This window comes from Brassica napus, chromosome A5 (genome assembly GCF_020379485.1).
Source record: "Brassica napus cultivar Da-Ae chromosome A5, Da-Ae, whole genome shotgun sequence".
NCBI lineage: Eukaryota > Viridiplantae > Streptophyta > Magnoliopsida > Brassicales > Brassicaceae > Brassica > Brassica napus.
Window position 1 is genome coordinate 7,610,668 of NC_063438.1, and position 60,948 is coordinate 7,671,615.

The window sequence follows — 60,948 nt, forward strand, 5'->3', positions numbered from 1 at the left end:
AAAATTTCGTTCATTATATTTTATAGTTAATAAATATTGAAAGTGATAAATAAAACATTATTAATCTTTCTATAATTTCGAGAATTAGTTTCCATAAATTGTTATTTGTAATATTCTTTAGATTATATGGCAAGTGGTGTTAAGTGATTTTAGACTTACCTTGAATTTTTAGATCTAAATTATATAAATAAAAATTAAGAACAATCGACCAATCAAATTATAACAATTAAATTGAAACTTCACCTATGAGCGACACGTCACCAGAAATCACTAAAGTGATTTCTCTTTTAATATATAGGGGGATTTATACATATTTATTAGGGCTTATTTGTGAACTAGTCATATTTGGAGAAGAAATTAAGTAAATGTCATTGATTTTGATATAATGCAGAAACTAACATTTAGCACATCTTTGATCCGGTAGAGGTTATTGTGGTTGACGTCGATATATTAATAGCACATCACATAAAAAAGCAACGTCACAACATTATTTACCGCATGCTTAGTTATTATGGATAGTAAAATGAATAGATAACATAGAAAGTTTTTTAATAAAAAAAGTATATTCCATATCACTAAAATAGTATATAATTGTAATCACATTCACGACCACTAAATATTAAACGCTATTCTAATTTTTAAATGCCAAGTCCCAAAAAATCCATAATCCAATGTTAACCTCAATATTTCATAAACTAATCCAAATTTTGAAATTTCAGTAAGATGCATTACTATTCTACATCAGACATATGGAATAGAAAAGGTTAAAATGTAATTGTAATCTAAAGATCATTTTAACATATTTCTCAAATGTTGATATGGTTATGCCTTCATGGAAGGTGGTAATACTTGCCCTAATGTCAACCCCAATCATACATAAACTAAACCCTATCAACTAATCACTAAACCCTACATGACAATATAAACCATAATTCAATGTCAACCTCAATCTTCCATAAACTAAACTCTAGCCACTAATCACTAAACACTACATAGATAAGACATAGGCTTTTCACTTAATTACCACAACCACTAAATAATATACCGAAACTCCTACTTAGTAAATCTAAACCCTAGTCAGGAACCTATAAACCAAAATACAATCTATAAATTGTTTTCTGATATTAAATCTATGAATTATTTGGTTTGAAAGGTTGCATATGGGTTATATCATACAATCTAAGTACTATGATAAACCTTACCGGGAAAACCTACATATTAAAGCCGCTCACACCCGCAACTTACTATACCTAAAACCCTAAAAATAAATCGATTTATAACAATGATACAACAAGAAAATATAAACCCTCTTATATCCTCGTAGCAAATCATATGTTGTTACTGGTAAACCATAAACCCAAATATAATGGAACAAAATAAATAGCACAGTACATATCGTTGAAATTATGAAATGTCTATGATTACATAAAAGAAGTTGATGCTGACCTCAACTATATCCCCTCACCTTCAAAATACTAAACCCTAAACTTTAATCACTAAACTCTAACCCAAATATAAACCAGAAACCCAAATAGAATGAAACAAAATAAATAACATAGTACATATTGGTGAAACTATGAAATGTCTAACCCCTTCACCTTTTAAATACTAACCCCTAATTCAATTCAGTAAACCCTAGCCCAAATATAAACCCTAAATCTAAATATCAAAATCTACAAATACATAATTACAACTATACAATATAGATATAGTACGATTTTTACAGGCCTAAGAAAATTACAACTATAAACAAAATAGATCACTTTTTAGTAATCGTCAGATGGAATGAAACATGATAAAATAGTATAGCAATATAACATAAGTCTCAAATTAGAAAATAGTATTACAGAGAATGTATGGGACCCCATCGCAATAATTCCTCGTAATGTTTAATATTACGTAATATTAAATTATATTATGTTAAATATTTAAACTATAGCAATATAGATCATCAACTTGTACATCCCTAAATTGTCCATTAAAATTGATTACAGGCTTAAAAACATGATTAACAATAAATTAAAAAACTTAAGAAAATTACAATCACTATATTTCTAAACAAAATAGTCATCACTTTTTAGTAAATCGTCAGATGGAATGAAACATGATAACAATAGTATAGCAATCAAATTATACATATAGTACTCAAATTAGAAAATATGGTATTACAGAGAATTGTAAATGGGACCCCATCGCAATAATTCCTCGTAATGTTTCTACAATTCCAAATGGTCGTCCTCTAGTCAGTCTTGGACAGTTCAATTCAACAGAGGTTGAAATAGTTATTTACCCTTTTCCAGCCAGCTAGTGCAAATCCAGTTTTGAACAATCAACTTGGCATCCCTAAATTGTCCATTAAAAATCTGAGACACCGAAAAAAGGTAAATGTGTTAACATGACTATCTATATACATCAATTAACTTTTACAAAGCTATTCCATTTACCAACTCACTCAGATGGAATGACTTAGAAATAGAATAGAAGAAACCATACTATGCAAAGAGAAAACCCCTAACTTGCGGTTACTATATGTTAATAAACAGATTCTGACATGCAATTTCAGATTCATGAAATCGAATCGAGCAAATCGAAACGTACAGTAGGAATGCAAATCGGCGAAAATCGACGCAAATGCCGACGGGCCTGTTACTTTCTTGTCTCTTCTGTAGATTTTGAAAGCGTTGAGCCGGAAACTCAGACAACAGCATCCTCTTCGCAAACGCCTTCTTAGTCAAACTAGCGCCGTGATTAAAGTCGGGGAAAACACAGTACGGAGAGAATCTGGGGTGGAACTACTCAATTTCTCTGATTGTTACCAATAAAAAGTTATTGTGGAAAAGGTGTGACTCTTAAAAAGACACAATTTATTTTTGCAGAATAATAATTATTAATTTAATATTATAACTAGTAGGTTTTCCCGGTTTCGAACAGGGACAATATGGTTATATTATATCAAAAGCAAGAGAAACAGTGAAAAGTTAAGGCATTTAGTTATAGGGTGAATTATAATATTTTTTGATAGCCATACAGTGCAATTTCTCTATTTATTATTTATTTAGCTAGGCTATTTTTAACCAACACTCATATATTTGTAGAAACAAAATATGCCGCATATACAGGATATGATCTCATTTTAGATCCAAAGTTATATATGGTCTTTAATCTATATTTGAATTATTATTTTTTAATCTATAATAGAATTTGATACAGCACAATTGTCCTGCGTGTTGAGAGTACTACATCTTAGTAAAAAGCTCATAAAGGGGAGGAGTGTTATACTATCTCTCTAAAGTCTTTTCGAATCCGTTGCTTAACTCTGGTTATGTATATAATGAATCCGCTGAGAAAATGGAACGAACGATGGGTGATATTTGATCCAACAACAGGAAAAATGGAGTACAAGTGAGTAGTATCAATTACATTTGTATTATCTCTCGTGTACTTCCATGATTCATGACAAAACGAAACAAACCAACTATATCAAGGGAACAATTTTGTTTGACAAACACAATCACTATTTCTCATGTTTGTACTAGTGTCTTTGTAAGACCATGCACGATGCTTTCAACACCCATTTCATTTTTAACACCCAATTTTTTTTTTAACATTCCATATCATCTTCTTTTTCATCCACCTAATTTATTCAACATCCTTTTCATTTTTAACCTTTACACTGGTTTGTTTATAAATATTCAACACTATACCCCACCATTTTTAATTCATATTTTTATCTTTATAATATAATCACTATATATTAATAATATTTTTGATTCTAATTAACTTAAAAACTAAAATAATGTAACTTTTAATAAGAAAAAATTTGAATTTTAAAAAGGTTATTATTAGGATTTATTTAACAAAAAAGGTTTAAAACACTAAACTAGTTAATTAGAGGAAAAAATAACGTTTTTTTGTGTGTCCAAATGAAATATATAAGAGTAGTCTCTATTTATAGATTGTAAAAAGTTATGAATTTTGATATAATTTTATTATTTAAAAATAAAAATATTATATAATAAATGAGTTTTAGTTATTGGGTAAAAATTAAAAATAAAGTAAATGTACACAACATTTCTATCTAATCAATTTAAGCCAAGTGGCAAAACTGGTCCACGTAAAATTTTATCAACATGTTAAATTTTCCAACGAATGTTGAATCCATAGAGATAGACACAATATTTCAACACTCTCATTGCAGGGTATTCAACAGTTGAAACTTATTTTCAATACCTCCACTGTGGGTGGTCTAACTTTTATCAAAACTCTTTAAATCATATAAAATCTTAACATTTTTACCAAAAAAAAAAAAAACAAACACAATCACTATTTCTCATGACAAAAGTAATCAACTATAAAGTGTGTGGGTTTGGCTGCATATCCATGATGTAAAATATATCGACCCACATCCATCTGAAATCATCCGCTTCGCATAAACAATTTGAAAAAAATACCCATATCAGCCCCACGGCGGTCAAACGGTGTTGACCCACTAAACTAAATTCCCAATTCTACAATAGTCCAGACTGTCCACTAAGGGGATTCTTTTATCTCCAATGGCTAGTTTAAGACGTTGACAAAAATCCGAAGACTTAGTATGGCTTGCCGTTTATGGAGTTTCAAATTTGAATTGACTTACTATGAGTCCAACCACCAACCATGACTTTCCTTATTCTGATAATTTCCATCCACTTCAATACTTATCCTATCATCCTCGTTCTCTGTAAATAGCAGGCATTCAGTGTAACATTTTTCATTCATTACTTCTTTTTTTTTATCAAGATTGTTATAACATAAGCAGTTGAATAAAATGGCTTCCAAGGCTTTGTTTCTGTTGGGTTTCTTTACTCTTTTCCTCCTTGTCTCAGAAGTAGTCGGAGCATCTGAAAGCCAGTCGGGTACGTAAAATATACAATCAAACTGTACAGTGTTTTATCAACCAAAATGTTTGCAAGACTAACTGCACCCTAAGTATGTAACATTTAATTACTAGTTTTATCTAACTCTTAGACGATCTCTAAGTCCAAAAAAAAAGTGGGTTTGTACGGTGGTCAAATTTTCGGGACTTACTAAAAGTGAAACCACACTTAGTTACGTATTAATTATCATATAAATCAAGACGTAGTTTATATAAAAAACAAGAGTTCCGAATAATTTTAAAAGGTAAGAGAAACTAATTTTGAACTCCGGCAGAGTAAATACACATTTCCCCATGCTAAACAATATTTTTGAAATAACATGTTGTTTTGGACAGGCACTGTTAAATTGGGGAGTGAGGAAACAATCCAAAGTGGTGATGGTGGCCGTGGAGGCTACAACGGAGAACGAAATGGGGTAGACAAGGAAGGACCAATTAATGTGGGATACAACAGAAAGGGACAATGGGGATACAGATACTCGGGTTGCCACCACGGCTGCTGCTTACAAATTATTGGCTGCTATAAATGCTGTCCGTAAGTCGGAAAGCTGTTTAGATTCAGTCTGGTCACTAAAACTATATAATGCATAATGGTCTGTTGAGTTGTAACCTTTTCTACTTGAACAATAAAATGTTAGAGATTCTAATGCGGAAGCGGGTTAAACCGAAGACATACCTTTAGCCCGGTTTAGCGGTGAACACTACTTGATACAATCTGGCAAGTCGGGGATGAAATCCCAGATGGAAATCAACCACTTGTCACCGTTCAAGTGCATTTCTAGTTGATTCTTATAGCTTTCTCTTTCTAAAACGTTTCTCTCTCTCTCTAATATTATCTTGTTATTACTTCTATATCGACCTCTTCTCTTTGCAATGCATGTGTCTTATTTATAGACAATCAAAGGATATATATGTGAAGAGTCACATATCTTCAAGGAAGAGACACATATCTTCAATGAACAAACACATACATTCATGAAGAGTTGCATAGGTTCATTTATGGAGTTTAACCAACAACTACCAGTTAACTAAACCGGTTCGGTATGCTGCCTAATCATGGGCGCAAACCAACCATAAACCAATATCTCCCACTCGCACATGATGGCGAGCATGTCAATTACTAGAGAAGTCTTAGAGATCAAACTTGAGAATCCTAACTCAGAAATCATACGGCAAATGAACCTTGCGAACCTTGCGAGTACACCTGCACTTGGGATCAAACTTGGGAACATAATGGTCTGTAGAGTTGTAACCTTTTCTACTTGAATAATAAAATCATTTCTAGTTAAAAAAAAAAAATCATTTCTAGTTTTATGATTTTTTCTTGCGGTATTGGATACGAAAACAAAAACAATTATGACACATGTTCAGACGGCTGTACCGTCAGATTAATATTCCCCTCAAGAAATAAAGAGAACTTCAAGAATCGGTTAATTAAGTGACATAGACGCTGGTTATCTTGCACATAGAATATAGACATCCATTGGCAATTGAGTTATGGAGTGACATCTTACAGGAAGCTCTATACGTCTACCTTCATTGTGTTTCTGCCAGGTTTGTTTTATAGAGCCACTTAATCTTCAAAGATGAAGAATTACAGAAAATCATGTTTATGGGTTTTGATACTATTGATGGGTTTTAAAGTTACATTGGTCTGAATGTTTTAGGGGAAATCTTGTTGGAGTATTCAAGGGGATATATGGAACTAGGGGAACTAATCATTGAGATTTTATTATAAGCTTTAGGGTTGAATCCTAACCATCTGAAAGAAATGGAATGCGCAAAGGGTTCATCGATGCTCTCTCGTTACTTCCCGCCTTGTCCTGAGCCTGATCTAACTTATGGCACAAGTCCCCATTCAGACAGATCTTTTCTCACTATTCTTCTCCAAGATCACATTGGTGGCCTTCAAGTTCATCAGAATGGTTAATGGGTGGAAGTTCCTCCGGTTCCTGGAGCTCTTCTTGTCAACCTCGGAGATATTTTACAGGTAATATAAGTTTATTATAGATAGTCATTAATCCGTATTGATCAGGCGAAGCAACGAGTGACCGAAAGTGCTTGGAAACAAGGGAGAGCTTTGGATAGTCGAATCTTGATGAACGCGCTAAGATATCAATGATGACATCTTCAGGAAGTGAGGGAATCAGAGACGGTGCTTTTAAGGATTTCTCATCCTCTGCCTTTATTTTTGAAACCATGTTAAAGATCGACAAATCACACAGAGAACAAAAACAAAAAGATAAAGCTCAAATCAGCAATCACCGCCGTGCAAGAGAGAAAAGCAACCTAGGGGCTAGGGTTCGTTGATGTGAGGCTTTCCAATAAGAAAACAATCTTATATAATATAACCCTTTTTAATAATGTAAATTTTGTATTTACTTTTGTAAAAAAAAGTAAATTTTGTATTTGTATTCACTAAAATACTAGGTGATTTTCCCATACTCATGCACCGATATAAATATTTATAAAATAAATACTATAATAATTGATTATTATTTATTTTTGATTTTAAATTAATTTATAATTTTTATGCATAATTTATATTAATAATATTATATTACTTTAATTAGACATATGATTTTATATATGTTATATCTAGTCGATTTTGTTATTTTTATAGTCGCTTTTGTTATCATTTGGATATATTAGATTGCATCTATTTCTCTGAATTCAACTATAATATTTATTTTATTTTAAATATATTAAAATTATTATTAATTTTCTTATTTGCATTTACTTTGGTTGTTCTCTTAGATATATAAATATATTTGAGGAAGATTATGTATAACTTAAGATATATTATGCTTAAAATGAAATATAAAATAAACTTAAGTGTCTGATTCCAAATTACGTAAATTAATATAACGATAATATTCTACCGCTTCATGCATATATATAAACTTTACAAAAGAACTAAATTATAACAGTTGGCTAATATTTTATTTTCAGTTGTTAATATTTTTGAGTCATCCTATAGTTAACATATATTTTTCAAATTCAAACTGAAGTATAATTATTTTTTATTATAATTAAGTAAAATGAAATTAATTTTATTTATCATTTAAATATGCATGTAATTTCATAATATTTATCAAATTATATGTTGATTTTTTTAAAACAAAAATCAGAAAATAAAGTGATGATCAATATGAAGTTACATACATAAGTAACTAATACATTTTTAGAAGCTCATGAAAACATATCAATATTTACAATAATTAAAATATTTTATAAATTTTAAATAATTTTATGCCTTAGATTTATTAAATGGTAAACTGAAATTTTTAAATAATCTTAAAATGAGGTTCAAATTTGCTTTGGTATTTTAATTATAGTCATATTAAGTTCCACAAACATAAAAACATAAAATTTAAAAGCAAATTTAACATTATGAAAACAAATAATTTTAATAATGATAAAATATAATATATCTACCTCATTAAAGTATATAGTGGTATGTTATTTTAAAATATTTTGTAATTATTTGATCAAAAGATATTTGTTGTTAATTCATTTTATATTTTAATATCTCTTAAAATAAGCAGTTTAAAAAAATTGTGTGATTGTGTTTTAAATATAATATTATATAAGGAAAATATAATTAATAGATTTATACTACTGTAATTGAATATATTATAGTCAACTAAATATTTGAAAAGTAAATAAAACATTTCAATAATATTAATTATAAACTATTTTTTATCAATTAAACATATATCAATTTATGTTACTTAACTATTTTATGTAATCATTTAATAAAATAGATAGATATATAAAAATTATTTCTATTACTTTGAAAATATATATTTTTGTATTGTTTAAATTGTGTTTTAAAATAAATATTTTATTTTATGATGTTTTAAAATTATGTTTTAAAAGATTATGAGTGTGAATCTTGTTTTATGAAATCACATTATATGCAAAAATATATTTTCATCTAAGAAAATATAGATATAAAGAAATATTTTATTACTTCAAAATTATATATATTATGTTATTTAAAATGGAATATTTCTATTTTGTGAACTTTTCTTTTTAATGAAATAATATTATATATACATATATTTTCCTTTTTAAATTTATTTTTAAACTTTATAAATGTTTCCTTTTTATTATATACTAGGTTAAGATTCGCGCCTTGCGTGGAATAAATATTATATATAAATTATTTATAAGTATTATATATTTTTTACATATTATGAAATAATAAATATATATTGAATAATTAAAAAAATTAGTAACTATTACGTATATAATTAAATTGGTAAAAATACTTAAAATAAATTTTATGTATCCAGACAAACACTTTTTTCTATTTTATATGTTATAAAATTAAGTTTAAATGATATTAATATAGATACATAGTACATTTTTAATATTGACATCTATTAAAAATATTTTATACTCATATTATTTTTGATCATTTGTATTTCTTTATAACAAAAATTTTAAATTAATGATAAAAAAAATTTGTGGGATGTTTAATAGTTTTAGTAATTTATAATTTTAAAAACATTCAATGCAAAGTTTAAAATCTAAATATTAAGTTGTCAATAATTGTTCAAAATGTTTATCAAAAAATTTCAAAGCAAATTCGAAATTAAAATACTTATGTATTTTATATGGTATATAATTTATTTTTAAAAAATATTATTATGCATATATATAATATTTATAAAATGAGACTTCATACTTATGTAATTTCGTAATCATTTGTATCTTGTTATAACATAAATTTTAAACCATAGATCACAAAAATTTCAATGTGAGATTCTTAACAACTTGTCATTTATATTCGTTTTTTAAAATTCAAAATGTAACATATACGAGAAAAAATCTAAATTTTTATTATATAGTTAATGTGGTTGTTTAATTTATTTTAAAATGAATTAAAAATGATAGAGAATAGACTGATTTTTATCAAATCTTTATTATTCAAAATCATTAATTGCTATATATACTTTAGCCACCTTAGGTAATTCCGTGATTTTTATTTAAGGAAACAATGAAGAACATTTATGATTAATTTATGGTTAGTTTAATAAAAAGTTTATTATATATTTATATGGACCAACATATTTTCTAAGGATTCTAAGAATGATTGTGGTGATGACATGTGGCTACAAAAATATGTTGTAATGCTTCTCTTTTAATATATAGGGGATGATATTTGGAAAATTTGAAAAAGGAAACTATATAAAAATTTCAATAATAAATGTAATATTTTAATTCATTAAGGGTATCAGTGTAATCAACCATCATGAGAGTTAACATGAGCGCGACACATAAGAAACTGACTTCTCAAATAATATTATAGAGATTAGATGACTACTTAATTTTGGTGTGATTGGAAAGTGTTTACAGAACTGTTGACAATGTCTCCTCAAATGACAATATGCAAGGGGTTTTAAAGACACAACTTCGCAAAGATTTGGTGTGTAATGGTGTGCATCACACATTTTGAATCTTATTGTTCAAGATGGCTTGGCTGTTATCAGTGATGCCTTAGAGAAAATCAGAGAAAGCGTGAAGTTTGTAAAGTCTTCAGAGTCGAGAGAGCAAATGTTTCAAACATGTGTTGAAACTGTTGGGAGCAAGAAAGAAGTTGGTCTTGTTTTGGATGTGGCAACGAGATGGAATTCTACCTTTCGGATGTTATCTAGAGTTCCGTTTAGAGAAGCATTGCGTAATCTCTCTGAAGTAGATCCGAGTTACAAGTGCTTTCCATCAGATTTGGAGTGGTCTAGAGGAGCACTCATCTGTGACTTTTTGTCTCTATTTGCTGAGCTGATGAGATGACAAATCTGATATTTGGCTCATCATATCCAACTGCGAACTTATACTTTATGCAAGTCTGGAAAATAGAATGCTGGCTGAGAGCGCATGAGACTTCAGATGATGAGACAATTTGTCAAATGGTGGAAACAATGAAGCTGAAGTTTGATAAGTACTGAAAATAATACAGGGACATTCTTTCTATTACTGCGGTGTTGGATCCAAAGTTAAAGTTTGCTGCCATGGAATATTGTTATGACACCTTAGATCCATTAACAAGCAAGGCGAAAGTCGATCATATCCGAAAGAAGATAAAAAAAATTGTATGGAGTTTATAAGAAGAATTCTAAGAGCACTACTGCTAGAACTTCAGAAACCACATTGGTGAACAATTTACCAGCTGGATATGGGGTAAGTAGTTGGTGTGTTCTTACTGTTTTTATGTTCATAATGCAGGAGTTTTAGTATTTGGTGTGTTATTACTGTTTTTATGTTCATAATGCAGGAGTTTTATGCAATTTTTTCTCAAAATGCGGGAACAGGAAAAAAGCTTTAGATGTGTACTTGGATGAACCGATTTTAGATATGGATGCCTTTAAGACTCTAGATGTCTTGAGATATTGGGAAAACAATGCAACACGGTTTAAACAGCTGTCCCGCATGGCGTGAGATGTTCTTTCAATTTTTATTACAACTGTGTCTTCTGAGTCGTCATTCAATGCTGGAAGCCGTGTTTTTATCAAATATAGAAGCTGACTTCTTCCATCAAATGCTCTCATTTGTGGAAGAAATTGGCTGCATGGGTTTGAAGTGAAGAGTAAGTTTTCTGATTTTATACTGAAATGTTTATATGTCTCTTTACTCAACTGCATTGTTTATATGTCTCTTTACTTGGCTGCTGTGATTTTTATACTGATTTGCTTGCATGTTTACTTGTGGATTTGCTTGTGAAGAAGAAGAAGAAGAAGAAGAAGAAAAAGAAGAAGGAAGGTGAAATTGAGGAAGAAAGAAGAGAAGGATGTGAAAGTAAGCGAAGGAATGAAGTATGAAAGTTTAAGTATCTTTTGTAAAACATGGAGTTTAAGTTTAAGTTTAAGTTTAACTGTTTAAGACTTTAAATATTTTTTATATATAAAATTTAGAATCTGTATATTCTTTAAATTGAAAATTAGATTTTTTACATTAAGTAGACGTGAATAGTCTAACTCGTTATGGTTAGCTATTTGGTTATTGTCCTATTTGGACTTAGCCCAAAAACATCCAAGAACAAATAAGCCCAAAAAATAAGTCCATCAGGACACAGTCCAAATCCACCCAGTCCGTCGAATTGACATACCTAGCAGAAAACTCATCGAACAATTACATAGACGCCGTACAGTTTCTTCGCCCTCTACTGCTTTTCTTTTCTCAGACAGACGAAACCCTAATAAGCGATGGGGAACAAGAGGTCCACGTCTGAAAATGCAGCTGGCGAGCAACCTTCCGTCAAAGCAACTAGGATTTGGGCTTCTAAGGTCATCCAAGACTTTCGAGCCTCCGCTAACGAAGGCAAGTCTTCTCTCTCATGATTGATCAAGACAAAAGCTCTAGTTGCGAATGTTTGATTGAGATGTGTTTGCTTTTTGTCTATTGCATTGTGTAGCTTACACGTTTGAGCATAATCTTTCAAACATCGAACGTAGAGTCATTCATCTGATGTGTCGGAAAATGGGTATTCGATCCAAAAGTTCTGGGTGAGTGAGTGAGTTCGTTGTAGTACTCTAATAATGTTTTGGGTCTGATTAAAGTTTTCATTTTTAATATTGTGGATATGCTTTGTAGGCGTGGGGATCAAAGGTGTCTTTCCATATACAAAAGGAGTCACAAGAATGGATGGAAGTCAAACAGAGAGAAGCTCAAATGTGTCTCGTTTCCGCCAGGGGCTGATGCTATTCTGCAGGACTTGTTCACTCACTATCCACCTTGTGACGGAGACGCTGCTGAAACGTCGTTTAACAAGTATGTAGGTCGTTCAGGTAAACAAGGGCGACGGGGAGATGATGACTTTTTCCGGAAACCACAGATTAGTTGTGACGAGATTGTAGAAAAGGCGGCGTCTTTGAGTTCTAGGCTAAGGAAAGATAAAGCTCTCCAAGAGGTTAGGAATACTCAGTTCTTGAGTTCTAGGCTAAGGACATATAGCAGCAGCGACTGAAAGGAAATTGTTTTTATTGGTTTGTATTACAGATCTCTAAGCTGCGGTCAAAGCTTCCCATTGCATCATTTAGAGACGCAATTACCTCTGCTGTTGAATCCAACCAGGTTCTGTGAACTTCTTTGATATGTTTTATTTGTTCTTTTACTTCAGAATTTGAGATATAATTTGTATGAATATGGTGATATTCTTATTCTATATGCCAGGTTATTCTCATTTCTGGTGAAACTGGTTGCGGGAAAACTACTCAGGTGATTGTTACTCCTTGTCTCTTGTAACTAAGTAGTACAACCATCCCCTTAAATATTACAGTTAATCACCCCTTGGATGAGGGTCAAGCTGTTGACTTATTCGTCCACGGATATCTTTTGTTATAAGGCTGTGCCCAATGTGAGGCTGGGAAGTGATATTAGCCAATAGCTGTAAAACAAAATTTCCTATTAATCTTTCATTATTGAGATTTCTCAAGTGCCTCTGTTGTTATTTGTTAATTTTTTTAGGTGCCTCAATATCTTTTAGACCATATGTGGTCAGCCAAAAAAGAGACTTGCAAAATTGTTTGCACCCAACCTCGTCGTATCTCTGCCATGTCAGGTTGATCTTTTGAATTTTTGGTTTCAACTACATGTATGCTGTGTGCTGTAAACATCTTTCTTAATGTTTTTCATTCCTATCTTGAAGTTTCTGAAAGAATATCCTGTGAAAGAGGTGAAAGCATTGGAGACAACATTGGTTACAAGGTAATTAATCTTTGTAGGTTTACATTTGCGTTTGGACATCAAAAGTGGGTGCGTTTTAGGGTTGTATTGCGTTTTGACTTTGTATTGCAATTTCAGGTTAGACTGCAGAGCAAAGGTGGAAGGCGCTCATCAGTTGTTTTCTGCACCAATGGCATTCTCCTGAGGGTGCTTGTAGGCAAGGGCTCTGTTAGCTATGTTTCCGACATAACTCATATCATTGTGGTACTTGAGATCTTCTTTATTTCATCCACTATCATGTGTTCATTAAGTATGTGTTTCATATCTATATGCCGGAGTTCTTCATAAAATTAAATTGCTTGAAGATATAAAATGAAATTGTGAATTGTCTGTCAGAGTGGCATGCCATCTTGTTATTGTTTTGTCATCTAAGATTCTCCGCTCTTTTTCTTGGCTCTTTATTTGATTCTTTGGCTGTCTTCATTAGTCAGTAACCTAAATGTTACTTTGTTTGTAGGATGAAATCCATGAAAGGGATTGCTACTCCGATTTCATGTTGGCAATTATAAGGTAGATTCCTAGCCTTCTCAAACTATCAAAATGTTTATCATACAAGTCAACTCAACGTGACCGAAGAAACTGATGATAAGACTATTGTTCATTTTCTTGCCCACTGCAATTCACATACCATAGTGGTGCACATGTGTTTCTGAAGCTGCGAGCCATGATAAAGATACTATTTCAATTTCTTCGAATGGATGGCAGAAATTCAGATTAATTTCCAATGCTTTTTGTTTAAATTTGCAGGGACTTGCTTCCATCAAATCCTCATCTCCGTCTGGTTAGTTACGCTCTATGTCTTTCTTTTATTTTGCACTGCTATGATAAACGTATAACAAAAGAAGAAAAGAAAGAACTCCGACGGAATTTTATATATGGCCTAGGAACCTGAGATAGCTGGGCATGATAGACTTGGTAAATGTCAATATGGCCTGGCTACAGTATTATTTAGCTGATTTTTGAATATTTTCTGGATCAACAGATTCTAATGAGTGCTACGCTTGATGCTGAGAGATTTTCTGGATATTTTGGAGGTTGCCCTGTTGTCCGTGTCCCTGGATTCACTTATCCAGTTAATTTCTCTTTTATCTCTTTCTCAAACCTTGTGTTTCTGTTATGCCCAAGTATAATCGCCTTTCTTTGTGTCTGCAGGTGAGAAGCTTATATCTGGAGGATGTGCTCTCTATTCTTAAATCAGGTGGAGATAATAACAATCTATGCTCTACCAACTTGAGTATACCGGTCCAGAACTTGACTGATGAAGATAAACTTGCTTTAGACGAAGCAATCATCTTGGCTTGGACAAATGATGAGTTCGATGCCCTCTTAGATCTAGTTTCTTCTCAGGGAAGTCCACAGGTCTTCAACTATCAGCACCAATCAACTGGGCTAACACCACTTATGGTCTTTGCTGGAAAGGGAAGGATCAGCGATGTCTGCATGCTCCTCTCATTTGGCGCAGACTCGATATTAAAGTCTAAAGATGGTATGACAGCGTTAGAACTGGCCGAAGCAGAGAATCAGCCAGAGGCTGCTCAAATCATCAGGGAGCATGCTGAAAATTCACAGTCTAACTCTCAGCAAGCACAACAGTTACTTGATAAGTACATGGCGACAATCAATCCGGAGCAGGTCGATGTGAGTCTTATACTCCAGCTAGTAAGGAAGATATGTGGTGATTCAGAAGATTGTGGTGGTGCTGTTCTAGTTTTTCTACCTGGTTGGGATGATATAAACAAAACAAGACAGAGACTACTTGATAGCCCTTTTTTCAAAGATAGCAGTAAATTCGACATCATATGTCTTCACTCAATGGTTCCAGCAGGGGAACAGAAGAAAGTATTTAGCCGCCCTCCTCGAGGTTGCCGCAAGATTGTGCTTGCGACTAATATTGCTGAATCAGCAGTTACAATTGATGATGTGGTTTATGTGATAGATAGTGGCCGGATGAAGGAGAAGAGCTATGATCCTCACAATAACGTTTCAACTCTTCAATCTTCTTGGGTCTCCAAAGCAAATGCTAAACAGCGTGAGGGTCGAGCAGGCCGTTGCCAACCTGGCATTTGTTATCATCTCTATTCTAGACTTCGTGCAGCCTCTATGCCGGAGTTTAAAGTTCCTGAGATTAAGAGGATGCCTGTAGAAGAACTCTGCTTACAGGTTAAGATACTTGATCCAAATTGTAAAGCAAATAATTTCCTTCAGAAGTTGTTGGACCCGCCTGTTGATCAAAGCATTGCAAACGCCTTGAGCATCCTACAGAACATCGGGGCCCTGACACCTGAGGAAGAGCTGACAGAACTCGGAGAGAAGTTTGGTCATCTCCCGGTTCATCCTCTTATAAGCAAAATGCTTTTCTTCGCTGTATTAGTAAACTGTCTGGATCCAGCACTTACACTGGCGTGTGCAGCCGACTACAAGGAACCGTTTACAATGCCTATGTCGCCCGTTGAAAGACAGAAAGCTGCTGCTGCGAAACTTGAGCTCGCGTCGCTTTGTGGCGGTGACAGCGATCACCTAGCGGTTGTTGCCGCCTTTGAATGCTGGAAAAACGCTAAAGAAAAAGGTCTTTTGGCTGAGTTTTGCTCTCAGTACTTTGTCTCCCCAAGTGCTATGAAGATGTTGGATCAGATGCGTAGCCAGCTTGAGTCGGAACTTAAAAGACACGGGATTATTCCAAGCGACATCTCGAGTTGTAGCCAGAACTCGCGTGATCCGGGTATACTCCGTGCCGTCCTAGCGGTAGGATTGTATCCTATGGTTGGAAGACTGTGCCCATCTTTTGGTAAAAATAGAAGATCTATAGTAGAGACTGCGAGTGGTGCCAAAGTCCGTGTGCATTCGCTTTCAAACAACTTCAACTTGTCGTCGAGGGAGTATGATGAATCTTTAGTTGTGTTCGATGAGATCACACGTGGAGATGGAGGCATGCACATAAGAAACTGCACCGTTGCTCGCGATCTTCCTTTGTTGCTGATCTCAACAGAGATAGCTGTAGCTCCTATAGAGAGTAGTGATGTTGATGATAGTGAGGAAGAAGAAGAAGAAGGAGATTCTAGTAATGAAGAGAGGATCAATATAAATAAAGTAGAGAGTAGGGGTGGTGAGAAAGTGATGTCTTCGCCTGAAAATTCAGTCAAGTTGGTAGTTGATCGGTGGCTGCCTTTCAAAACCACAGCCCTTGAAGTTGCTCAAATGTATATTTTGCGTGAACGACTAACGGCGTCCATCTTGTTCAAAGTGAGACATCCACGGGAGAATTTGCCGCCTCATCTTGGAGCTTCTATGCATGCAATAGCTTGTATTCTCTCATATGATGGCCATGCGGGACTTTCATCAAAACATTCGAAGACTGAGATGTATGAAACTGGTGGAGGGGAGGAGAAACCGAACTCTTTCCTTAGCTCTCTCTTTTGGTCTCTGAGTCTGAAACAGACTAAGCCTTCTTCTAGACAGAGGAAAAGGAATCGACAGCATGGCTTCAACACGGCTCCAACAGAAGCTTCATCGATGCCTAGGCAGCAAAGCAATAATAATCAGAGAAAGCCTGAATCAGCCAACAGTTTGGTTTCGGGTAACAAGAAAGAGAACAAGCCTTCTGATCAGGTCTGTGGGAATCAACAACCAAACACAGCTCCGAGAGAAGCTGCTGTATCAATAGCTAAGAATCAAAGCAGCAAGAAAAGCAAGACAAGGTCAGGCAACAACTCGGATTCGGGTAAGAAGAAAAGGCGTGTATGTTCCAAAGATTGATCTCCATAAAATGCAACGCGAGGAAAAAACAAAGCTGAAGGGAAATGCATGAATAGCCAAGGGTTATGGTTTTGGTTTTGGTTTTGGGTCCCATGGAGGCAGATAAATTAATATATAAACCAATCTATGTTGGCTTGTTCCTCCATTCTATTTTGGCGGCTCTTGGGCGTAGAAACTTTATGAAATATATCATGAACCGTGCTTTTAATCGCTTTCATGTTATCACAGTTTCTGAGTGTTGGTGTTGTTGTTACTCATAAGAGACTCTTCTAGCAGTTTCATATACCTCAGTGAAATCATAATAGCATATAATGTCAACACGGCCACGTGGCGTGATGAGGCACATTTACAAGTATACAACCTTATCGCGACATCAACAAAGAAGATGCTCCCAAATCCAGAAACAGCCAATGAACATTGAACACTCTAGACATCAACTCTATACTTTTAAAAACACTTTCACCACTTTGGTCTTGACACTTCTTCAGGTTCAAACAGGAAAGAGAGAAAGAGAATGGCCTACAGCGCATGCTTCTTGCACCCAAGCACACTTACCTCCTCCACCGCACGGTCATCCTCCTTCCCCTCGTCCCTTCACCACGTGTCCTTCTCGAGACCCGTCCATTTAGTATGCAGAGCTCAACAGGCTCAAGAAGAAGCTAACTCCGCCATCTCCCGTCGTCTTGCCCTCACCTTCCTCGTAGGTGCTGCCGCCCTCGGATCCAAAGTCTCTCCTGCTGATGCTGCCTATGGTGAAGCCGGTACGATCCCAAACTAAAACACTTCTCTTTCTCTCTACACATCTCGATCATATCAATGAAAATCTTGAAACGTTTTGCAGCAAATGTATTTGGTAAGCCAAAGAAGAACACAGACTTCATGCCGTACAATGGAGAAGGATTCAAAATAGAGATCCCATCAAAGTGGAACCCAAGCAAAGAAGTTGAGTATCCAGGACAAGTCCTAAGGTATGAAGACAACTTTGATGCCACCAGTAACGTCTCTGTAATGATCACTCCTACAGACAAGAAAACCATTGCTGATTACGGTTCTCCTGAACAGTTCCTTTCTCAGGTTTCTCCTTACAGCATTAAAGTTCAATCAATATGAGAGTTGCCACAACTTGATGATACTGTTTCTGATTTCTGCAGGTCAGTTATCTCCTTGGAAAGCAAGCTTACTTCGGCGAGACCGCCTCTGAGGTAACTTCCCTTGCATTATATGGAGTTAGTAAACAAGAAGAGAAAGATCAAAGATGATGTTACTGATCTATTTGTAGGGAGGGTTTGATGCAAATGCAGTAGCAACTGCGAACATTCTGGAGACGTCTACACAAGAGCTTGGTGGGAAGAAGTACTATTACTTGTCGGTTTTGACAAGAACAGCTGATGGAGATGAAGGTGGGAAGCATCAGCTTATCACAGCCACTGTGAATGGTGGAAAGCTTTACATCTGTAAAGCACAAGCAGGAGACAAGAGGTGGTTTAAAGGAGCTAGGAAGTTCGTCGAGAATGCTGCTACTTCCTTCAGTGTCGCTTGAAAGTTGAAACTAACGATATCCAAAACAATATTACTGGAAGGTTCTGTTATTTTGTTTTCTTCTTAATTGTCTCTTGTATAAAAACTATGGATCAAGAAAACAAAACAAGCATTTGAGAAGTATGAGTTTTAGGATTCAATGGTTGTTAAGTCTAGTGTGATGAATGAAGCCTTTTCCTTTTACTGGCAGAACTTTTCATTTGTGTCATGACAGAGTAAGAACTGAATATTTTGTTAATTACATTTGATCCCCTCTGTACTGAAACATCGTTGTAGCTGAGCTCTCTTTTTCCTCTAAATTAATGTGAACATGAGAGTGCTGCATGTTGGTAGCCTAACAACAACAGAAAATGTCAAAACTTATGGACGCGGAGAGAGAGAGAGAGCTGGCACAAAGAGAAACATGCTGCAACGTCTATCAGGTTTTCAAGGTAAAACTCCACTTGGTAGTTCTTCCAATCTATTAGCTGTTACACAGGCAATCAAATAAACACAATGCAGACCCTGAGGTTCTTCATAGCTCACAGAGATTTTTGCTTATCCACCAATATGTTTCAAACTTGAAACTCTTGCCGGTAACATGTACAATTATCGCAAGATAATGATGACCAAGTCACTCATGACGGGGAGAAAGGTGATCTAGTCTCATTTCAAAACTCCGGTGACAGAGCCTAGCCAGCATCTCTTTAAGCAAAAAAAAAGAAAAAAAGTTTGTGACTGACTAATTTCTGTTATTTTTATGACTTTGCGCACTGAATCAGAATTCCGGATCAGCTTAGAGAATCGACAGTTTATATGGCTAGGGTTCCGGAAGATATCTCGAGCTCCCTACACTACATTTTAGGGACAGTTCATAGATTCTCTGTTTTGTAATGCATACACTTTTCAGGCACTGTGTTGACTCTGTAAAGACCTAAAGAAAATAATTTAAATGGTCGAATCAAACCTTAAAATAGTTGTCACTAGAGTCAATACAAATATTCAAATGATCCCTTTTATCTATATAGAAAAAAATCAAAGAACAGCAAATGCAATACATCATTGTTCTCCTCCACGACAAGCACATACACAGGAGCCTGTTTCAAATCCGGACATGACACATGCAAAATAAAATATCTGTCCCCTTGCACACCAAAATGCAAACTAATAATTTCCATCCCCTCAAATAAATATATGATCTTTTACTTTTTTGTGTTTTCGTTTTCTTCCCCAAATCAGAGAAAGATTCCAACTTTGTATGAACAAGGAATCCAACTCTCTTGCACAAACTCAGGGTTCCGTTACAGGGACTGGCGCTGGAGTTTTGAGAAGTGGCTGCAAAGCTTTCACAACTATACTCATATTCGGTCTAAACTCTGATTCATATTGCACACACAATGCTGCCACCGCTGCTAGCTGCATTGCCCACATTACAGAAAAGTTTAGAGATTAAAAAAAGGACAAGGCAATGTACTTCCAGTGATGCAAAAACTGAGTTATTTTCAGTCATGGGGTGAATACAAAGTACCTTAGCTACTGATTTAGGAGGATATTCTCCTTTTAGCTTTGGATCAACACACTGCTTCACTTTGTCTTCACTGAGTCTCGGTGTAGCCTGCAATAATAATAAACAGCAAACTCCAACTTATAAGAGAGGAGATTAAGACAGAGCAGGATACCGATTTGGACAGGCACTGATAAACAAAAACATACCCAGGTTACAAGACTTTGTTGGCCACGTGGCATTGTATGATCCACAGGTTTCCTCCCTGTCAAAAGCTCTAGTAGTACAACCCCAAAGCTATACACATCACTCTTCTGTGTCAACTGTCCAGTCATAGCATATCTGCAAAAAATGGGAAGACACACGTTTTAGCTGCCTTGTATCTGGATGCAACAAAAGTTTTGACGGTTATAAGGAAGATTACTTACTCTGGAGCGTGATAGCCAAAGGTGCCCAAGACTCTTGTAGAGTGAAGACGTGCAGCATTGTCAGGAGCTTGATTTGAGAGATTAAAATCAGCAACTTTTGCCTGATAGTCTTCAAAGAGAAGCACATTGCTAGATCTCACGTCTCTATGTATGACAGGAGGCTGAACCTTCTCATGAAGGTATTCCAAACCCCTAGCTGCCTCAACGGCGATCTTCACCCTCGTTATCCAGTCAAGTGTTGGACCTGGCTGTGCACCTTGAACTCCCTTCCTACCTGTTATAACAACACATTTCAACACCCACAGATAAAACCAATTCTATTTTATAGCTCAAGCATACCATGTAGAACGTCGTGCAGTGATCCCATCGTTGCAAACTCATAAGCAAGAACACGGAGGTTCTCATCAACACAATAGCCGACCAGCTGAATGAAATTCTCATGCTTCAGTCTTGAAACCATGGAAACCTAAGAAGCAAGCAAGCAATAGAATGTAAAGACAAGTTTCCCTAAGACAAAAGTTGAGAGAGGGGATTGACGAAAAAAAGAGGTTATAACCTGACTCAAGAACTCGGTGTTTGTTTCAGCTTCAGGGGCAACATCGAGTTTCTTCAACGCAACTGCTTTACCATCACTTAGAGTTGCGTAATACACCCTCCCATAAGAACCCTCACCAATGAGTGACTTTGATCCAAAGTTGTCAGTCTTTTCTTTAACCTCCTCCACAGACAAGAGAGGAACTTCAATGGGAAGAGCTTCCTTGGGCGCCTCAGGTTTTGCAACAGCTTGTGGTTTTGGCTTATTATTTGCTGCTGCATGTGTGTGACAGACAAGCAACCAAACGTATTCCAATTAGAAACATACAAAGCCTCTAGTACACAAACAATAGCACTATAACATATTCCCAATAGATCAATAAGTTTAAGGGAAGTCTCTTGTCAGCAGCATACCTCCTTCAGATTGCTGCCATTGAGTTTTCAGATGTTGCTCATCATTAGATACATCCGAATCTCCTGAAGTACGCCCACAACAGATCCACCTGTGCATGCTTGTTCTCCTCTTCAACTATCAATCCTCACAGTTTCTTTAGTTCCTGAAACCGCTCAAAACTACCAAAATCAACAAGTATGCATACAAGAAACAATCTTCTACTATCTCGCGGCCATAGTAGCAGCATCACTTGAAACCTAAAATCTTCTCTCAGGTTAACTGTTCTCAGAAGTGATCCCAATATCATTCCTGTATATAATAAAAACAACCTAGCAAATCACAGTAACGTTTTTTTTTTTGCAAAACGGATCAAGATTGCAACTTTAAAAAGCACAGCTTTTGTAACAAAACGTTGGTTAATCTCTTGAACTCGTAGGATTTAATAAACAGACTCAGTTGCTACAAAGACAAGAAACCCAACAGCAATATTACAAATCACAAAGAGACAAAAACTTTTGTCGGCAGATGATGTCGGCAATAGTCAACTAATTTAGCAAAATTGGATTCAAAGATCGGAACTTTCGAACAAGATGCGTTACTCAGATGAGAAATCTACTCGAGTTAAAAAAAAAAAACATACAGTGAGAATCGAATCGAGCTTGAAACGAAATCGAATCAGAAAAGTGAAGTCTATAAGTAAGGAAAGCAAAGATGCGTCTGACTTGAAACGATCCAGCAAGGTAGAGAAGATCGAGAGAATTGATCCTGAATCCAAAGTACAGAAAGAAGATTAAGTAATAAAGGAAAACTCTTTCTTTACCGGTTTGCACTGAGACTTCTCTTTGCTCTTTTTCCAGAGGGGTTGATTGTCTCCCGTGTGGAGACGAGACGAGAGAGATGCGTGAGTGGAGAAGGAGGAGAGCTTTTGTTTTTGCTTGACGAGAGAGAGATGGGCAAACGCGGGGGGAAGGGTTATAAACCGGCCAAACCGAAAGGAAAGCCTAGCCTAGCCGACTTTTTTTTTTGAGCTTTTTCTTCTTTTACGTTTCTCTAATTTCTATTCATTTTCCTCCTATAATTGAAACCAATCACTCACCCTTTTTTGTTGTTTTCTTCTTGTGTTTTAATTATTCGAAGAACAAAAACTCAATTTACCTCATAAGTATTTAATTTTTATATTCCAGATATGGAACCTAATCATTATTTATAATTTTTCAAACCAAATTATTATTAGATTAAAGTATCCCTACAAATCGCATTAAAATAAGGTTGAATTCTGATTTTTCTGTAATGCATGATTAGGGAAAATGGATGACGTGTAATCTGCTCACAATCACATTCAGTCGTGAAATATCGAACAAATTATTGATTTTTTTTTTAATATGAAATCCATGTTTTAAAAATATAAAATTGAAAGTTTAAAAAAAAAAAAAATATATATATATATATATATAATTGAATATCATAATAGTCTCAAACCCAGAGTGTGAAAGTAACTTTACAATGCATTACCAATACATCACTTCTACTTATTTATAATTATTTTACATTCCATATATATATGATTACTTTTTTAAGTTAAAAGAGAAAAACAGTAAAAAAAAATATATAAAAAAATATATAATACTGGCCTTAATACGGTTCTAAGATTTTCTATCTAATCACCTCTGAACCGGTAAGAAAAGACTTGTATGAGTGTATCTGAGGAATAGTGTTTAACTAGATGAAAATAATAACAGAATCTTTGAAATATTTGTGTAACATTAGTTCATATAATTGTTTTGTATATATATTGACAAGGAATAGTGTTTTATAGCAAATCAATAATTATTTTACGTTATTGAAAAACTCCAGCAGAAATGTCACTAAATTTTTTAGGCATGGGCATTCGGGATCTCAATCGGGTTTCGGTTTTATCCATTCGGGTTTATCAAAATCAACCCCATTCGAGTTATATAAAAGTTCGGTTTGGGACCGGTTCGGGTTCTATCGGGTTCGGGCCGGGGTTAGTAAAAATACCTGATTTGTACATATTTTGTAACTAAAATATAAATGAAATCGGATTTAAAATACATGATTTGTACATATTTTAATAGCCAAAACATAAGTAAAATCATTTCAAAAATAAGAAAAAACATCAAACGTGATCATTCAAAATCAAGCGAAAAATAAACATAGTTAGTGATAAAAAGAAAAAAAGATAAATGAAATCATAAAACAAAAACTAAGTTCTCATGAAATGAGAAACATTATTCAATGAAAACAAAACCAAAATCTAAAAACTTTAGGCTTCAACCACCACATTCCACCATCAACCTTCATGTAATAGATAATTATTTTAAAAGTTCAATAATATCCTAAAGTATTTTAGATACATATTAAGAATTAAGATCATATTTGGTAGAAGTTCTTTTTGTCATTTTATATGTTTCGGGTTCTATCGGATATCCATTTAGGTTCGGGTTCAGTTTGGATAATACGCGTAACCCAAAATACCAAAAAAAACAGGATCCATTCGGTATTTATGTCGGGTTCGGATCGGTTCGGATTCGTTTTTATCGGATCATGTTCGGTTCGGATTTTCGGGTTCGGTTTATTTGCCCAACCCTAAAATTTTTCATACAAATAAAAGGATTGATGATGATGAGGTCATCAGCTTTTAAGACAGAGTGCTGAGGTAGAGATCTTTTAATTTTCTTCTTATGCTTTCCGTTTGGTGTGGTTCATTCAAATTAACTCTCAGTCAGTCTTCTCTGCTTAACACTCTTCATCACCGTAATCTATCCATAATTTTGCAGGTATCTTCACTTGTTCCCCTTCTTCTTCTAGCTATCTTTTCTCTTATTAGTAGTGATAGAAAAGTGTTGAATCACTTCCAGTTTTGAGATATACTTTGTCTGATAACAAGTAGATTTTTTTTGTTTGAGTAGGAAAGGGTAAAATCTCATTTGGATTGAGCATGTGGTTATAGCGTTAAAATTTCAGTTATATAATAGTCTCTGTAATCTTGTGGTTTCAGTGGGATGATTGGTGTGTTCTCCATTAAATAACACTAACAAAAGGAATAACAAATGATTCAGTTACAGGCAAATCATTCATCTTCTCTCAACCCCCAGAGCTCTCTGTCTTCAACTAACTCCTAACATCTCCTTATTATTACATGCAGAAGCTCTCCAATGTTTAAAATCTCATTCTCTAAGGTAGCAACTCTTTCTTTCCCTTCCTGTGTGCTTGAAAGAGCTGCTTTCTTCACCATATGGTTCCTGTGACCATCAGGCCTTGGAGCTTCCATTTTCAGCACTCCTGTAGCTTCTAGAAATGTTGAACTTTTTCTCAAGCATCTATTGGAACTTTCTCGCTAGTCTCATCAGTTTCTGAGTTTCCACTCGTCTCTACACCCTCAAGAACTCCCATGCTAGCGAGGATCTCTTCTCTCGACTCATCTGGATACTTCACTCTATAGTACTCCAACTCCATCTCGAGATCTTGTATCTCCTTTTCCCTATCAGCCAAGACATCGTTTGCTCTCTCAAGCGCATCGACGTCGTGCTCCGCTTGCTCGTCCATCATCCTCAGGTACTGCAACGCTTCCATCTGGAGAGCCGCTTTCTCCTCCTGCAGCCTTGTGATCATCGCCATCGCTTCGTTTGTAGCGATGGCCGACGCGTTTCTCTCTTCCTCTAGCTCTTTGCTCAGCTCTCTTAGACATTTCCTGTCGTACTCTAGCTGTTGTTTCAACAGATCGACGAGACTTTCTCCCTCGATGTCGCTGCTGATGCTTGCAAAGGACTCCACAGATGCGGAGTGCTTTAGTTCCTGTGTTGGATTTGAAGTAGATTGAGTCTCTGTCACCTTTGAGGAATCTTTATCGGTATGTTCTAATGAGGGTTTTGGTGACTTCAAAGGCTCAGTCTCTTCATGATCATCTCCATGCTCTTCTTTACCAGAACCAGTTGCATTGTTTGATGTTAACTGTTCAGAATCTCCATTGTCCACATCCTTTACTTCATGACTATCATCTACTTCCTCACTGGATTGTTCTTCAGCTGAGACAGATACTTCTTTTGAGGTCAACGGCGGCTCCGAGTGTGCGTTGACCTCATCTACTTCTTCATTACTGAAGTATTCTTCTGCAACATTCTTTTCGTTAGTCTCTTTTTCTTCCTCACTAGACTGTTCATGTGCCAGAGAATCTGACGCTGAAGGCTTGAAGTCTCCTTCAGCTCCATCTTCCTCATCATCTGCAACAGAATCAGGCTGATGAGCAGACACTTTTTCCTCCATTTCTGCATCAGATGCTCCCATCTTCACATCAGAGTCGGAGATGTTTTGAGCAGAGTCTGCGGAATCATCATGCTCTTGAATCTGGAGTTCCTGAGAGGCAGAGTTTTCTCTAGGACTCAAGAATTCTCCACCAGAAGGAGATGAGTTGCCACTAGTCTCAGTTTCATTCTCTGCAAGAATAACTTCGTATTAAGAAATAGTAGTATGACATGAATTCATAGATTGTGACAAGTGTGTCATGAGGTATATTAGAGATATATTGGGTCCCAAAACGTGAATCTTACGTATAATTCACGAAACGGAGGTATTCTATAGTTATAACCGATTCATACACAATTTGTACAAGAAGCAATTACTTCTTAATCGAAAATACTTACACAAATAGCTTTACTAAATAAGAGTTGTCTTTATACTATTTCAAATGAGATCAAAAAATGATGGGATTAGAAGAAATCCACTAAAATATTTGAAATAGAGTTCTTAAGGAGAATAATTACTTTGAAAACAAAAAAAGAAAAGTCATGTTTTCTCAATTCCAAAAAAAATTATTTTTTTAGTTTGCTTTTTCTATCTTCTAGAAGGATATAGTAGACGATATATATATAGGTTCCCGATGTGTCGTCTTTCGAAATCAAAATCTTGGAATTGGACTTGTCAATCGATTCATAACCTTTGAACTGTGAAACCCATGAAAACCTTCAAAACTAAAAGGAAAGACTTGAGATCAATTTGCTCTTCAAATTTTTCGTTTTATTCTCGAGGGTCTTTGTGGGTTTCAGGTACTTCACAGTTTTAGTCCGTAAGATACAATATATCTCTAATAATGTAAACTTACCTTTATGTGTTACTTCTCCTGCATTGTCATCTTTAGGTAAATCCAGTGAGAATGGACGAGCTTCACTCATAGTTATAAGTTCAAAGATTACAGATGCATGCTCTCCTATTGGGACAGGTGGTTGGTCTTGAGTCTTATCTACAATCTTACGTTCATGCATGGGAGATCCGACGTTTTTATAATCTTTCTTCTTATCCTTATTGTCTTGCACATCCTGTTTACGCTTCGGTGTCTTCTTGTCTTCAAACGATGTCCTAGACCGAGACTTGCGAACACGTCTCTCAGGTGGCTCAACCACATTGAAGTCAGTCATCTGGAGGAAAGCATCATCATCTGTAAACAAAAAGTCAGACTCAGAGCCGGAGTGAACCTTCAGCTCTGTGTATCCCGCATGAGCCACACCGTCGCTGCGGCTTCCAGCGTCAGCATACTCACCACCGCTCGTCGCTGGTCTACGATCTCTCATCTTCTTCAAACTCCCACCGCTTCCTCTTCGGGTAAGATGATGCCTCGGAGCAGGAATGTTCGGCTTAGAGTTTCTTCCCCGAGAGCCTAACCTAATCAGTCTCTGCGTATGGTGCCTTGCCCTCCACGGTTTATCGCAGCAAGAACACGACCTAAGGTGAGCAGAATGGCTTGTGGAGAGCAGATCATACCCTAGCTTCCCTAGAAGCAATCTGTTCACGTCTGGATTCGGACCGGTCGTTTTGGTGAAGGACAGTAGACAATCGTTGCACATTCCTCGGCAGTCGGAGAGCTTGTTGTCGTGGTTTAGACACGACATGTAAGATGAGACCTCTGATCTGTGGTTTCTGCAGATGAGCAATCTCCAGTGGAGAGGATGGAGGATCTTGGAGCAGAGAAAACATGGCATCTGCAATCTGCAGTAGCGTGCGAACCAGACGAGGAGATAGGAGAGGAGAGCGTCGATGAGCATGAGGAATATGAGGAACCATTCGCATGCTGCGTAGGTTAGCACAGGAACCTTTTGATCAAACATGACATTTGGAACCATCTTTTTCAGACTGGTGGTGACAGTGAGTTCTGGAGAACATTAAAACTCATCATCTTGAAAGCAAATTAAGGGGGAAAACTCAGAATCTTGTGTCTGAGATTTGCATATTTTGTTGAGCATTTGGAAGTAAAAACGTGAAAGATCCTAAATCTGAAAACTTGGCTTCATGAATAATCGGTCAAACAAACTTGTTCAATGATTTGTTATTTCTGGTTTGCCTAAATTAGTGTACATTCTTTTTTTCGTATGAAGAAATGGTCGACCCGGTTTTTTGGAGAATCTTTAAAAAAAAATTGATAATTTATTTGCGGTTGCAGTTAATAAAAAGCAAGAAATATACCATTTTTATTAGGACACACGATTAAGTCACTAAGTCTACATCATAAACAGCAAAGTCATAGCAATATAGCATACTGAGTATTAAAACTGCATCACATATGACATATCCAAACTCCAATCCCCTATACTATATTTGCGAAGTGATTTTGCCACATATCCTCTCTACAATCATTTTTACAAAAACAATGATGACATAGCTAACAAGATTGATGACATGACTTATAGTTAATATGGCATGGACAATCACATTTATTACTGACATATATTTTTGGTAAACTTTATAGAATATGGCAATAACTAATACATTTCATTTAATGTTGATTTATATTTTTGGTAAACTTCTCAAAATATGGTAATAATTCATAAATCATCACTAAAATAAATAAATATATTGTATAATAAATAGATGGGGTTCCTCTTGTGGTTAAAATAAATATATTGAAATATGCATTATAAATTTTGAAATACATTATTTAATTGTATTTTTATAATTATACAATTTTTATTACTAATATTTTCAAAATTTTCTACATCTTTTTAAAAATATTAATAAATTGTTAATCGTAATTTCATTAGTTTCTTTTAGATATCTACAAATTTTATAAATATTATTTAGTTATAATTTTTAATAACTATACAATTTTTATATGATTTTTTAGTAATTTTATACAAGTTGATTTAATACGTTTAACCAAAATAAATAGATAAAAATTTAATCTAAGTTTCGAATTTTAAATATATTACATATATATTATTAAATGTAATTTAAAATAAACAAAAATATTTTTTTTGCTTATTTTATGCTTAAATAATCAACTTTATATTAAATATTAATCAAAAATAATAAAATATATAATATTAATAAATTTCATTTTAAATATAATTTAACTTTTAAAAAATTTATTACTATACATGGTGGAGAAAAACACCTAGTAAGAGATAGTTGTGGGTTTCAGTCCCTAGCAAGTATGGGAGACCTTAAGTCCTCTACTCCTCTACTGAAGACTTGATTAAACATGAGTCTTGTTTGAATCTCTGGAACAAAGGAGAGCATGGCCATCACCGAGATTACAACAAACAAGAGGAACCCCATCGTAAAGTCATGACCCCACGCTAATTTCATCATTGAAGGCCAAAACCGTTAAGTTAGACCATCTCCAATGATTTCTATTTTTTAATTTTTAAATTGAAGTAAATTTAAAAATGAACTTGTGATATATTTCAATGATTTCTCTCATTTTCTTTTTCAATTTTTAATATTGTTTCTCAACTTTAATTTATTGTTAATAACACTTTCTATTTGATCAAATCTAAAATTACATCACTTATTTTTAAATTTAAAAAAAAATCTAACTTTATTTAGTAAATCATTTATTATATTAATAAAATTACATAACTACATACAAACCAATGGTAAAACTTTATTTAAATAGTAATATTACTATATTTTCCAAAATAATCAGTCAAAGCATGTTTTATGTTGTGTTAACTTATACGTGCTCTATAATTTTCTATTAGGTATGTATTTTATATTATTGTTTATTTTTTATTATAAATGTCGTTATTGAATTATAAGTTTTTATTTGACTATTTAACTAATTTGTATTTATAATTATATTTTAAAAAGTTTAATTAGTATATACATATTAGATCAAAGTTTTAAAAGTAATGTTTTGTTTATGAATAAGACGAAGTTTTGACAAAAAAATCTAAGGATTGTTATGCAAAAAAAAAAATTCAACAACAAAATAAGTTTTTGAAATAGTGTTCCCTCAAATATGATGTAATACTACTAACATTTTCATTTTTTTTCTTCAAATGATGTACTATTGGAGAGAGATTTACTTCATTTTTTATGTTTTCTCTCATTTTAATGCACCATTGGAGATGCTCTTAAAAGTTTGCATGCTTGTGAGATCTGCAATGAAAAGAATAAGATGTTTTATCAAAGCATGATAACATTAAATAGATAATTGTTTATGGAACAAAATTACTTACAAAAGTACTACCCATTTGGTTGAGATGAAGGAGAAGATGCAGAGGAAAAGGTCGTTGAATGTTGCAAGATGAACAATTGTGATAATGTTGACATTTACTAAAGGTGCTACTAAATACTACAAGTTTTTTGTCATGAATGTGCACTGAGTTCGTCCGGTCTGGACTTGCCTTACCCAAAACCTATGGTAGTTACATCGAAAGTAAATCCATAGGTTATTAACCACTCTTCTTGATATATGTTAATGTGAGAACCATTTAGAAAAGCTACCTACACTCACAATGAGCATGATGATGACGAACATAAACCATGAACTCACATATACATGAAACATTAGTAGAGAAATAGTTAGCAAAATTAAGAGATACAAAGTGACATTAAACTGTAAACAAAAATGCACATATTCATATACTATGTTTGTCTTCAAATTCAGTGAGCTGAACATGATTCCATACTGTAATATGAAAAATCGTGAAGCTAAGATAACCTCTCAAGTATCTATGAGTGTTGAAGATGTTTTTGTTCTTACGAGAAGTGGGTTGAAGATGGTATCGTTGTTAGCTAAATGTTAAGTACATGGAAATATTTTCTAAATTGGTGTTTTTAAATGTTACTGGTAACGATGAAAATGGTGTTTGAAGGATATGTGAGTTACATGTTTTCAAACCTCTTTCTGATACTTGGATTGATGTTCCGTTTGAAGAAAAACAAAAATTTACGTATAGGATAAACTATGTTTTTACCGGTTTTTAACTTTTGTTGAGTTTTTATTGAGTCAAAATGAATTATTTAGAGTTTGTTAATAAATTTACAAATCATTTCAATTCGTAGATTGGTTTAAAAAAATATAAGTGGTAAAGAAGGGGTTTTTTAGTAGAAAAGGGGATTTTTTAGTGGAAAAAATCATAAAAATGTAAAATTGCACAGATTCTTTAAAAGTTTAGCAATGAATAAAATTTTATAGAACTTAGAAATAGAAATGATCATTCACCCAAAATAATTAAACTAGAGAACTTATATATTTGATAAAAATCGATTTCTCTATTTAAAAACTTATACCTACTTTCATTCTAACCATGCCATATCGTAATACAAAAGAAATACTTTGTAGTTTTTTTATAGGAAACGCAATTGATTACACCACGGCTTTAAAGTTTAAACAAGCAGAGATCATCCACCGGAATGTTTTATTATCTTTAAAATGTTTTTGTCATTTCAATCCTTTTTAACACTTACCTTTTAAAAAAGTCTAATTTGATATTTTGTTTGTGATTTATATGAACTATGATATTTCACATAATTATATAAGGAGTTTAAAAGAAAAGAAAGGTTGGTTGATGCGTTAGTAGTTCTTTTTTAATGTTAACACGTTTGTAGTTTAAATAGCTTAGGTGAAGCTGTCAAAGAAAAAAAATACGAAAATGAAGCACGGCAAAAAAAAAAAAATTGTTCCTATTATATGTATCCATAGGCTGATGCCAATCCCGCCGGGAGTGCTCAAGGGCTTATCGCTAATAAGTTTATTTTCGGATTTGTGGTGGCCTCGCCTTTTTGGTTGACAGATTTCTAGTGGAATGGGCAGCGGTTGAGTTGTATTACGCACACAATTATCCCTAGAGTAAACCTTTACACCAAGTGCGGCTTCAACAGCTCTCATCTGCAAAACAAGCAAATACTAGATCTTTAGACTCAAATTATAACAAAACAGCGAGCCATAATAGAAAAAAAATGAGTGTATCTCTGGAACAACCGCAGGCAGTCTCCTCATGGGATGATCATCACTATAAGGATCGTTGGGAATATGGTTGTATGGTCTAAATATTTGGGCTAGCCGTTTCACTTCACTGTGGGCTTCCAAAATCTACAGACAAAAAAAAAGACAGGAAAATATTGTTAACTCTCTATCGAAAAAAAGGAAGAAAAAGGTGAAATTAGCTTCACCTGAGGAGGTAGTTGCACGTCTTTAGAAAGATGCTCAACGACTTTGTAGAGAGCAAGAGCAGCTCGACATGCATTTGTGAGAAGTAGAGCCCTAGAGTCGAATAAAAGAATGTAATGAAATTTATACATTAAGAAAGAAATACAAGAGCTGTGTAAAATTCAAAATCTGAGCAAAATGATATTTTCATTTAAGCCATAAAAAAAGACCTGTCAGCTCTGACACTGAGAGTTCTGGAAGGTTGTAAGCCGTCTGTAGGAGTAGGCCAGAGAGGCATGGGCCCTGGGCCATATCCTAAATTCAACAAAAAAATATCTTTTATATAAAGGCAACCAGAATTATTATCTTTACAAAAAAAAAAACATTAAAAACCCTAAAAGAAAATGAAAATTTGGTGGTGAGAAGAGTTCAGTTCACTGTCATTAAGAGGAGAGACTTCAGGGCAAGGACAGAGGTGGATGCACTATGTTGTTATGTACAAATATTTGTTGCCCTTTGTAAAATAAGTACACTACGTACGTACCTTCAAAATATCGGTTGTCTTCAAGAAACTTGAACAAAGCTTGGATGTTTTTCTCGTAATACTCGAGATAGAAATTCTGCATATCACGTCCATCACTAGGCCTCACTTTTCCATCCCCATGTGTTTCATCATTCTACACAAAAGTGAACGAAGCATGACGAATAATGCAAGATAGACAAACTGGAAATGGAAAAGGTTTTGTTGGTTTGGTTTACATACAGTTTTAGTCCAATACCAAAGAGAATTCTTAAACTTGAAAGCATCAATTGGAGGGTTAAAGGAGCAAACGATTTGCGACTCTTCAAGTGCAGCAAGCACACCTGATAGAAGCAACAACCGGTTATCTCGAGATTTTATAAAGATGATGAGAAAGTTATCGTGATTATGATATTTGTTACAGAACTCACATAGGTAAGCAATCCGAGGATGTGTGGGATGTATTTTATGGGCCACGCGAAGGATTGGTGAGACCTCTGGAAGACTTGATGGCACGGCCTCGCTGTCGGGAAGATTATTAGCTTCAGCTGGCATCTTTAGATCCTAAACAAAATGATTTGATCAAATAATTTAGCCACACAAATGCAAACAGCTACTCAGATATACCAATCCTATCTATTAAAATCAATGATTTACGATGGACAAGTTCGGGACTTGGAGACGCAATACAAGATAGGTGTTCAGCAGAGAGAACCTAAAATTTAGAGATATTGGCAAAAGAAAAATGATTTTGATCCCGTATGCGGTTAAAAAGTTATCTCTTATTTTAAAGCTCCACATGGGTAAAATATTTTCATCCAATTAAATTGACACATCAGATTCATGTCATGAAAACAAAAAAAGGGCCCAACGTAAAAGGTTTCTATTCATGACACTTAGAGCATGATTATCAACGTTCCAAAGTCCGTCCTTAGCTATTTTCGGATTTAAAAAAAATGAAAAAGGGGGATAAATGTGTGGGACGGCCTTAGTTAAGAAGTTTTCTTAACCGTCCCAATGAGACACGTGTCGGCTGAAGGGAGTAAACGAAAAGGGGGTAAAGCAAAATCGAGAGTCAATTGTGAAACCATGTCTTTCTCGATCTCTCTTGTCTCTCGATCTCTCATCTCGCTCGCGATCTCTCTTCTCTCTCGATCTCTCATCTCCCTCGCGTTCTCCGGTTATCTCGATCTCCCCACGGTGCTCTTCTCAATCTCTCGGCGGTTCTCCTCTCGATCTCTCGTGGGTTCTCGTCTCGGCGGTTCTCCTCGGCGGTTCGACCATCGCCGGTTCGACTCTAGATCTCTCGACTCTCGGCGCTCGCGATCTCTCTTCTCTCTCGATCTCTCATCGCCCTCGCGTTCTCCGGTTATCTCGATCTCCCCACGGTCCTCTTCTCAACGCACGGCGGTTCTCCTCTCGATCTCTCGGGGGTTATCGTGTCGGCGCTTCTCCTCTCCGCGGTTCTCCTCGGCGGTTCGACTCTCGGTGGTTCGACTCTCGGTGTTTCTCCTCTCCATCTCTCCACGGTTAGTGTCTTGAGCTTTGAAAGTAATTTCTGCTATAAATGTTGGTTGAAATGTTGATTGTATTCTTGAAATTACTCGCTTGTATTCTTGAAATTACTCTATTGTTCGTAAAATTGTTTGTCATGAAACTGTTGTTTGTATTCTTGAAATTTCACTCGCTTGTAGACATAGAACTGTTGTTGTTGATAGTTTGGCATGTTTGTTTGCAACTAGATAGTTTGGCATGTTTGAAATTTAAGGCTAGTTTGATTGCGATTCAACTTAGACTTGGACTCTAATGATAACTGAAAGGGTAGTTTGTTTGCGACTCAACTTAGACTTGGACTGATGTTTCTTTAATGACCTTGAAAGGCTAGTTTGTTTGCAATTCAATTTATAGATCGACTCTAGTTTGTGTAATGAAGAGGGCTAGTTTTTTTCCATTTATTGGTAATTTGACAGTTTGAAATGAAAGGCTACTTTGACATCTTCACCAAGTCTATTTACGGGTACTTAATGCAATTGTGAAGTTGGTTGTGTAATGTGAATTAACTGAGTTGTACTTTGGTAGTTAGGTAATTAAACATGTCACTTAAGTTTACCTCTCCTATTAAACCGAGAATGGTTGTAGTAATTTTTACACCATCATCTTCTTTCTCTTCTGTTCTTTTGTCCCTTCTCTCTTTATTTCCTACTATGAATCCATTGAATCAGCATAGTCAGTCCTCTGGCTATATGGGTCTTCTTCACCGTCAACAGAGCGGTGCTCTGCATGAAAACTCTCCTTATGAGAGTTTTCATTCCGAAGCTTCTGACTTCCCTCAATTCAGTTCTCAACAAGGCGAGGCTCCAACTCCACCTTCTGATACACCCGTGGAGCGTGGAAAGAGACACAGATGGAGTCCAGCGGATGACGAACTTTTAATCAGTGCCTGGTTGAACACGTCTAAGGATACAATTGTGTCAAATTACCAAAAGGCTGGGACGTTCTGGGAGCGAGTAGGAGATTATTTCTTAGCAGCACTACTTAGTAGAGATGGTCGTCAGAGTAGTGAACATCTCCACTATAAACAGAGGTGGCACAAGATCAATGAGCAAACTAACAAGTTATGTGGTGCATATGCGGCTGCGGAGAGGCAACTAAGGAGTGGTATGAATGATAACGATGTTCTTAAGGTGGCGCATGACATCTTCTATTCTGATCACCAAACGAAATTTACACTTGAGCATGCTTGGTGTGTGTTGAGGCATGAACAGAAATGGCTTAGCCTCAACACCACTAAAGCTTCTGCAAGTTCAAAGAGGAAACCCGTTGAAACAGACTCCCAAACTTCCCAAATCAATGTTGGTGATGAAGAGGTACGACCGGAAGGGGTAAAGGCAGCAAAAGCGAAGAGGAGTAATGCAAAGGGGAAGACTGTTGCTGATGTAACCACGGTCTGGGAGATGAGAAACTTAGATTTGGACAGGAAAGAGAAACTGTCAAAGCTTGCAATCTTAGACACTCTCCTTGCGAAAACCCATCCACTAACTGCGGCTGAAGAAGAAGCCAAGAACAAGCTGCTCGCGCAATATATCTAGATAATCATTTCATAAAAACTCTGTTGAAGAACTAGAACGCTTCTACTTATTCCCAGCTTCTTTATTTTTAATGTCTTAAGTACTCGGCGGTGATGGTTTAATGTTAACCTTCTCTATGTTTTAAATGTGGTTCGTTGTGGCTTTGTTTGTATGTCCTCTTTAAAAATATATATTTTTTATATTTTAACCTTGTCTCCACTATGAATGTTAACTATTAAGATTGTCTATGTTATAAATATATATTTTAAAATGCGCAATGTTAACCTTGTCTATGTTTTTTTCAGGTTTCAGTAAAGATGGGGCGTTACAGCTATAGCCAACCTTCCCAGTCTGACACTTATGGTGGGGGTCACTCGGACAGTGACTCCAATGAAATCGAAGCTTTGATTCAAGAAGACCAAGCTCAGTTAGAGTTGGTGAACGCTCAACAGGTTGTCTATCCTCCACAGCCCGAGACTGAATTCGGTTTTCCAAAAGCATGCTACTGTGGGACTCAACCTAAGATAGCAAAGTATTACAGTAGAGTCGATCCAGGTCGGAGATACTACACATGTTCTAACGTGGACGATGGAGAGTGTCATGTGTGGAAATGGTGGGATGAGGCAGCAATGGAGGAGATAAGAGCGACTGAAAGACACACACAACTGTTGGCCGACAAGGTAGATTCTCTTCTATCATTGACTGACTATGAGACTGAGCAGAAGCTTGTTAGACTAGAGAACATGGTGTGTGAGTTGGGCAAGAGTTATGCAAGGTGTAGGTTTGATTACTTTGTTGCTGTTACGGTTATGCTCGGTTTCATTGGTATCGTCCTGATCTTCATCTAGACTTTGATGCTCCGTTATGGTTATGCTCTAGACTATTTAGCTATGTTGAACTCGACCTTCTAATGTGTAATGTGTACTAATGTGTACTTGTCACTCAATGTTTTTATGTTTTGAGATATTTGTAATGTTAAATTTGTACTATGTGTATTTGGATTCCATGATGTTGTTTGTCACTTACTGAAAAATTTGAAAAGCTCGTGACTATTACTTGTCACAGACTTATAACTATACAACCCGTGAGTTTCTCCTCGTGTTAGAAATCACTAGGAGTTAAAAAAGTGGTTTCAATCCGTGAACAAGTACTAACAATATTCAATCAATATTATATCACAAGTCGTGAACTTCTTCTTCTATAAATAAGAGTTAGAACATGTTCGTTCAGATCACAACCTCTCTACTTCTCATTTCAAAACAAAATCTCTCCAACTCAACTCAATATGGCATCTTCTTCACATTATCATTATAACATAAAAGATGATGATGATAATGAATTTGAGACTATGGTTGAAGAATTTTTAGAAATCCCTTATAATATTCCCGAACCAAAAGAGCGAAAAAAAAAGGATTTTTATCGAGAGAAACCGAGAAGAAGGCCACATGAAACTTTGGAATGATTATTTTAGCGAGACTCCGACATACCCGCACAATATATTCCGAAGACGGTTTAGGATGAACAAGAGTTTGTTCTTGGCTATTGTCGATCGTCTCTCCCAAGAATTTGAGTTTTTTCAACTCAAAGAGGATGCATCTGGAAGGTCTAGCCTATCTTCCCTCCAAAAATGTACCGCTGCAATTCGACAATTAGCGTATGGTGGTGCCGCAGATGCCATTGACGAATATGTTCGGATGGCTGAAACCACAGCTAGAAAATATTTGCACCATTTCACTGCGGGGATAATCCACTTATTTGGCGATGAATATCTAAGACATCCAACACCGGAGGATCTTGAAAGACTACTAGCTGTGGGAGAACAACGTGGATTTCTGGGAATGATTGGAAGCATCGACTGTATGCATTGGGAGTGGAAGAATTGTCCTGCCGCTTGGAAAGGAATGTATTCACATGGAACCGACAAACCCACAATCGTGTTGGAGGCGGTAGCTGGACAGGACCTCTGGATATGGCATGCGTTTTTTGGAGCTCCAGGTACTATGAATGATCTTAATATTCTTGATCGATCACCTGTTTTTGATGAAATAATTAACGGAAACGCTCCGGAAGTCCATTTCCATGTCAACGGAAGGGAGTACGATTTGGCTTACTATCTTGCTGATGGTATTTACCCGAAATAGGCTACTTTTATTCAATCAATCCGACTCCCACAAGGTCCAAAACCTTGTTTATTTGCTAAAAGACAAGAATTCGTGCGAAAAGATGTTGAGCGTGCCTTCGGAGTCCTGCAAGCTAGATTTGCGGTTGTTAGAAATCCTTCTAATTTATGGGATAAAAACAAATTAGGAAATATTATGAGAGCATGCATCATACTCCATAATATGATTGTCGAGAATGAACGAGATTCCTACCTCCGCACATCAGAATTTCAACAAGGAGAAGATGACGATCCCAGTTTTGTAGTCAGACGGACTACAAATATCCTTACTACATTGGGACGTCGAGCAGATGTTCGGGATACAGCAGGCCATCTACAATTAAAAGAAGATTTGATCGAACATATTTGGGGTAAATACGGACATTTACCAAATTTACCAAATGATATGTAATTTTTATGTTTGTATGAAATTAATAAAATGTGTGTTTGTTTTTTATTAATAAAATGGGATGTAAAATGTTTGTAATATAATGTTTGTAATTTTCTATTAAAGTAATAATTTAGTTTGTTCTTATATGTGTTATTAAATTTAAAATGGAATTTTGTCTTAAAAAAATTAAAAGTTAAGGACCCAGAAAAGATCCCACCAATAATCATCATTTTAACAAAAAGTCCTTAACAAAGTCCTAATCTACAAATAATAATTAAATACTCTAATAACTTATCAATTGGGACAATTGATAATGATGCTCTTAGCCATTTGTTTGGTTAGTGTCTAGCCCATCTCTTCAGCCTGTTACTCATCAAAAATCTACTATTATTAATTTATTAGATTGATAATATTATTATCAAGAATCTGCTATTATTAAAATCTACTATTATTAATTTATTAGTGGAGGTTATTTGTTCTACTATTTTAATAGATTTAGAAATTCTATTTGAATTAGAAATCTTGAACAAATCACTAGATAGATTTCAGAATTAAAAGATATATATTTCAAAATCAGAATAAAGGGATTTGGAGTTGAAGTTTTCATTATCGCTTCTTCAGATATATAATTTCACAGAAAATATGTACGTCATCTATTTCATCGAATATCATTTTTCTTCTGAACTTTCTTGTTGTCCAAGAAATTATGAGTTCGTGTTTGATAATGTATAAATTTAACCAAAAAAAATTTAAAAACCTATCAACAAAACATCAATGACGTACATTTTTTTTTGACATCCAATGACGTATATATTTTCTGTCAGCAATTACCTATTAAGAGAACTGTGTTCTTCTTCGTATTTTTTTGTCAAGAATGACTTATCAACATCGATCATATACCTCCGGCCAGCTTTGACTTCCACACTCCGTCAACAAAACCTCCGACAGACAAAGCCATAAAGTTGAGTCTCTGGTGAGGAGTGCTTATAAAATTTGAAGTCATATATCAATCGATGTTTTTAGGACACAGAAATCTAAAGAATTACCAATAATACAAATCCAATCAAAATAACAAAGTTCAACTAAGTATTTGTTATTTTCTGTTTTTCTCTTAAAAATAGTTATAAATTCACTCAAATCTAAATCCTAATTAAATCTTTACATAAATCCATACTATAGAATAACTCATGATTTTAAAATTTGTTTTAAAATCATAAAACCAATGACAATAGATTGGAAATCATATTTTAAAATTATCTATACTATTATTTATGAAGTGATTTTGCTGATTTGTCACATTCTCCATAATTTTAGCTAATTTTGCTTCTTTTTCATATTCTTATTAGTTTTTAGATTAAATCATCAATTTATTATTTAAATAATATAAATATTTCGATTTATAATTAATTTATTAATTTAAATATTTTGAAATTTCTAATTGGAATTTTGATTATGATTATTTTAACTTTCACAAGATTTTTATTAGTTTTTAGCTTAAATCATTAATTTATTAATTTAAATAACATAACTATTTCAAACTTTCTAATTGGAATTACAATTATAATTAGTTTAAAAAAGTTAGGATCAATTCTTATTTTCATATGATATAAGATGTTTTAAATTCTATAGTTTCAACTTTTTTCATTCATTCCAAGTTGTCTCGATTATAGTTTTTGACATCTATATTTATGTACTTTTGATATTTGTTTTTTTATAGTTGGAGTTCTATGTTTTTCTTCTTTCTTTGAGCCTGAAATATTAGGAGCAAATTGGTTTTGTTACATGGAATTGGAAATTATGAATTAGGTATTTTGATTTACTTTAGTAGTTATTTCACGTGTATGTTTTATTACTTTTTAATCTATAAGAAAAATATGCTTTGATATTAAATTTAGAGAATTGCCTATGTAATCATGTTATGAACATGTCTTTAATGGTTTAGTTTCTAAAACGGATAAACGTAAATATTACTTTAATGAATAATTAGATTTATCATTATATAATTAACCATAAATTAACTTTAATAATAAAACTATCATTATCTATTGTTTCATTTATTAAAAGTAAACTTATGAAATATTAAGATAAGTCAATGTATATATTGATCAAGTAAACCAATAAAATATTGTCATTATCTCAGTTCGTTTTTTTTCAAAAAAACTTCAAAATTATCATCGAAATTTAGTTTTTATTTAATTTTGTTGTTATTTGGATTTTGTGTGTTTTAATGTTTTTTTGGTAAGTTAATTTATGTTTATGGTTAAAAAATACAAAGTAGATTATGAAAGACCAAAAGTTCACATTCTTATTTTACTTTATTGTGTGGAATATTTGATATATAATTATGCTCTTATGGTCTCATAGTTTTATAGCTTTCCTTTGTGTTAAGAAGAGGCAGATCGAAATAAAAATCGAAGAGAATTAAGATGACTAAGAATATAAAGAATAAGTTATCATGATGTTTAAATCATAATACATTTATTTTATTTTATTTATCTTTTTTTTTTTATCAGCAAACAATACACAGACTCATATTGACTCTGTGAACCAACTTGGGAACTCTGCATCCATGTGTACAACGAAAGACGGTTGATGCCGAGCACTACGTGCTAAGCTGTCCGCCTTTTGGTTCGCCGTCCTTGGTACATGAACGATATCTGAGTTGTGGAAGCTTCTTCTCAAAAGCTTGATGTCTTCTAAATAGGTTCCAAATGCAGGTTATTCCCCAGGTTCCGAAACCATCTTCACCAACTGAGAACAATCTGTTGCAAACGTAACCTGAAATTGTCTTAAGTTTCTCATGCATTCCATTGCCCAGATCAATGCCTCCACCTCCGAGTGAAGAGGTGATAGACATGCTCGGACATTTCGTGCCCCTAACAACCCATCAAAGCCTGGTAAAGTACTAAACCATCCTTGCCCTGAGAACACATCCTTATCTTTCCAAGAACCATCTATAAAACACCATCGTCCTGTATTCGTTTGGATGGAACTATTCTGTGTAACTGGTGCCACTCTCTGATTCCTTAAAACCTGAGCCTCAGCCCAAAGTGTTGATTCCAGTTCAGCCAGCTTAAGTGTATCTCGCGGATCAACATCAATATTACTAAACACCTTCTTATTCCGACTTTTTCAAATATACCATAAGATCCATGCAAACTGATGGTCATCCATCTTTGGATTAACTCTCCAAAAAAGATGATCCATATTCGCAAAGAAAGAACCTAGAGGGAAATTATTCGGATTCGAGGGTATCTTAGATAAGGCCCACACCTGTCGTGCTGGAGGACAATCAAAAAACACATGGTTTATCGATTCTTCCTGATCACCACAACGTGAGCAAAATATCTCTCCTTGTATTCCTCTTGCATTTAGGTTCTTCATGACCGCTATACATCCTGAAAGTAGTTGCCATAAGAAATGCCTTATCTTCGGAGGACACTTCAATTTCCAGCAATAGGCTTTAAGAACATCAACTGTGGGTCCATAAAAATCTGGTGGTTTTTCCTTATCTGGATAAACTCTTTCCACTTGATACCGAGATTGGACCGTATATTTTCCATTGTTAGTAAAATGCCATCCAAGCCTATCATCCATCTGATTTGTACTCAAGGGAATACTTGTAATGATCTTAATATCCTCCGGGGCAACCAAAGTGCTTATAGCCTGTAAATTCCATGTACGAGATTCCGAATGAATTAAGGAATCCACAGTGAGATCCAGGTAACAGTGATTAGGGTTTTTATTTGCTGGTCTCGGGCGAGTGAATGTTAGCCAGGGGTCATTCCATACAGATATAGATGACCCTGTCCCCACCCGTTTAATTAGTCCTTTACAAACCAGAGATCTAGCAGAAGTAATACTCCTCCAGCCATATGATGGGGAGTACGAGCGGATCGGTTCCATGGGTGAAGCATTCCTATAGTACCTTCCTTTAAAAACTCGAGAAAATAAAGTATTCGGTTTCTCGATCAACCGCCACAATTGCTTACCAAGCATTGCCGTATTAAAATCAGTGAGATCCTTAAAACCAAGGCCACCATTATCTTTAGGAACACATAATTTATCCCCATGATTTCCAATGCATACCTTTCGTGCCTCCACCTGGGCTCCACCAGAACTGAGCTACGGCACTCGTGAGCTTCTTCACAGTGGCCTTTGGTAATCTATATACAGACATCACATGATTTGGTAGAGCCGTAACCACTGATTTTATAATCACCTCTTTTCCTCCTTTCGTAAAAAAACGAAAAGTCCATCCATTCACTCTATTGTTCAATCTCTCTTGTACAAACCCAAACACTTGTACCTTAGATCCTCCAAGGCTCTCCGGTAACCCTAAATAAGATCCCATTCCTCCTATATTCTGAATTCCCAAGATATCTCTCAATTCTTGTCGACAAGATTCTTCAATCTTATGTCCGAATTGAATTGAAGATTTCTGGAAATTGATTTGTTTCCCTGAGACCGTCTCATATTCCTTAAGAATCCTAAGAATAGTCTGACATTCTTCCTTTTTTGCCTTACAAAAGAAAAGACTATCATCTGCAAACAATAAATGAGAAACTGTTGGGCAAGCTCTCGCTACCTTTAGTCCCGTTAACTGTTTCAGACGTTCCGCCTTTTTTATGTTTGCAATTAGTGCCTCCGTGCACATAATAAAAAGGTAAAGAGATAAAGGATCCCCTTGACGTAATCTCCGTTGGGGAATTATCAATCCTCGTGGCTGTCCATTAATAAGAACCCTGTATTGAACCGAAGATATACATTCTCTCATTAATTTAATCCAATGCGGATCAAAACCCATTTTGTGAAGAAGAGCCTCAATAAAATTCTATTCTATCTGATCATAAGCCTTGCTCATATCCGTTTTTATCGCCATAAATTTGTTCTGACAAGATTTATTAGTCCTTAGTCCATGAAACATTTCATGGGCTATAAGAATATTATCCGAAATTAATCTTCCTGCCACAAAAGCCGATTGAGTTTCCGATATTAGCCGTGGGAGGCAAATTTTCAGCCGTTGACACAAAACTTTCGATATGATCTTGTAACCAACATTACATAAACTTATCGGCCTCAATTCCGTCATTCTTGTAGGTCTTTCCGTCTTTGGGATCATACAAATATTGGTGATGTTCAAACGTGAATCCAGCTCACCCGTAACCAGAAAATTATTAACCAACTCTACCACATCCTTCTTAATAATATGCCAGGAATGCTGGAAAAAAAGAGCAGTCATCCCATCCGGCCCTGGCGCTTTTTCAGGGTGCATCATGAATAAAGCCTGTCGAACCTCCTCTTCCGTTGCTGTACGCATTAATATTTGATTCATTTGTGGAGAAATGGAGGGTACAATCTCATCCAGAAAACTATCAAATTCCATTGGATTAGTCGTAGCAAACAAACCCTCAAAATAATCCACCGCTACCTTTTCAACTCCACTTTCACCCGTAATCCAATTACCCAATTCATCATGTAGACCCACAATTTTATTACGGATCCGGCGTTGTTTTGTCAACGCATGATAAAATTTGGTATTAAGATCTCCTGATGAATACCACATATTCCTACTTTTCTGGTGCCAATATTCTTCTTCATCCCTATAAGCCTCTTGTAATTTCCGAGAAACCTCAAGAATCTCCTCTTGTGTTCTATCATTATCTGTCTGAACTTCTTCTAACACCTGCTGAAGATCTTTAATTTTATCCTTTCCATATGGTTGATTATCCTTACGCCAGGTAGATATTTCATGGCGACAGTTGCTAATTTTTGTAACAAAATCCTAAACCCGTCCATCCTGATTCTCCAACCAACCTGACATTATTGATTCCATCAGACCCTCTTGACCAATCCACCTCTTATCGAACCTAAATTGTCCCCTTTTTCGTCTATTAATTTTATCATCCAAAAAGGCCACCACTGGGCGATGATCTGATCCCACCAACCTTAAATATTCCGTATGAGAACATGGGAAGAGTGTGTGCCATTCCTCATTCGCTAAAGCACGATCCAGTCGACATCTAACCGTCACTGCCCCTTTTCCTTTACCTCTTCTCCCTTGCCAGGACATAGTATTACCCCGAGCCGGAAATTCTATTAATCCACTATTCCTTATCATATTATTAAAAGATGTAAAGGATGTTGGACATCTCACAGCTCCTCCATCCTTCTCATGATCCTTCTCAATTTTATTTGTCATCAATACATATGTTACTAATTATTAGTAAAACGATCATGTCCGCATGTGCTGGCAAAACACCTAGTATAACTAATAACACTAGATTTGGCTTGAATTTATAAATCTATTAAAATATATAAGCAAATAACACTAAATTTGTTTCAAAAAGAAGAATACTAATTTATTATCTCTTCCTCTTTTTTTTTTTTAACATCGTCAAACCCCCAATAACAATTTCTCATAGAATCATTTTCATTGCTTCAACAATCAAATGACACTAACCTATTTGGATTTCTTTAGATTTGTTATATGCCTTAGAGCATCCGCAATGGAAATCTTTAAGGGGGATCCTTAAGAAAAAAATAATTAAATAATCAGTAGACCTCACCAAAAGTTAAGGATTCAATCCTTAAAATATCCAAATAAAGACTCTTTCTTAGTGAATCATTGCACTATTTGCAGATCCCTACGACATGTGGAGATCCGCGATTGGTTGGTATTATTTTTTATTTTTTAATCTAAAAAAGAAAAAAAAAATATTTAAAAAATTAAAATACATTTGTTCTAATGACTCCCTTGGATAACACCGTTACGGATGCTCTTATTTTCTTGTTTTTCACCGAGTACTTTAAATCTTACTGTCTATCCGTTGTTAACGATTTTGAATTTCATTTTTAATGGGTTTCGATTCACTGATTTTCAGAGAATAAGTAATAGTATAACCAATTATGAGAGTAAGAAATATTTAACGAATTGGCTCTCACAATTACATGCAAATGATAGAGCATAAAATATATGAAGATTTTACAAAAAATTTATTGTATTTGCGATTTGCCACATATTTTGTGTATACCAATAAGGTGGCATACATTCTCGACTCGTAGATGAATTACAACACTATAAAGAGTGCTTTTCCATATTTTTGTCATTCTACATATTTATACCACATGTATACAGAAGTGGTAGTCTTCCATCTTTGTACTTCCAATTTGCGTTTTCAAAACCGTTTAGTTTAGAACATCTGTAAAAACAACTTTGTTCTTCAAATTTAAAGTTTGAAAAAATTACCTAACTTTAAATTTGTTTGTATTTCACACTTACTTTTTTTCTTGTTAATAAAGATTAATAAATAGCACAATACTTATATATAACGATATGATACATAATAAATATACAAAATTAATGTAAGAATTTTTTTTTTTCAAAAAAAAAATTAATGTAAGAAATATAATATTCTAGTTATGTGTGAAATCATAGTTTTTATGATAATTATTATAAAAAAAAAAAAAAAAAAGAGGAACAGCCCAAGTTATGAAATGACTAAAATACCCTTGTAAAACCTAATAAAAGGGGTTGTAATTGAAGAATATCGACGAGGAATCAAAAAAAAAATTCGCCGGATCCCTTCTTTGCCCTTCTCCATCGCCCAGAATTTCCCCCTTGTCTTGTCTTCTTCCTTACCCGCCAAATCCTTCCTCTTTGAATCCCGTGAGTTTCCTTCCTTATCCGATCTCCTCTTTTCTATCGAATTTGGGTTAAATCTTGTTCCAAGTTTTAGGTTTTTTTTTTCAATCTCGGAAGCTTTGGGGGTTTTGGCAGATTGCTTCCAAAGTTGTTCGTTACTTTTTGTTGCTATACCTTTAGAGGGTACTTAGGCTTTGGGAACCTGCTTTTGTCTCAACTTGTTGTATAATCCTAGAAGCTCTTTGTTATTCTCACCTTGTCTTATGTTGTTGTTCATATATTGTTTGCTTGCTTGCAGGTCTATAACGGATTGTACTGTGATGAAATGGCAAACCACCAGCTGATGATGATGATGGCGGAGGAGAATCTCGAGGAGCATCATTTTGTGGAACCTAGACAGAACAACGAACTGTTTCCTCCTCCACCTCCTGCTCACGGCTACAAGTTTGCTTTCCAACCGCTACAAGCAACTGACCTTCAGATTGGTGTTTCACGTGATCAAAACGAGGTCTGGAACCACAGTGGAGAGATACACGAAGAACAACAGTCTCTCGAGGGAAAAGATGAGGTTGATTCTCAGGAGATCCGAGATGGAAGCTATGACAATGCTTATGACATCACATTTCCTGATAACGATGATGACTCTGAGGAAGCTTCGGAGAATGATAAACTAGCTTTAGTAGTTTCCGAGGATCTCAATGATAGCTTACAGTTAGGGGTGGGTCACTGCATGAATACAAGCCTTTCTCAGCAGCTAGAGTTGGCTCCTCCTCCTCCTATTGTTCAGTGCAGGTCTCTGGCTCCAGCTCCTGAGCATAATTTGGAAGTTGGTATGGAGTTTTCAGATGTTCTTGCTTGTAGGAGAGCGTTGAGAGATGCAGCAATCGCCTCGCGGTTTGAGATGCAGACGGTTAAATCTGATAAAACTCGCTTCACTGCTAAATGCGCTAGCGTGGGCTGCCCTTGGAGGATACACTGCGCCAGGCTTCCCGGTGTGCCAACGTTTTCGATAAGGACTATCCACGGGAGCCACACGTGCGGTGGTATCTTACACCTTGGTCACCACCAGGCTTCGGTTGAGTGGGTTGCCGAGGCTGTGAAAGAGACGCTGAGAGAGAATCCTCATTGCAAACCTAAGGAGATACTTGAGGAGATTCATCAGGTCCATGGGATTACACTGTCGTATAAGCAAGCGTGGAGAGGGAAGGAGCGTGTGATGGCTACTGTCCGCGGTTCGTTCGAAGAAGATTACCGTCTTCTCCCTCGGTATTGCGATGAGATTAGAAGAACTAATCCTAGGAGCATCGCTGTGGTTAACGGACACCCTGATGATGGGAGCTTCCAGCAGCTGTTCATCTCTTTTCATGCATCCATCTCTGGCTTCCTCAACGCGTGTCGTCCTCTCATTGCATTGGACAAGATTGTTCTGAAGAGCAAGTATCTAGGGACGCTGTTGCTCGCCACTGCGTTTGATGGAGACGGTGCAATGTTTCCTTTAGCTTTTGCGATTGTTAGCGAGGAGAACGATGGTAGTAGCTGGCACTGGTTCCTCTCGGAGCTGCGTCAGCTGCTTGAAACGAACACGGGTAACATGCCGAAGCTCACGATTTTATCTAACAGAGAACCGTCCCTTGTTGACGGAGTAGGAGTTAGTTTCCCAACGGCGTTTCACGGCTTCTGCATCCATCACCTCGTGGAGTCTTTCATCAAGGAGTTTAACAGCGACTCTGTTCTCGTGAACCTCTTTTGGGAAGCGGCGAAATGCGCCACCGAGTTTGAGTTTCACGCAAAGGTTCACGAGATGCTGCAGGTGTGCCAGGAAGCTGCCATGTGGGTCAGTAACATCCCTCCCTCTTTGTGGGCCACGTACTGCTTTGATGGAACCAGGTTTGGTCATGTGAATGTTACCGAGTCGATCAACGGTTGGATTCAAGAAGCTTCGGGTCTTCCTATAATCCAGATGATGGAGTGTATCCGTCGCCAGCTGATGACTTTGTTCACCGAACGCCGTGAAACAAGCGTGCAGTGGTCGAGTTTACTAGTTCCATCTGCTGAGAGACTGGTCCTCGAGGCGATAGAACAGTCTCGTGCCTACCAAGTTCACAAGGCTAACGAGGCGCAGTTCGAGGTCATGACCGGTGAAGCAACGTTGTTAGTGGATATTAGATGCCGTTCATGTATGTGCCGCGGATGGGATCTATACGGTTTGCCTTGTAGCCACGCGGTTGCAGCGCTCCTCTCTTGCAGACAGGACGTTTTCAAGTTCACAGAGGGTTACTTCACTGCGGCGAATTACAGGAGAATTTACGCAGAAACCATACATCCAGTTCCAGACAAGACCATGTGGAAGAAAACAGAAAGTGGTGAGGATGGTGATGAGGTTATGATAACCCCACCGAGGGTGTTGAGACAACAGCCACGGCCGAGGAAGAGGAGAGTTCAAGTAGAGGACCGTGGACGTCAAAAGCGGGCGGTTCGATGTAGTCGGTGTAATCAGCCTGGCCATTTCAGAACAACTTGCACAGCTCCTACTTAAAAAGATACAAAGATGATCTCTCTTTTAGACTTTTTTTTATAGGTTTTAGAACATTCTTTGCAAAGCTTTTCTCTTAAACTCAATTTTCAAATAACAGTGACAGTTAACTAAACATCTTTAAGAGTCAATTTATATATCTTTTTATGTTATATAGCTTCGAGTAAAAAGAGTTTTCTAGTAGCTTGTGAAACACGCAACATACATATAGAATAAGATTGTAGCCAACACAAAACTAAACTAAATGGTCAAAACCACAAGAAACATCCGGAGTAATAGGGCTTGAAGCTATTTTAGTACAGTAGAGAGTATACACGTGGAGGGAGCAGATACATTGTCTCGTAACAGAAAACAAACTCAAACAATGGTCCCAGTCTTAGGAGTTTAACCAATCTCAATCTCATGCCTCTTGATGAAACCAAATCCGTTCATATGTCAGACAGATCAATGTGTGTTTCAGAGTTTAACAGCAACACGACGGCCTTCACACAGATTTTCTTAATCTCAACCATTGGCTTGCTATTAGCCGTCTCACTGCTTTACCGTCTAAGGAAGCTACGTTACTCCAAGATCACCCCTCGTCTCAGAGTGTCTCACAAACACAAAGGCCACGAGAAGCTCGAGAGATTCTCTCACTACGTTGGTAATATCAAATCTACTTAATATCCTCTTTGAAATCTCTATGATCAACAGATCTTGATGCATTGTAAGGAAATGCTGTTTGTAGTGAGACAAATGGGATTCAAGGACAGGAGAGAATGTCCTCATCTCTGCAAATTAGCTAGTGAGTACATAAGAAAATCAGGTTGCTGCGAGGAAGACATCTACAGCTTTTTCTCTGAAGAGCCTGATGCTGATTCTCTCTTCATTAAACTCGTTGAGGAGTTTGAGAGATGTATTCTCAGTTACTTTGCTTACCACTGGAGCCATGCCGATCTCATGATCAGTCAGGTTTAACTTTCATAATCCTTTCTTCATAATTAGTAGAGACCGAAAACATCACATGGGTTTGTTTCAGATACTTAGCGCCGATGCTGAGCCTAAGAAGAAGCTCAAGCACATTGTCATGGCAGCAACGAGGTGATCCTAAACTACAAAAGACAATCCAGGTTGTGATTTTTATCAAATGATTGTTCCTTGGTTGGTATGTTATAGGGAACAGAGGTTTGAGAGGGTGACTAAGAATCTAAAAGTAGCAAGAGTGTTTAACACATTGGTAGAGGAAATGAAAGCAATGGGGATTGCACCTGTTGACGACTCGGAATGTACAGAAGTGATGGCTCCAGTTGCACACAAAGACAGAAGCCCGGTTCTACTCCTCATGGGAGGTGGTATGGGCGCAGGAAAGAGCACTGTTCTTAAAGAGATTCTCAAAGAGTAAGTAGAGATTTCAAATATAAGTTTCACTAGATCTATATGTGTCCTTGCTCTCATTTAGCTGTACATGTTTGTGTGCTTTTGGATCAGACCATTTTGGGCAGGAGCAGATGCTGTGGTTATCGAAGCCGATGCTTTCAAAGAATCTGATGTGATATACAGAGCTCTAAGCTCCAGAGGCCATGTTGATATGGTCAAGACAGCTGAATTCGTAAGGTTCTTTCTTTCTAAGTAGTTGCAACAAGAATCCTCTTACAGAAGAACCTGCCCTGTGACAATAAATACATATTACCTTAATGTTAACGTGCTATATCCCCATAAAAATTATCATATACCATCAAATGTCCCTCGAACTATTACCTCGTACTAAATCTCTCTGAACCGATAGTTAAAAACCTATTACCTTTTGTTATATTCAAGTATCCAAAAAATGTTATGGAACTCTTGACTGTGAATTGGAATTAGAACAGGTTCACCAATCATCAACAGATGCAGCATCATCTCTCCTAGTTACTGCTCTCAATGAAGGGAGAGACGTGATAATGGATGGAACACTCTCTTGGGTACCATTTGTAGTCCAAACCATAACCATGGCGAGGAATGTGCATCGCCATCGCTACAGAATGGGAGCAGGCTACAAGGTTGGTGAAAACGGAGATGTTATAGAGAACTATTGGGAGCGCATAGGGGAAAGACAACAGCTGCAAGAAGATGGAAGGGAGAGAAAGCCATACAGGATAGAGTTAGTTGGCATTGTGTGTGATGCCTATTTAGCTGTGATTCGAGGCATTAGGTGAGAGTGTCCTCAAACAAGTGTGTGTGTGTGTGTGTGTGTGGATGTGTGGGTGTGTTCTTTCTTAACATAAGGTTTTTGGTTTAACCATGTTTTATATGCAGGAGAGCGATAATGTGTAGAAGAGCGGTGAGGGTGAGATCTCAGCTGAGATCTCACAAGAGGTTTGCGGATGCGTTTCTTACTTATTGCAACATAGTTGACAATGCAAGGCTTTACTGCACCAATGCTCTTGAAGGTTCTCCAAAGGTTGGATGCCAATTAAAAAAAGAACCTGAAATGTTTTGAGTAATGAAAGTGAGAATCAATGTTGTGGTATTTGTGTGCAGCTGATAGGATGGAAAGAAAAGGAAAAGACATTGCTAGTGGATCCAGAGGAGATAGACTGTTTGAAGAATGTAGGGAGGTTGAACGAGGATGCGGAATCTATTTATGAGCTGTACAGTAGACCAAACCCTGCTTGTGAAGCTGGATCGATATGGAAAGACATTGTTCTTTCTCCTTCCAGGTTCAACGTTCAACAGGAGCTCAAATACTCGATTCAGAAAGTGGAAAGATTCAAACAATATCTCCAAGAATCACCAAGGTGAGGAAGAAGATAGAGAAGTGCAGCAGTTTTTCTTAGCTTTGTTTCCTGGTATGTCACAAAATTTGGTTTAATGTAACACTCTTTAAATGATCAAACACAAGTGACTCTCTCTAAGCAAAGAAAGAATGGGCATTGCTTAACTTGCTATCTACTTATGTCTGAAAACTTAATACCAGAAACCAAACAGAATTGCACAAACAATACCAAAACATTGAATGTAAGAGATGTTTTAAGGTAGCAAATGCATCACCTTAACTTTGCCAAGCTTGTTGTTGTTGTCAAGAGAGATCAGTTCCTTCAAAGCATAGTATGCTATCTCCATTTCTCTCATGAGCAATGAAACAAGAACATGATGTGGAGAAGAAACTGAATCTACATAACACATTGATACAATGCCTTAGATTCATTCAAGAACCAAATCAGGCAGACCTTAGATGAACATTAAACCTAGCAGAAACTCTCTAAACAAAGAAAGAATGGACAATGCCTAACTTGGTCTCTACTTATGTCACAAAGCCTGATAGCAGAAACCAAAGAGAACTGCACAAAAACAAACATGGAATGCGAGAGATGTGTGTTAAAGGTAGCAAATGCGTCATATAATTCAGACAAAATCCAATGAATCTCAACTTAGCGTTGCTAAGTTTGTTGCTCTTAAGAGAGACCAGTTCCTTCAAAGCACAGCAAGAGCAATCCAACAAGAAAGAAACTGAATCTACTCAAACACATTGACTCAACGCAGAAGCACATCTTTGCAAACCCCATCACATATAGCTATTGAATTTTCAAACAAACCAAAAATTACAAGATAAATGGGTTTCGAGAAGAAACCAAGAAAAAGATAAACTTTGGAAGAAAAAAAAGCAAGCCCCCTTCATAGACGATTCAATTATACAAAGACTTTAACCCTAAGAGAAGCTAAAACCAATCACTTCTTCCTCGTCGAAGCCCTCTTCGCTGGAGATTTAACCTTCACACTCTTAGCCGGAGCCTTCTTAGTCGCAGCAGCAGCAGCTTTCTTAGCCGGAGCTGCTGCCTTCTTCCCTGGAGACGTCCTAGTCGAAGTCCTCGACGCTTTAGCAGGTCTCTCCTTCGCCTTAGGCTTCGCAGCAACCGCCTTAGTCTTCGAAACAGCAGCTACACTCTTCGTCTTAGGTTTGGGCTTCGCAGCGGCTTTAGTTGTTGCTGTTGTCTTTGCCTTAGGCTTAGCAGCAGCAGCAGGTTTCTTGGCTCCTTTAGCAGCCGGTTTGGCCTTAGCAGGAGCTTTACCCTTCGGTTTAGTAACAGCAGCAGCTGGTTTCTTGTTAACCGGTTTAGTCGTAGCCGCCGGTTTAGCCGCAGACGGAATCTTGAAAGAGGCTTTGACTTTGACTAGCTTCCCGGAAGCGACGAGTCTCCTGAGATTGACGAGGAGAAGCTTCCTGAAAGTTGGAGGAAGCGACTTCTGCTTCTCCTCGATGAACTTCTGAATCGCGTATTGGCTAGATCCGGTTCTCTCCTTCAGCGTCACGATCGCGTCTTTGATCATCTGCAAACCAAAATTCAAATTAACGAATCTGTAAACCCTAATCAGATCGGGGAATCTGAATCTCGTACCTCTTCGTAAGGAGGGTGAGACGAAGTGGTTCTCTTCCTCGGAGCAGCAGCAGGCTTCTTCTTCGCCGGCGTCTTCTTAGCTTTAGCGCCGCCTTTCGCAGCAGGCTTCTTCTCCGTCACCGTCGCTTCGGCGTCTCCTGACTCGACAACCACCTTGGTTTCTTCCTCCGTCGACATCTTTCTAGGGATTTGAAAGTTTTTTTTTTGATGAAGAAGAGGAGAGCTACGAGAAATGTTTATATAGTCTCAGATGTGAATGTGAGAGACCAAGAGGTTTTCTATCTCTTCTTTGATTGGTTAATACCGTGAGTACTCGGATCGGTGTAATCCTTCTCATGTTTGAATTTCGTCCGTTGGATTTAATCTCATCGACGGTGTGGGGATGACGATTGCGAATGTTTAATGAGGAGGAGGGTTACTAGATGTGGATAGGTGCTCTCGGTGTGTGTTTGGTTGTGCTTTTAGCCTCGAGTAATCTGGTCATAACTTGAGTTATACTTGATGAAATTCAGTTTTGTTTTCTGTGAATTGTAGATATTTCTGTAAGGTTTCTTTTGAATATTTAAGCGTTTGAAATGGATTATTTTAGGATGAGAAAATAGGTTTTGAATCAAGGTTGGTCGAAGCTATGGTTTGTTTTGATAGTAATAAGGTATATTTGATTTTCCGGAGAATGCTTTGGGGAATATTGTGAATGTTTATATTCATTAGAAACTAGACTAATCAAGGAGTGTAACGAACCAAGATTTGTTGAAATCGGATCATGTTTTGGTAGGAAAACATGTTGTTGAATCCGACTAAAGATGACCATTTTCTAATCTATGGTGTCAAACAACTTTGTTGCATGTGTGATGTGTCTATCTTTAGAAGAGTCTCAACTAAAGCTAGCCAGATGTTTATGAAATGGATTCATTTTCATATATCAAACTCATTATATCATGTAATGATTCACTAGATAATTTTCTTTTAAATTTTTAAATGTGCAATACTTAGTGAAGCATATATATATGCATAGTTTTACAATAACGACGATGTATGAAACTATGCATCTTAGCTTGTACTTTTTTCATCAATAGTGCGATATTCATTAGCAAAGATAAATCATGATTGTGAATACGAAATTCAGATCTTATACTTCTTATATCTTTTTTCATTTAACACATAGCAATATAGTTCTATATTGGAATATTGATACCAGGTTTGAAAACTTCCCATGATTTTAACTTTTTACGAACTAAAGTGAAATGATGGATGATGTTTTCGTATAAGATCTGGGGTAGTTAGAAGTTCTTTAAATTATACTCAAAAGGAAATTAGTAATTAGGTTTTCTTTTTCTATATTGGTTATTTTATAAATCCAGTAAAAAGCCATCTACATATTCTTCCATAGTAACTTAGTAAGATAGAAACCTTTAAATCTCTCTTTGACACGAACATGAATATCACGAGAGTAAACGTGTTAGACATTCCACTAATCTTTCATTCAGATATTAACTGCGTTATTATGGTTTAATTTCGGATGTCAGTTACATTCTACGATTAAGCTAATGTTGGTTTCAAGATACTCTGAAGTCTAAAGTTTGTAAGTTTATATTTAGATAGTCTAAGATTACTTGTATAACCATTATCAGACATACAGTTTAATAGTAACAATGAACTTTACGCTACGGATTTAGTAATAACCTATTGAATGGTTGATACAAATTAAAGTTAATATGTTTTCAGTATATGGATATACCAGAACTGCTAACGAAAGATCTGCCCCTAATCTTTTGATGACTATCAATATATAAATGAGTTAATTTTTGGGTTATCATCTACATACTTTTTTTTATGAAGGGGTTACCATCTACATACGCCAATACTCTTAAAATAAAGTAATAACATTTTTGGTATCATCTACATATATGCTAATAATCTTGAAAGAAATAACCTTTACCTTATCTATAGTTTTAATTATATGGGATACTTGTTAGTTGCCACCACCCCTTTGGCCATTCAAACACGTCATTTATTCATAGTGCAAACGCCAAAACCTCAAAAAGAAAATTTTGCTAGAGATTATTTCCACAAGATTTCACCTAGTAACATAAATTATGGATAATATTTACATATAATTAATGTAAAATAAAGTTTCAAATATTTTATGTTTCAGAAAAATAAATGAATAATGAGGAAGATATGTGTCTATATATACTATTTTGACAATAATACTCCTATTAATTACCATCTTTCTAAGAAACAAACAAGTTTCATCATGTATTGGCTAAGAATTGGAACAATACCCCCCCCCCCCCCCCCCCCCCCCCCCCCCCCCCCCCCCAGTAGCACCATTCTTTCCCAAATTTGTAATGTCACTCATACGAATAAAATGACACGATCTATATTTTTTTTTTTTGGTCTCATATCTTGAATCAGTACTACGCATGCTTTAGATAATGACTCCGAGTGGACGATTTCAACGAGATTTTAGAAAATCATTTAAAAAGAAAGATGAAGGAGACCATAATCCCTATTCTTTTATTGTGGAGTAATGCAACAAGATCGTGCCATTGTGGTATATAGTTGACTCTCCATATAAAGGGAATCTTTTGGCTTTGGCCAAAGAGACCAGAATTTAGTGAAAAGCTGCCTGTTTAGAGCCATGAGAAGTGATTGGTTCAACCTATGGCTAATGGGCTATAGAACCACTATAGTTCATATCTTCTCCAACCGGCGTTTTCGACATAACCAATTTTGTTTATGCCTAGCTAACACATAAATATAGTTCTTTATGTAGACTACTATCATTCAGTTTAATATTTTCCGCTCTTTTAACTTTCTTATGAAAGTATTACCTTGTGAGTGGTCAAAATAATGAAAGTATTTTAAAAATAGTTAAGAAAATTTTTAGTTGAGTTGAATCCAACTCTCTATTTGGTCTTCGACTGGTTACCGATTAAACGCAGCTAACCACAAGACAGACGAGTGTTTACGCATACCATAAGAAAATTATATGCCTTTATAATGTTCTGATTAGCGACCAATTGTTTTTACTGTAGCAAATTACAGGATAACTGATTAGTCTTGGTCTTTCCATGGGTCTTGGATATCTCCGGGTTAATCTAAAAAAAAAAATTACAGAACTTTTTTTTTTGATAAAATTACAGGAGAACTTACGAAACTTATTGTATTGATTGGCGACCAAGTTTATACTTATCCCACTATTTGTAAGTTGTTTTGATTAGCGACCAAGTGTTTTTAGTATGAAACTTCTTGTATTTTCCTCCTATACTTCTCTCCACACGAATGTCTGGATTTGTTTGCTGAATGTTTTAAGCTATTTGTATGAGTTTATCTTCTATAACATTCAGCAATTGTGATATATGATCATGCCCGGCTTAAAATGTATGTGAGTCCTGTGTTATATAATAAATTTTACTTGTGTAAATACATGATTTTAAAAACTAGATCTTTTATTTTAAAGAACTAAAAAAATCAAGGTCCTAAAAAAGGTAAAACTCAAAAAATCAGGACCCTAAAAAAGGTAAAATTCAAAAAATAAGGGCTCTAAAACATGTAAGAAATTCTAATGAAAATAAGGGGTCCAGTGCATTTGCACCTTCAACACCACCCCGAAACCGACACTGTATATGATTTTTCTTTTTATTGGAATTAAAATGTAACATTGTGGTATATGATAAATTATGTTGAAAGTTTTTAAAAGATTAATTTAGCTATTCATGTCACCAAAATGCATATAACTTTTTGGACACAGAATTTTAGAACAAATATTGTTTGAGATGGAGTAGTAGAAAAATGTGTGATCTATTAGGAAGTAATTCGCGACATAGTGTGAATGCGATGATCGAAATATTATTGTTGGAAATTAAATTTTTTCGGCGTTAGAAATCATTGTGCCTCTTGATATTCGATCTATGATTCATAAACTCTTTGCCTCCTTCTTTTATTTTTACTTTGTTTTGTTTTGTCTTGCCAGTTTATGTGTATTAATTTCTTAGTTTTTACTTCTTTTCGATCTCCATCATCATTTCTCTTTCCTCATCTGCCCTTTCCTTTTGCTGATTTCTTCTTTTCTATCTGATTTTACTCTTTGCTCGGAACTTGATGACGTCTCCTATCAATGAGATTTTGGTAAAATATTTATACTCCTATGTCTTTCTCGGTTGTGGTTCCCGATGGTTTGTCGTATTGACTTGCCTACTGCGCAGAGCTTTCCTGCTAGCACTACTTGCAGATCTATCAATTCTTTCATTTGAGTAGGATTTGGATTCTGACGTCGATCCCAATGGTGGAGGGGAGGGGGGGGGGTCACCACACAACTTATGTTCAAGGTTCCGTCGAGCAGACTTTGGTGGTGATTTCTGATAATGTGTTCCACGCTTAGAGATTTATTAAGAACACCTTAACGCTGATGCTAGGAATGAGCATAAAATCCATAACCTGAAATTCGAACCGGATCCGAATAAAAAAACATGATTCGTACTCAGTGTAAAATATAAAAAAATATATCCGAATGAGTCTTGTAGGTGATACAAAACATATACTTGAAGTGTTATTAACCGAATCCGAACGGGTAACCCGAAAAAAACTAAAAAACTAAAAAAAAATCGATCTGAACGTCCAAATTAAATATAAATATTTGAAACATAAATATGTTCTTCAAATATTCAATTCCATATTTACTTTGATATGATATCTAAAAATAAGTATTGAAAGTTTGAGTAAATACCTTAAATACCCAATTATATATAAATAAGTATTTATTTCTTATGTTTGGCTTTTAAATTTTAAATTTTATTGTGAGTTTATCTGAACTGATCTGATATACCCTGAATCCGAACAATATATGGTTACTTTATGAGTTTTACGATGTGATACAAATTATAACTGAAACCGATGTGTTATATCCAAATCCGACAGACACTTAAAATTTTACTAGAATGAGAGTTAGGGTATGATACAATTAGAACCGAAATCCAAAAAACTCGATCCTAACACCAACATGTATCCAAACACTAGCTGATCCTATCATAGTTGATGATATTTATATTTTGTGTCTAGTGGAAAAAATGATGTTGGTGGATTCATAAATGGGCCAGAAAAAATTAGTATTACGTCCCAAATATATTCTTACAATTGCAAAATGTCGATGACTGCCGTCTAATTTGCAAAAGGGTTTGTTAGTCTAATTTGCAAAAGGGTTTAGGGCTGTTCAATATGGTAAAACCAAACCGTACCAAATCGAATTAAACCGAAATAAATAATATGGTTTGGATTTGGTATATACCATACAAACCGAATGGATATGATTTTTAAAAAATCGTAGGATTTGGATATGGTTCGGTATATAACCGATAAAACCGAATAAACCAAATAAAACCGATCAAAAAATAGAAACATGTACATATATATATATATATATATTATAATGACGTATGAAAATCATAAGTTAGTTTTTTGCTAATAACTATTACCATATTTTTTACAGTAATAAAAAAGTCCTGATTTGTAAAATAATTGAATTATAATTAAATAACAATTCATCGCAAACATGCTTCTTATTTTCTTAGTATTCTTTTGATTTTTTTGCTTTAATTTAGCATTGACTAAATTGAAATAAAGATTATAAATTTGATGATAACAATTAGTGGAAATTAATCACAACTTTTTTTCTTTATCTATAAACGAATAGAGTTTCGTGTTTAATAGAAGAAACATGACTTTGATGAACGCTAGATATGAAAGAATAGAAAAACTTTTCTTTTGTGCTTCGTGCTTCTGTTTTATTTTTTATTTTTTTTATTTTTATTATCAAAATTTTGAGCTTTGATTTTAATTATAGTTTTGATTATTTTATTAGATGATAGAAACATTTTTTATTTTTGTTTTTTTTATTTAAACTTATAATATTTTTTAATAAATGAATGTGTTGACAACATGATTCTAAAATTCATATAATATGATCCCAAAATAAAGAATTATTATTTTTGGTATAAAACCAAATAAACCGAAAACCGACGGTATATAAACTGAAACGAACCGAAGTAAATATGGATTTAGAATGGTAGTTGTATTTTACTAACCAAAATACTGAAAAACCAAAAAAACCGAACCAAAACCGAACCGATATCCGAATTGAAAACCCCTAGTTCAATTATGGGTTCTATGAATCATTAAGCCAAACTGCAATTTCGTAACATTAACGAATCGAGCTATTTTGTACTTTGCAAGACTAATAATATTTCCTCAAATGGAAGCAGAGAAGACTAATAAAACATGGAATCATTAAGAGCAATAATAAACTTGAGAAACGAGTGTTGACAAATCCTACATTTTTACCCCCTAAACCCAACAACTATTGCAGTACACCCCTAAAACAAAGGCACCTGCTCCGGATTCATATATCACACAATAATGGAGCAAAGGCACACACACAAGATACAATATAAAACTTAAGTTGTCATGGCTTGAGATGGCAATTTGGGGTGGCTATGCTCTGCTTCATAAGTAACAATAAGCATTACCGGATCTTCCAAGCATCTCTCAACGTGCTTCCTCGCTGGACAGCCTCTCATGCTACTGCATTTGTAGTATCCCCTGCACACACACATTATTATTATCTCGCTGATCAAATGTTTTTGTTGTCTAGTATGAGTTCATCAATCAAGAGAGAGTGTACCTGGGATAAGGAGAGCCCTTGATGGGTTTCTGACCATACTTTCGCCACGAATAATCATCAGGAGGGATATCTGCAACCTTGTTACTTATAGCAGGCACTCTTATCGATCTCCTAACCCTATGTTTCCTGTCAATTTTCCAACAAAGTTTTAATGCACAATCTTTCATTCTCTGAAATGAAATACAAAACAAAACATGCAAGTGACCTCTTCTTAGAGCAGTGGCATCGGCTAGAGCTCCCGCATTTGATGAGGCATTTTCTCTTAGAGTGCTGAGAACTCTGAACCCCTACCAAATGGAAGGAGTTGTTTCCTTCTACATTAGCAACGCTGCCATCTATGCTAAGGGATGAAACAAAGGATCTAGTGGATGACATGGTTTGAGTACAGCTCGAGTTGTCAAAACTCAAGCTTATCCCGCCGTTGCACTTCCTTAGCATAATCTCACCTTGTTGTTTCTGTTGCTGCTGCATCTGATGACGGTGAGCCTCCAAGCGTTCATGTAACTGTTGATGTTCAGGAAACATATTCTGATGGATTGACTGGTTAAGCTGAAGGAGAGGCGCTTTTGCTTTTGCATCTGAGTTCAAACTGAAGGACCTGGTCCCTAAAGTGAGGGAATCAGTGCTCAACTCATGGAAACCAGACCGGAGCACCTTCTGAGATGGTGGAGGTTCTGTTCTTTGGTGAACAGGATCAAGGAAGATGCTTTGAGACAAATGGGTCTGAGGTTCCTTAGCTCTTCTAAACCTGGCATGACCCACACTAGTGGTACTTAACAGAGTCGACACTCTCTTGAACCTAAGCACAGCTTCTCTAGTCTCAGACAGTAAACTCACGTTGTTGTACTCTTGATCTTGTTGATGTGGTGTACATAAGAGGTTAAGAACTCTATGAGAACTCTCTACAGCTGCTCTGTTGGCTCCTTCTATCTCCTCCATGTCTTAAAAGTTTAAACAACCCAAAATAAAACTCCCAAGAACAAAATCACTAAACTACCCTGGAAACCAAAATGGGAAAGACCCAGATAGTAAAGTTTCCATTTTTACACAAACCCATCTCCACAGGAGACAAAAGAAAGAAGTTGCCTTTCTTAAGCTTGAAGAAGAAAAGATACAAGCTTTATCAAAGGAGGATCAAACTGAAACGAGAGAATGATGAGGAAGCGAAAGCAAAACGGAGGAGGTTCCTTGCAAGGTTTAAAGATAGGGGGGTGTTAATGAGTTGTCAAACTGAAGATTCCTCCACCATCTTTCATTAAAGAGGTTCGAGAAAACGAAAGGTGTGAAGAGAAGACTTTCTTGACTCTCTCTCTGTAGCTTCTGCAATCACTCAACCACATCCCTCTGTTCTTTTTTTTATATTGTGATTTTACTCCAAAAACCACTGTGTAGAAATCATTTCTAAAGAAAAAAAAGACGAACTTTTATTCTGG

The 60,948-nt window shown here is 35.7% G+C and overlaps 10 protein-coding genes and 2 long non-coding RNA genes across 13 annotated transcripts; 7 read left to right on the forward strand and 5 right to left on the reverse strand.

Moving 5' to 3' along the window:
* The first annotated feature begins 2,284 nt into the window (after nt 1-2,284).
* Nucleotides 2,285-5,562, forward strand: LOC106454882. The gene is made up of 2 exons (XR_007339718.1): nt 2,285-4,895; nt 5,252-5,562. It is a non-coding gene; the product is annotated as an uncharacterized LOC106454882 (long non-coding RNA).
* Nucleotides 5,563-12,000: 6,438 nt separating this feature from the next.
* On the forward strand, nt 12,001-17,753 carry LOC106451403 (DExH-box ATP-dependent RNA helicase DExH6). Its single transcript, XM_013893332.3, has 12 exons — nt 12,001-12,241; nt 12,336-12,426; nt 12,515-12,830; nt 12,920-12,994; nt 13,094-13,138; nt 13,388-13,481; nt 13,569-13,627; nt 13,724-13,849; nt 14,103-14,155; nt 14,393-14,426; nt 14,628-14,717; nt 14,798-17,753. Exons 1-12 carry the CDS (start codon nt 12,127-12,129, stop codon nt 17,396-17,398), a joined length of 3,699 nt encoding a protein of 1,232 aa, XP_013748786.2. The 5' UTR covers nt 12,001-12,126; the 3' UTR covers nt 17,399-17,753.
* Nucleotides 17,754-17,790: 37 nt separating this feature from the next.
* LOC106451406 (oxygen-evolving enhancer protein 2-1, chloroplastic) lies at nt 17,791-19,120 on the forward strand. The gene is made up of 4 exons (XM_013893337.2): nt 17,791-18,159; nt 18,240-18,472; nt 18,550-18,600; nt 18,678-19,120. Exons 1-4 carry the CDS (start codon nt 17,913-17,915, stop codon nt 18,936-18,938), a joined length of 792 nt encoding a protein of 263 aa, XP_013748791.2. The 5' UTR covers nt 17,791-17,912; the 3' UTR covers nt 18,939-19,120.
* A 795-nt stretch (nt 19,121-19,915) lies between these two features.
* On the reverse strand, nt 19,916-22,834 carry LOC106451404 (PTI1-like tyrosine-protein kinase 2). Of its 2 annotated transcripts, none has more exons than XM_013893334.3 (8): nt 22,597-22,834; nt 21,797-21,939; nt 21,405-21,658; nt 21,188-21,314; nt 20,849-21,122; nt 20,630-20,762; nt 20,445-20,531; nt 19,916-20,332 (listed from the first exon to the last, which is right to left on the reverse strand). In XM_013893334.3, the coding sequence occupies exons 2-8, from the start codon at nt 21,891-21,893 to the stop codon at nt 20,207-20,209; spliced, it is 1,098 nt and encodes a 365-aa protein (XP_013748788.2). In that variant the 5' UTR covers nt 21,894-21,939; nt 22,597-22,834; the 3' UTR covers nt 19,916-20,206. The 2 variants fall into 2 exon arrangements, with proteins under 2 accessions (XP_013748788.2, XP_022575052.2); XM_022719331.2 differs by having other exon boundaries at nt 22,417-22,781.
* Nucleotides 22,835-23,973: 1,139 nt separating this feature from the next.
* Nucleotides 23,974-28,214, forward strand: LOC125609407. Its single transcript, XR_007339719.1, has 2 exons — nt 23,974-24,574; nt 26,932-28,214. It is a non-coding gene; the product is annotated as an uncharacterized LOC125609407 (long non-coding RNA).
* On the reverse strand, nt 24,583-27,910 carry LOC106453643 (probable myosin-binding protein 4). Its single transcript, XM_048780834.1, has 2 exons — nt 26,896-27,910; nt 24,583-26,230 (listed from the first exon to the last, which is right to left on the reverse strand). The coding sequence occupies exons 1-2, from the start codon at nt 27,908-27,910 to the stop codon at nt 25,110-25,112; spliced, it is 2,136 nt and encodes a 711-aa protein (XP_048636791.1). The 3' UTR covers nt 24,583-25,109.
* Nucleotides 28,215-28,279: 65 nt separating the features above from the next.
* LOC125608534 (callose synthase 1) lies at nt 28,280-32,789 on the reverse strand. The gene is made up of 6 exons (XM_048778955.1): nt 32,708-32,789; nt 32,394-32,478; nt 32,187-32,277; nt 31,996-32,106; nt 31,849-31,902; nt 28,280-28,285 (listed from the first exon to the last, which is right to left on the reverse strand). The coding sequence occupies exons 1-6, from the start codon at nt 32,787-32,789 to the stop codon at nt 28,280-28,282; spliced, it is 429 nt and encodes a 142-aa protein (XP_048634912.1).
* A 2,098-nt stretch (nt 32,790-34,887) lies between these two features.
* Nucleotides 34,888-35,772, forward strand: LOC111202320 (glutathione S-transferase T3-like). Its single transcript, XM_022695027.2, has one exon. The coding sequence runs from the start codon at nt 34,888-34,890 to the stop codon at nt 35,770-35,772; it is 885 nt and encodes a 294-aa protein (XP_022550748.2).
* Nucleotides 35,773-45,823: 10,051 nt separating this feature from the next.
* On the forward strand, nt 45,824-48,632 carry LOC106451408. Its single transcript, XM_013893339.3, has 2 exons — nt 45,824-45,969; nt 46,244-48,632. The coding sequence occupies exon 2, from the start codon at nt 46,271-46,273 to the stop codon at nt 48,479-48,481; it is 2,211 nt and encodes a 736-aa protein (XP_013748793.2). The 5' UTR covers nt 45,824-45,969; nt 46,244-46,270; the 3' UTR covers nt 48,482-48,632.
* Nucleotides 48,633-48,655: 23 nt separating this feature from the next.
* LOC106454883 (calmodulin calcium-dependent NAD kinase-like) lies at nt 48,656-51,310 on the forward strand. Its single transcript, XM_048780835.1, has 8 exons — nt 48,656-49,121; nt 49,206-49,429; nt 49,497-49,558; nt 49,634-49,855; nt 49,946-50,066; nt 50,326-50,648; nt 50,753-50,897; nt 50,978-51,310. The coding sequence occupies exons 1-8, from the start codon at nt 48,881-48,883 to the stop codon at nt 51,236-51,238; spliced, it is 1,599 nt and encodes a 532-aa protein (XP_048636792.1). The 5' UTR covers nt 48,656-48,880; the 3' UTR covers nt 51,239-51,310.
* A 676-nt stretch (nt 51,311-51,986) lies between these two features.
* Nucleotides 51,987-53,109, reverse strand: LOC106451409 (histone H1.2). Its single transcript, XM_013893340.3, has 2 exons — nt 52,834-53,109; nt 51,987-52,765 (listed from the first exon to the last, which is right to left on the reverse strand). Exons 1-2 carry the CDS (start codon nt 53,008-53,010, stop codon nt 52,166-52,168), a joined length of 777 nt encoding a protein of 258 aa, XP_013748794.1. The 5' UTR covers nt 53,011-53,109; the 3' UTR covers nt 51,987-52,165.
* A 6,051-nt stretch (nt 53,110-59,160) lies between these two features.
* LOC106451410 (probable WRKY transcription factor 21) lies at nt 59,161-60,687 on the reverse strand (the record flags this gene model as incomplete). The annotated part of the gene is given in 4 exon segments (NM_001316204.1): nt 59,161-59,289; nt 59,292-59,433; nt 59,516-59,641; nt 59,721-60,687. Coding segments are annotated over 3 exon segments (1,002 nt in total), but the record flags the coding sequence as incomplete, so codon positions are not given.
* Nucleotides 60,688-60,948: the final 261 nt, after the last annotated feature.

What these genes read in the sequence shown, in the direction of transcription:
- LOC106451403 (XM_013893332.3), top strand. Translation starts at nt 12,127, where the DNA reads ATGGGGAACAAGAGGTCCACGTCTGAAAATGCAGCTGGCGAGCAACCT. An exon ending in ACATAACTCATATCATTGTG is followed by an intron (nt 13,850 to 14,102) that starts GTACTTGAGATC and finishes CTTTGTTTGTAG; the next exon opens with GATGAAATCCATGAAAGGGA. An exon ending in TTCATGTTGGCAATTATAAG is followed by an intron (nt 14,156 to 14,392) that starts GTAGATTCCTAG and finishes TTAAATTTGCAG; the next exon opens with GGACTTGCTTCCATCAAATC.
- LOC106451406 (XM_013893337.2), top strand. Translation starts at nt 17,913, where the DNA reads ATGGCCTACAGCGCATGCTTCTTGCACCCAAGCACACTTACCTCCTCC. An exon ending in TGCTGCCTATGGTGAAGCCG is followed by an intron (nt 18,160 to 18,239) that starts GTACGATCCCAA and finishes AACGTTTTGCAG; the next exon opens with CAAATGTATTTGGTAAGCCA. An exon ending in CTGAACAGTTCCTTTCTCAG is followed by an intron (nt 18,473 to 18,549) that starts GTTTCTCCTTAC and finishes TGATTTCTGCAG; the next exon opens with GTCAGTTATCTCCTTGGAAA.
- LOC106451404 (XM_013893334.3), bottom strand. Translation starts at nt 21,893, where the DNA reads ATGCACAGGTGGATCTGTTGTGGGCGTACTTCAGGAGATTCGGATGTA. An exon ending in ATGGCAGCAATCTGAAGGAG is followed by an intron (nt 21,659 to 21,796) that starts GTATGCTGCTGA and finishes ACACACATGCAG; the next exon opens with CAGCAAATAATAAGCCAAAA. An exon ending in TTTGGCTATCACGCTCCAGA is followed by an intron (nt 20,763 to 20,848) that starts GTAAGTAATCTT and finishes CATTTTTTGCAG; the next exon opens with ATATGCTATGACTGGACAGT.
- LOC106453643 (XM_048780834.1), bottom strand. Translation starts at nt 27,910, where the DNA reads ATGGTTCCAAATGTCATGTTTGATCAAAAGGTTCCTGTGCTAACCTAC. An exon ending in AGGAGAAGTAACACATAAAG is followed by an intron (nt 26,231 to 26,895) that starts GTAAGTTTACAT and finishes TTATTCTTGCAG; the next exon opens with AGAATGAAACTGAGACTAGT.
- LOC125608534 (XM_048778955.1), bottom strand. Translation starts at nt 32,789, where the DNA reads ATGCAGAATTTCTATCTCGAGTATTACGAGAAAAACATCCAAGCTTTG. An exon ending in AGACAACCGATATTTTGAAG is followed by an intron (nt 32,479 to 32,707) that starts GTACGTACGTAG and finishes TGTTGAATTTAG; the next exon opens with GATATGGCCCAGGGCCCATG. An exon ending in CCATGAGGAGACTGCCTGCG is followed by an intron (nt 31,903 to 31,995) that starts GTTGTTCCAGAG and finishes CTTGTTTTGCAG; the next exon opens with ATGAGAGCTGTTGAAGCCGC.
- LOC111202320 (XM_022695027.2), top strand. Translation starts at nt 34,888, where the DNA reads ATGAATCCATTGAATCAGCATAGTCAGTCCTCTGGCTATATGGGTCTT.
- LOC106451408 (XM_013893339.3), top strand. Translation starts at nt 46,271, where the DNA reads ATGGCAAACCACCAGCTGATGATGATGATGGCGGAGGAGAATCTCGAG.
- LOC106454883 (XM_048780835.1), top strand. Translation starts at nt 48,881, where the DNA reads ATGCCTCTTGATGAAACCAAATCCGTTCATATGTCAGACAGATCAATG. An exon ending in GCTGTGATTCGAGGCATTAG is followed by an intron (nt 50,649 to 50,752) that starts GTGAGAGTGTCC and finishes TTTTATATGCAG; the next exon opens with GAGAGCGATAATGTGTAGAA. An exon ending in CTCTTGAAGGTTCTCCAAAG is followed by an intron (nt 50,898 to 50,977) that starts GTTGGATGCCAA and finishes ATTTGTGTGCAG; the next exon opens with CTGATAGGATGGAAAGAAAA.
- LOC106451409 (XM_013893340.3), bottom strand. Translation starts at nt 53,010, where the DNA reads ATGTCGACGGAGGAAGAAACCAAGGTGGTTGTCGAGTCAGGAGACGCC. An exon ending in CTCACCCTCCTTACGAAGAG is followed by an intron (nt 52,766 to 52,833) that starts GTACGAGATTCA and finishes TTTGGTTTGCAG; the next exon opens with ATGATCAAAGACGCGATCGT.